The 70756-nt window shown below is 53.2% G+C and overlaps 3 protein-coding genes across 5 annotated transcripts; 2 read left to right on the top strand and 1 right to left on the bottom strand.

Moving 5' to 3' along the window:
• Positions 1 to 15139: 15139 nt before the first annotated feature.
• LOC144949879 (tRNA (cytosine(38)-C(5))-methyltransferase-like) lies at positions 15140 to 25405 on the top strand. The gene is given in 6 exon segments (XM_078879870.1): positions 15140 to 15238; positions 20792 to 21189; positions 21436 to 22076; positions 22079 to 22135; positions 22138 to 22261; positions 22783 to 25405. Coding segments are annotated over 5 exon segments (1800 nt in total). The 5' UTR covers positions 15140 to 15238; positions 20792 to 20819; the 3' UTR covers positions 23391 to 25405.
• A 6043-nt stretch (positions 25406 to 31448) lies between these two features.
• LOC144949849 (uncharacterized) lies at positions 31449 to 45161 on the bottom strand. Of its 3 annotated transcripts, XR_013640311.1 has the most exons (6): positions 45139 to 45161; positions 42473 to 42571; positions 41750 to 41885; positions 38131 to 38355; positions 31898 to 36681; positions 31449 to 31816 (listed from the first exon to the last, which is right to left on the bottom strand). XR_013640311.1 is itself a non-coding variant. In XM_078879818.1 (5 exons), exons 3-5 carry the CDS (start codon positions 41883 to 41885, stop codon positions 35294 to 35296), a joined length of 1749 nt encoding a protein of 582 aa, XP_078735944.1. In that variant the 5' UTR covers positions 42473 to 42571; positions 45139 to 45161; the 3' UTR covers positions 31837 to 35293. The 3 variants fall into 3 exon arrangements, 2 of the variants coding, with proteins under 2 accessions (XP_078735944.1, XP_078735945.1); XM_078879818.1 differs by lacking the exon at positions 31449 to 31816 and having other exon boundaries at positions 31837 to 36681; XM_078879819.1 differs by lacking the exons at positions 31449 to 31816; positions 45139 to 45161 and adding an exon at positions 43821 to 43881 and having other exon boundaries at positions 31837 to 36681.
• A 12604-nt stretch (positions 45162 to 57765) lies between these two features.
• LOC144949951 (uncharacterized) lies at positions 57766 to 68888 on the top strand. The gene is made up of 8 exons (XM_078879941.1): positions 57766 to 57856; positions 60571 to 60669; positions 61341 to 61441; positions 62902 to 62953; positions 63610 to 63749; positions 66335 to 66512; positions 68414 to 68480; positions 68867 to 68888. Exons 1-8 carry the CDS (start codon positions 57766 to 57768, stop codon positions 68886 to 68888), a joined length of 750 nt encoding a protein of 249 aa, XP_078736067.1.
• The last annotated feature ends 1868 nt before the right edge of the window (positions 68889 to 70756 follow it).

The raw sequence follows: 70756 nt of genomic DNA, 5'->3' as shown, positions 1-70756 counted from the left end.
CTCACTCACCCACCCACTCACCCACCCACCAACTCACCCACCCACTCACCCACCCACCCACCCACCCACTTCCCCACTCACCCACCCACTCACCCACCCACCCACTCCCCCACTCACCCACCCACTCACCCACCCACCCACTCACCCACCCACTCCCCCAACCACCCACCCACTCCCCCACTCCCCCACTCACTCACCAACCCACCCACTCACTCACCCACTCACTCCCCCACCCACCCACCCACTCACCCACTCCCCACTCACTCACCCACCCACCCACTCGCCCACTCACTCCCCCACTCACCCACCCACCCACCCACTCCCCCACTCACCCACCCACTCACTAACCCAACTACCCACTCCCCCACTCACCCTCCCACCCACCCACTCACTCACCCACTCACCCACCCACTCACCCACCCACTCACTCACTCACTCACCCACCCACTCACTCACCCACCCACCCACCCACTCACTCACTCACCCACCCACCCACTCACTCACTCACCCACCCACCCACTCACCCACACACACACCCACTCACCCATTCACTCACCCACCCACCCACCCACTCACTCACCGACCCACCCACCCACTCACCCACCCACCCACCCATTCCCTCACCCACTGCCCCACCCACTGCCCCACTCACTGACCCACTCACCCACCCACTCATCCACTCACCCACCCACCCACTCACCCACCCACCCACCCACTCACCCACCCACCCACTCACTCACCGACCCACCCACCCACCCAACCACCCACTCACCCACCCACTCACTCACCCACCCACCCAACCACCCACCCACCCATTCCCTCACCCACTGACCCACTCACTGTCCCACTCACTGACCCACCCACCCACTCACCCACCCACTCACCCACCCACCCACCCACTCCCCCACCCACTCACCCACCCATTCACTCACCCATTCACCCACCCACCCACTCACTCACCCACCCACCCACCCACCCACTCACCCACCCACCCACCCACCCACCCACTCACCCACCCACTCACCCACTCACCCACCCACCCACTCACTCACCGACCCACCCACCCACCCAACCACCCACTCACCCACCCACTCACTCACCCACCCACCCAACCACCCACCCATTCCCTCACCCACTGACCCACTCACTGTCCCACTCACTGACCCACCCACCCACTCACCCACCCACCCACCCACTCACCCACCCACCCACCCACTCCCCCACCCACTCACCCACCCACCCACCCACTGCCCCACCCACCCACTCCCCCACCCACTCACTCACCCATTCACCCACCCACTCACTCACCCACCCACCCACCCACTCACCCACCCACCCACTCACCCTCCTGGCCGCGTGCCCGACTTGCGGCACGTTCACCTCGTGCCCGCGGTGGTCTCCCCTCCGCTTGCACTCCACGCACACCAAGTCCCCGTCAAAGCGACATCGGAACACCACCGGCTTGCCGTGACGCCTGCAAAGGCTTCGGCAATCATCCTCCTCTTCATCATCCAACACATCATCCTCCCCATCATCCAAATCGTCGTCCAGCTCATCATCCAAGTCATCGTCTTCTTCATCCAGCCCCAGCCTTCCTCCGTTCTGTCGTCTTCCGAGCGGTGCTGAGCGCACAGCGCTGTGGCTGGTGCCACCGGCGGTGTGGCCGGAGGGCACCACGGTGTGGCCGGAGGGCACCAAGGTGTGGCCGGCGCAACCCGCGGCCCGGCCGTGCTCCTCCGCGTGGCGCGCGCACAGGAAGCGCGCACACTCGAGGCACGCGGACACCGACACAGCGGCGACGTCGATGGCGTCGATGTCCCAGGGTGGTGGTGGTGCTGCTGCTCTTGTAGTGTTGGTGGTGGTGGAGGGTGGTGGTGCCGTGGTGGTAGTGGTGGATGAGGGTGGTGGTGGTGCCGTGATGGTGGTGGTGGATGAGGGTGGTGGTGGTGCCGTGGTGGTGGTGGTGGTGGATGAGGGTGGTGGTGGTGGTGCCGTGATGGTGGTGGTGGATGGTGGTAGTGCCGTGATGGTGGTGGTGGATGGTGGTAGTGCCGTGGTGGTAGTGGTGGATGAGGGTGGTGGTGGTGCCGTGGTGGTGGTGGTGGTGGATGAGGGTGGTGGTGGTGGTGCCGTGATGGTGGTGGTGGATGGTGGTAGTGCCGTGATGGTGGTGGTGGATGGTGGTAGTGCCGTGGTGGTAGTGGTGGATGATGGTGGTGCCGTGGTGGTGGATGAGGGTGGTGGTGGTGCCGTGGTGGTGGTGGTGGTGGTGGATGATGGTGGTGCCGTGGTGGTGGATGAGGGTGGTGGTGGTGCCGTGGTGGTGGTGGATGATGACGCTGATGATGGTGGTGATGGTGCCGTAGTGGTGGTGGTGGTGGTGATGATGGTGGATGATGATGCTGGTGCTGGTGGTGGTGGTGATGGTGCCGTAGTGGTGGTGATGATGATGGTGGTGGTGGATGATGATGCTGGTGGTGGTGATGGTGGTGGTTCATCCGAACGCGCCCGGTTGGGTTTCAGTTGCTCCACCACCTCCTCCACCTCGTCCACCACCTCCTCCACCACCTCCTCCACCACCTCCTCCACCACCTCGTCGTATGTCTCGATGCAGACGGAGCAGAACAAGCTGTGGGCGCAGCGCGACTCAGCGGAGACAGCCACATCGCTCACCACGTACTGCTGGCAACTCATGGCCACCGTGGTGGTGATGGTGGTGATGGTGGTGGTGGGGGTGGTGGGGGTGGTGGGGGTGGTGGTGGTGGTGGGGGTGGGGTGGTGGTGGTGGGGGTGGTGATGGTGGTGGTGGGGGTGGTGGTGGTGGGGGTGGTGATGGCGGTGGTGGTGGTGATGGTGGTGATGGTGGTGATGGTGGTGGTGGGGGTGGTGGTGGTGGTGGGGGTGGTGATGGTGATGGTGGTGGTGGGGGGGGGGGTGGTGGTGGTGGGGGTGGTGATGGTGGTGGGGGTGGTGACGGTGGTGATGATGGTGATGATGGTGGTGGTGGTGGCGGTGGTGGGGGCGGTGGTGGGGGCGGTGGTGGGGGTGGTGGTGGGGGTGGGGGGGGTGGTGGTGATGGTGGTGGTGGTGATGGTGGTGATGGTGGTGGTGGGGGTGGTGGTGGTGGGGGTGGTGATGATGGTGGCGGTGGTGGTGGTAGTGGTGGTGGTAGTGATGGTGTTGATGGTGGTGGTGATGATGCTGCGCTGATGATGATACTGATGATGATGCTGCTGCTGATGATGATGCTGATGGTGCTGCTGCTTCTGCTGCTGCTGATGCTACTGATGATGATGATGCTGCTGCTGCTGCTGTTGCTGCTGCTGCTGCTACTGCTGCTGCTGCTACTGCTGCTGCTTCTGCTGCTGCTTCTGCTGCTGCTATTACTGCTGCTGCTACTACTACTGCTGCTACTGATGATGATGATACTACTGCTGCTGCTGCTGCTACTGCTGCTGCTTCTGCTGCTGCTACTACTGCTGCTGCTACTGCTGCTGATGATGATACTGCTGCTACTGCTGACTGGGCCACCAGCCGCAGGCGGTGGCGGTGGTGCCTCGCCCCGCAATTACACAGCAAGCTACACCCGTCTGGCTGGGTCACAACAACTACCACAACAACTACCACAACCACAACAACAACTACCACAACCATCACAACAATTACAGAGCTCGCTACACCCGTCTAGCTGGGTCACAACAACACCACAACCACCACAACCACAACAACCACCACCACCACAACCACCACAGCCACAACTACAACAATTACAGAGCTCGCTACACTCGTCTGGCTGGATCACAACAACTACCACAACCACCACCACAACCACAACAACCACCACAACCACCACAACCACCACCACAACCACCACAACCACAACTACCACAACCACCACCACAACAACTACCACAACCACAACAATTACAGAGCTGGCTACACCCGTCTGGCTGGGTCACAACAACCACCACAACTACCACAACTACCACAACAACTACCACCACCACCACAACCACAACTACCACAATTACAGAACTCGTTACACTCGTCTGGCTGGATCACAACTACCACAACCACCACAACAACCACAACAACCACCACAACAACCACCACAACCACAACCACCACCACAACCACCACCACAACCACCACAATTACAGAGCTCGCTACACTCGTCTAGCTGGGTCACAACAACTACCACAACCACTACAACAACCACCACCACCACAACCACCACCACAACTACCAGCATAGACACGAGAGGCCAAGCAACATTCCAGCCGTGGGCTGAGCTCAAGGAGGGAGATGAGCTCGATCGAAACCAACATCAGCCAAACATCTGGGGGGGGGGGTGTCTGGGGGGGGGTGAATGGGGGGGGGGGTGTCTGGGGGTGTGTCTGGGGGGGGGCTGTTCAACCCTAGCACACGGGCGAGAAGTGTGACGAATGCGGCAATCGTCACATTTTAGGGGGATATTGGGCTGAGTTTATACCCCCTAAACTCAGCCAAAAGCCACCTAAACTCAGCCAAAAGCCACCTAAACTCAGCAAAAAGCCCCCTAAACTCAGCCAAAAGCCTCCTAAACTCAGCCAAAAGCTCCCCTAAACTCAGCCAAAACTCCCCTAAACTCAGCCAAAACCCTCCTAAACTCAGCCAAAACCCCCCTAAACTCAGCCAAAAGCCCACTAAACTAAGCCAAAACTCCCCTAAACTCAGCCAAAAGCCCCCTAAACTCAGCCAAAACTCCCCTAAACTAAGCCAAAAGCCCCCTAAACTCAGCCAAAAGCCACCTATACTCAGTCAAAACCCCCCTAAACTCAGCCAAAAGCCCCTAAACTCAGCCAAAACCCCCCTAAACTCAGCCAAAAGCCACCTATACTCAGTCAAAACCCCCCTAAACTTCGCCAAAAGCTCCCCTAAACTCAGCCAAAACTCCCCTAAACTCAGCCAAAACCCTCCTAAACTCAGCCAAAACCCCCCTAAACTCAGCCAAAAGCCCCCTAAACTAAGCCAAAACTCCCCTAAACTCAGCCAAAAACCCCCTAAACTCAGCCAAAACTCCCCTAAACTAAGCCAAAAGCCCCCTAAACTCAGCCAAAAGCCACCTATACTCAGTCAAAACCCCCCTAAACTCAGCCAAAAGCCCCTAAACTCAGCCAAAACCCCCCTAAACTCAGCCAAAAGCCACCTATACTCAGTCAAAACCCCCCTAAACTCAGCTAAAACCCCCCTAAACTCAGCCAAAACCCTCCTAAACTCAGCCAAAAGCCCCCCAAACTCAGCCAAAACCCCCTAAACTCAGCAAAAAGCCCCTAAACTCAGCCAAACGCCCCCTAAACTCAGCCAAAAGCCCCCTAAACTCAGCCAAAACCCCCCTAAACTCAGCCAAAACCCCCCTAAACTCAGCCAAAAGCCCCCTAAACTCAGCCAAAACCCCCCTAAACTCAGCCAAAAGCCCCCTAAACTCAGCCAAAACCCCCCTAAACTCAGCCAAAAGCCCCCTAAACTCAGCCAAAAACCCCCTAAACTAAGCCAAAACTCCCCTAAACTCAGCCAAAAGCCCCCTAAACTCAGCCAAAACTCCCCTAAACTAAGCCAAAAGCCCCCTAAACTCAGCCAAAAGCCACCTATACTCAGTCAAAACCCCCCTAAACTCAGCCAAAAGCCACCTATACTCAGCCAAAACCCCCCTAAACTCAGCCAAAACCCCCTAAACTCAGCCAAAACCCTCCTAAACTCAGCCAAAACCCCTTTAAACTCAGCCAAAAGCCCCCTAAACTCAGCCAAAACCTTCCTAAACTCAGCCAAAACCCCCCTAAACTCAGCCAAAAGCCACCTATACTCAGCCAAAAGCCCCCTAAACTCAGCCAAAACCTTCCTAAACTCAGCCAAAACCCCCCTAAACTCAGCGAAAAGCCACCTATACTCAGTCAAAACCCCCTAAACTCAGCCAAAACCCCCTAAACTCAGCCAAAACCCCCTAAACTCAGCCAAAACCCCCTAAACTCAGCCAAAAGCCCCTAAACTCAGCCAAAACCCCCTAAACTCAGCCAAAAGTCCCCTAAACTCAGCCAAAACCCCCCTAAACTCAGCCAAAAGCCCCTAAACTCAGCCAAAACCCCCCTAAACTCAGCCAAAACCCCCCTAAACTCAGCCAAAAGCCCCTAAACTCAGCCAAAACCCCCCTAAACTCAGCCAAAAGTCCCCTAAACTCAACCAAAACCCCCCTAAACTCAGCCAAAAGCCCCTAAACTCAGCCAAAACCCCCCTAAACTCAGCCAAAACCCCCCTAAACTCAGCCAAAACCCCCCTAAACTCAGCCAAAAGCCCCTAACTCAGCCAAAACCCCCTAAACTCAGCCAAAACCCCCTAAACTCAGCCAAAAGCCACCTAAACTCAGCCAAAAGCCCCCTAAACTCAGCCAAAACACCCCTAAACTCAGCCAAAAGCCACCTAAACTCAGCTAAAACCCCCTAAACTCAGCCAAAACCCCCTAAACTCAGCCGAAAGCCCCCTAAACTCAGCCAAAACCCCCTAAACTCAGCCAAAACCCCCTAAACTCAGCCAAAACCCCCTAAACTCAGCCAAAAGCCACCTAAACTCAGCCAAAAGCCCCCTAAACTCAGCCAAAACACCCCTAAACTCAGCCAAAACCCCCCTAAACTCAGCCAAAACCCCCCTAAACTCAGCCAAAACCCTCCTAAACTCAGCCAAAAGCCACCTAAACTCAGCCAAAAGCCCCCTAAACTCAGCCAAAAGCCACCTAAACTCAGCCAAAACCCTCCTAAACTTAGCCAAAAGCTCCCCTAAACTCAGCCAAAACTCCCCTAAACTCAGCCAAAAACCCCCTAAACTCAGCCAAAACTCCCCTAAACTAAGCCAAAAGCCCCCTAAACTCAGCCAAAAGCCACCTATACTCAGTCAAAACCCCCCTAAACTCAGCCAAAAGCCCCTAAACTCAGCCAAAACCCCCCTAAACTCAGCCAAAAGCCACCTATACTCAGTCAAAACCCCCCTAAACTCAGCTAAAACCCCCCTAAACTCAGCCAAAACCCTCCTAAACTCAGCCAAAAGCCCCCCAAACTCAGCCAAAACCCCCTAAACTCAGCAAAAAGCCCCTAAACTCAGCCAAACGCCCCCTAAACTCAGCCAAAAGCCCCCTAAACTCAGCCAAAACCCCCCTAAACTCAGCCAAAACCCCCCTAAACTCAGCCAAAAGCCCCCTAAACTCAGCCAAAACCCCCCTAAACTCAGCCAAAAGCCCCCTAAACTCAGCCAAAACCCCCCTAAACTCAGCCAAAAGCCCCCTAAACTCAGCCAAAAGCCCCCTAAACTCAGCCAAAAACCCCCTAAACTCAGCCAAAACTCCCCTAAACTCAGCCAAAACCCTCCTAAACTCAGCCAAAACCCCCCTAAACTCAGCCAAAAGCCCCCTAAACTAAGCCAAAACTCCCCTAAACTCAGCCAAAAGCCCCCTAAACTCAGCCAAAACTCCCCTAAACTAAGCCAAAAGTCCCCTAAACTCAGCCAAAAGCCACCTATACTCAGTAAAAACCCCCCTAAACTCAGCCAAAAGCCACCTATACTCAGTCAAAACCCCCCTAAACTCAGCCAAAACCCCCCTAAACTCAGCCAAAAGCCCCCTAAACTCAGCCAAAAGCCCCCTAAACTCAGCCAAAAACCCCCTAAACTCAGCCAAAACTCCCCTAAACTCAGCCAAAACCCTCCTAAACTCAGCCAAAACCCCCCTAAACTCAGCCAAAAGCCCCCTAAACTAAGCCAAAACTCCCCTAAACTCAGCCAAAAGCCCCCTAAACTCAGCCAAAACTCCCCTAAACTAAGCCAAAAGTCCCCTAAACTCAGCCAAAAGCCACCTATACTCAGTAAAAACCCCCCTAAACTCAGCCAAAAGCCACCTATACTCAGTCAAAACCCCCCTAAACTCAGCCAAAACCCCCTAAACTCAGCCAAAACCCTCCTAAACTCAGCCAAAACCCCCCTAAACTCAGCCAAAAGCCCCCTAAACTCAGCCAAAACCTTCCTAAACTCAGCCAAAACCCCCCTAAACTCAGCCAAAAGCCACCTATACTCAGCCAAAAGCCCCCTAAACTCAGCCAAAACCTTCCTAAACACAGCCAAAACCCCCCTAAACTCAGCGAAAAGCCACCTATACTCAGTCAAAACCCCCTAAACTCAGCCAAAACCCCCTAAACTCAGCCAAAACCCCCTAAACTCAGCCAAAAGCCCCTAAACTCAGCCAAAACCCCCTAAACTCAGTCAAAACCCCCTAAACTCAGCCAAAAGCCCCTAAACTCAGCCAAAACCCCCTAAACTCAGCCAAAACCCCCTAAACTCAGCCAAAACCCCCCTAAACTCAGCCAATAGCCCCTAAACTCAGCCAAAAGTCCCCTAAACTCAGCCAAAACCCCCCTAAACTCAGCCAAAAGCCCCTAAACTCAGCCAAAACCCCCCTAAACTCAGCCAAAACCCCCCTAAACTCAGCCAAAAGCCCCTAAACTCAGCCAAAACCCCCCTAAACTCAGCCAAAAGTCCCCTAAACTCAGCCAAAACCCCCCTAAACTCAGCCAAAAGCCCCTAAACTCAGCCAAAACCCCCCTAAACTCAGCCAAAACCCCCCTAAACTCAGCCAAAACCCCCCTAAACTCAGCCAAAAGCCCCTAAACTCAGCCAAAACCCCCTAAACTCAGCCAAAACCCCCTAAACTCAGCCAAAAGCCACCTAAACTCAGCCAAAAGCCCCCTAAACTCAGCCAAAACACCCCTAAACTCAGCCAAAAGCCACCTAAACTCAGCTAAAACCCCCTAAACTCAGCCAAAACCCCCTAAACTCAGCCGAAAGCCCCCTAAACTCAGCCAAAAGCCCCCTAAACTCAGCCAAAACCCCCTAAACTCAGCCAAAACCCCCTAAACTCAGCCAAAAGCCACCTAAACTCAGCCAAAAGCCCCCTAAACTCAGCCAAAACACCCCTAAACTCAGCCAAAAGCCACCTAAACTCAGCTAAAACCCCCTAAACTCAGCCAAAACCCCCTAAACTCAGCCGAAAGCCCCCTAAACTCAGCCAAAAGCCCCCTAAACTCAGCCAAAACCCCCTAAACTCAGCCAAAACCCGCTAAACTCAGCCAAAACCCCCTAAACTCAGCCAAAAGCCCCTAAATTCACCCAAAACCCCCTAAACTCAGCCAAAACACCCCTAAACTCAGCCAAAAGCCCCCTTCATATGCGCATGTCCAGTGTCTTCCTCCTCCCACTCCCAGCCCCGCCCACTCCTCCCCCTTCTCTGTCTCTCCTCCCTGGCTCCTCCCCCTTCTCTGTCTCTCCTCCCTGGCTCCTCCCCCTTCTCTGTCTCTCCTCCCTGGCTCCTCCCCTTTCTCTGTCTCTCCTCCCTGGCTCCTCCCCCTTCTCTATCTCTCCTCCCTGGCTCCTCCCCCTTCCCTATCTCTCCTCCCTGGCTCCTCCCCCTTCTCTGTCTCTCCTCCCTGGCTCCTCCCCCTTCTCTGTCTCTCCTCCCTGGCTCCTCCCCCTTCTCTGTCTCTCCTCCCTGGCTCCTCCCCCTTCTCTGTCTCTCCTCCCTGGCTCCTCCCCCTTCTCTGTCTCTCCTCCCTGGCTCCTCCCCTTTCTCTGTCTCTCCTCCCTGGCTCCTCCCCCTTCTCTGTCTCTCCTCCCTGGCTCCTCCCCCTTCTCTATCTCTCCTCCCTGGCTCCTCCCCCTTCTCTGTCTCTTCTTCCTGGCTCCTCCCCCTTCTCTGTCTCTCCTCCCTGGCTCCTCCCCCTTCTCTATCTCTCCTCCCTGGCTCCTCCCCCTTCTCTGTCTCTCCTCCCTGGCTCCTCCCCCTTCTCTGTCTCTCCTCCCTGGCTCCTCCCCCTTCTCTGTCTCTCCTCCCTGGCTCCTCCCCCTTCTCTGTCTCTCCTCCCTGGCTCCTCCCCCTTCTCTATCTCTCCACCCTGGCTCCTCCCCCTTCTCTGTCTCTCCTCCCTGGCTCCTCCCCCTTCTCTGTCTCTCCTCCCTGGCTCCTCCCCCTTCTCTGTCTCTCCTCTCTGGCTCCTCCCCCTTCTCTGTCTCTCCCCCCTGGCTCCTCCCCCTTCTCTATCTCTCCTCCCTGGCTCCTCCCCCTTCTCTGTCTCTCCTCCCTGGCTCCTCCCCCTTCTCTGTCTCTCCTCCCTGGCTCCTCCCCCTTCTCTGTCTCTCCTCCCTGGCTCCTCCCCCTTCTATGTCTCTCCTCCCTGGCTCCTCCCCCTTCTCTATCTCTCCTCCCTGGCTCCTCCCTCTTCTATGTCTCTCCTCCCTGGCTCCTCCCCCTTCTGTCTCTCCTCCCTGGCTCCTCCCCCTTCTCTATCTCTCCTCCCTGGCTCCTCCCTCTTCTATGTCTCTCCTCCCTGGCTCCTCCCCCTTCTCTGTCTCTCCTCCCTGGCTCTTCCCCCTTCTATGTCTCTCCTCCCTGGCTCCTCCCCCTTCTCTATCTCTCCTCCCTGGCTCCTCCCTCTTCTATGTCTCTCCTCCCTGGCTCCTCCCCCTTCTCTATCTCTCCTCCCTGGCTCCTCCCCCTTCTCTGTCTCTCCTCCCTGGCTCCTCCCCCTTCTCTGTCTCTCCTCCCTGGCTCCTCCCCCTTCTCTGTCTCTCCTTCCTGGCTCCTCCCCCTTCTCTGTCTCTCCTCCCTGGCTCCTCCCCCTTCTCTGTCTCTCCTTCCTGGCTCCTCCCCCATCTCTGTCTCTCCTCCCTGGCTCCTCCCCCTTCTCTGTCTCTCCTCCCTGGCTCCTCCCCCTTCTCTGTCTCTCCTTCCTGGCTCCTCCCCCTTCTATGTCTCTCCTCCCTGGCTCCTCCCCCTTCTCTATCTCTCCTCCCTGGCTCCTCCCCCTTCTCTATCTCTCCTCCCTGGCTCCTCCCCCTTCTCTATCTCTCCTCCCTGGCTCCTCCCCCTTCTCTGTCTCTCCTCTCTGGCTCCTCCCCCTTCTCTGTCTCTCCTCCCTGGCTCCTCCCCCTTCTCTATCTCTCCTCCCTGGCTCCTCCCCCTTCTCTATCTCTCCTCCCTGGCTCCTCCCCCTTCTCTGTCTCTCCTCCCTGGCTCCTCCCCCTTCTCTGTCTCTCCTCTCTGGCTCCTCCCCCTTCTCTGTCTCTCCTCCCTGGCTCCTCCCCCTTCTCTATCTCTCCTCCCTGGCTCCTCCCCCATCTCTGTCTCTCCTTCCTGGCTCCTCCCCCTTCTCTGTCTCTCCTCTCTGGCTCCTCCCCCTTCTATGTCTCTCCTCCCTGGCTCCTCCCCCTTCTATGTCTCTCCTCCCTGGCTCCTCCCCCTTCTCTATCTCTCCTCCCTGGCTCCTCCCCCTTCTCTGTCTCTCCTCCCTGGCTCCTCCCCCTTCTCTGTCTCTCCTCCCTGGCTCCTCCCCCTTCTCTATCTCTCCTTCCTGGCTCCTCCCCCTTCTATGTCTCTCCTCCCTGGCTCCTCCCCCTTCTCTGTCTCTCCTCCCTGGCTCCTCCCCCTTCTATGTCTCTCCTCCCTGGCTCCTCCCCCTTCTCTATCTCTCCTCCCTGGCTCCTCCCTCTTCTATGTCTCTCCTCCCTGGCTCCTCCCCCTTCTCTGTCTCTCCTCCCTGGCTCCTCCCCCTTCTCTATCTCTCCTCCCTGGCTCCTCCCCCTTCTCTGTCTCTCCTCCCTGGCTCCTCCCCCTTCTCTGTCTCTCCTCCCTGGCTCCTCCCCCTTCTCTATCTCTCCTCCCTGGCTCCTCCCCCTTCTCTGTCTCTCCTCACTGGCTCCTCCCCCTTCTCTGTCTCTCCTTCCTGGCTCCTCCCCCTTCTCTGTCTCTCCTCCCTGGCTCCTCCCCCATCTCTGTCTCTCCTCCCTGGCTCCTCCCCCTTCTCTGTCTCTCCTCCCTGGCTCCTCCCCCTTCTCTGTCTCTCCTCCCTGGCTCCTCCCCCTTCTCTATCTCTCCTCCCTGGCTCCTCCCCCTTCTCTATCTCTCCTCCCTGGCTCCTCCCCCTTCTCTATCTCTCCTCCCTGGCTCCTCCCCCTTCTCTGTCTCTCCTCTCTGGCTCCTCCCCCTTCTCTGTCTCTCCTCCCTGGCTCCTCCCCCTTCTCTATCTCTCCTCCCTGGCTCCTCCCCCTTCTCTATCTCTCCTCCCTGGCTCCTCCCCCTTCTCTATCTCTCCTCCCTGGCTCCTCCCCCTTCTCTATCTCTCCTCCCTGGCTCCTCCCCCTTCTCTGTCTCTCCTCCCTGGCTCCTCCCCCTTCTCTGTCTCTCCTCTCTGGCTCCTCCCCCTTCTCTGTCTCTCCTCCCTGGCTCCTCCCCCTTCTCTATCTCTCCTCCCTGGCTCCTCCCCCTTCTCTATCTCTCCTCCCTGGCTCCTCCCCCTTCTCTATCTCTCCTCCCTGGCTCCTCCCCCTTCTCTATCTCTCCTCCCTGGCTCCTCCCCCTTCTCTGTCTCTCCTCTCTGGCTCCTCCCCCTTCTCTGTCTCTCCTCCCTGGCTCCTCCCCCTTCTCTATCTCTCCTCCCTGGCTCCTCCCCCTTCTCTATCTCTCCTCCCTGGCTCCTCCCCCTTCTCTGTCTCTCCTCTCTGGCTCCTCCCCCTTCTATGTCTCTCCTCCCTGGCTCCTCCCCCTTCTATGTCTCTCCTCCCTGGCTCCTCCCCCTTCTCTATCTCTCCTCCCTGGCTCCTCCCCCTTCTCTGTCTCTCCTCCCTGGCTCCTCCCCCTTCTCTGTCTCTCCTCCCTGGCTCCTCCCCCTTCTCTATCTCTCCTCCCTGGCTCCTCCCCCTTCTCTGTCTCTCCTCCCTGGCTCCTCCCCCTTCTCTGTCTCTCCTCCCTGGCTCCTCCCCCTTCTCTATCTCTCCTCCATGGCTCCTCCCCCTTCTCTATCTCTCCTCCCTGGCTCCTCCCCCTTCTCTATCTCTCCTCCCTGGCTCCTCCCCCTTCTCTGTCTCTCCTCCCTGGCTCCTCCCCCTTCTCTGTCTCTCCTCCCTGGCTCCTCCCCCTTCTCTATCTCTCCTCCCTGGCTCCTCCCCCTTCTCTGTCTCTCCTCCCTGGCTCCTCCCCCTTCTCTGTCTCTCCTCCCTGGCTCCTCCCCCGTCTCTGTCTCTCCTCCCTGGCTCCTCCCCCTTCTCTATCTCTCCTCCCTGGCTCCTCCCCCTTCTCTGTCTCTCCTCCCTGGCTCCTCCCCCTTCTCTGTCTCTCCTCCCTGGCTCCTCCCCCTTCTCTGTCTCTCCTCCCTGGCTCCTCCCCCTTCTCTATTTCTCCTCCCTGGCTCCTCCCCCTTCTCTATCTCTCCTCCCTGGCTCCTCCCCCTTCTCTGTCTCTCCTCCCTGGCTCCTCCCCCTTCTCTGTCTCTCCTCCCTGGCTCCTCCCCCTTCTCTGTCTCTCCTCCCTGGCTCCTCCCCCTTCTCTGTCTCTCCTCCCTGGCTCCTCCCCCGTCTCTGTCTCTCCTCCCTGGCTCCTCCCCCTTCTCTGTCTCTCCTCCCTGGCTCCTCCCCCTTCTCTGTCTCTCCTCCCTGGCTCCTCCCCCTTCTCTGTCTCTCCTCCCTGGCTCCTCCCCCTTCTCTGTCTCTCCTCCCTGGCTCCTCCCCCTTCTCTATTTCTCCTCCCTGGCTCCTCCCCCTTCTCTATTTCTCCTCCCTGGCTCCTCCCCCTTCTCTGTCTCTCCTCCCTGGCTCCTCCCCCTTCTCTGTCTCTCCTCCCTGGCTCCTCCCCCTTCTCTGTCTCTCCTCCCTGGCTCCTCCCCCTTCTCTATCTCTCCTCCCTGGCTCCTCCCCCTTCTCTATTTCTCCTCCCTGGCTCCTCCCCCTTCTCTGTCTCTCCTCCCTGGCTCCTCCCCCTTCTCTGTCTCTCCTCCCTGGCTCCTCCCCCTTCTCTGTCTCTCCTCCCTGGCTCCTCCCCCTTCTCTGTCTCTCCTCCCTGGCTCCTCCCCCTTCTCTGTCTCTCCTCCCTGGCTCCTCCCCCTTCTCTGTCTCTCCTCCCTGGCTCCTCCCCCTTCTCTCACCTATATAGCCTCTTGTTACAGCAGCTCTTTCGCCCACTTCAGCAACCTGTTTCTTGCTGTGGTTGTCCCACCTGATGACGGATGCTTGTGTTGTGCCCGAAACGTCGTGATTTATTATTTTATTTCGATTATTATCGATTTTATTTTATTTATATAATTATTATTTATACTATTTTATTTTATTATATTTATTTATTATTATTATTATTTATATTATTTTACTTCATTATTTTATTTTTTACCCACGTGACTTTACCGAAAAAACCTAAGAGAGTGACTCCTTGCAGTCACGAAAGCTTCAAATCTAAAAATCGCTATTCACGTTCTAGGGCTCCCACCCACCAAATTCGCCATTCACGTTCCAGGCCCTCCCCCCAACCGAGTTCGCTATTCACGTTCCAAGGCCCCCGGTCCACCGAGTTCGTTGTTCACGTTCCAGGGCCTCCACACACAGAGTTTGCTATTCACGTTCCAGGGCCCCCGGTCCTCCGTGTTCGCTATTCACGTTCCAGGGCCTCCGCCCACAGAGTTCGCTATTCACGTTCTAGGGCCCCCTCCCGCCGAGTTTGCTATTCACGTTTTAGGACCCCACACCGCGTTCGTTATTCACGTTCCAGGGCCCCCGTCCACAGAGCTCGCTATTCACGTTCTAGGGCCCCCGCCCACAGAACTCGCTATTCACGTTCTAGGGCCTCCACCCACCGAGTTCGTTAATCACGTTCCAGGGCCCCGCCCACGTGAGTCGCTATTCACGTTCCAGGGCCCCGCCAACCGAGTTCGCTATTCACGTTTTAGGGCCTCCACCCACCGAGTTCCTTATTCGCGTTCCAGGGCCCCCCTCATCCACCGAGTTCACAATTAAAGTTCTCGGGCCCCGTCCACGTGGGTCGCTATTCACGTTCCAGGGCCCCCCACCCACAGAGTTCGTTATTTTCGTTCCAGGGCCCCGTCCACCGAGTTCGCTATTCACGTCCCAGGGCCCCGTCCACGTGGGTCGCTATTCACGTTCAGGGCATCATCCACGTGGGTCGCTATTCACGTTCAGGGCATCATCCACGTGGGTTGCTATTCACGTTCAGGGCATCATCCACGTGGGTCGCTATTCACGTTCAGGGCCCCGTCCACGTGGGTCGCTATTCACGTTCCGGGCCCCCCTCGCCTCCCTCTCCATTCAAGCCCCTCCGAGTTCGCGTCCCACAGCGAGCAGAGGCCAGCGGCAGCAGGCAACTCGCTACACACAGACAAAGCTCCCCCAGGTAACCTCCAGCAGGCTGTAGGGGCAAGTGCTGTTAGTAGCAGCAGTGTCTATGCAGTAGACACAGACAAAGCTCCCCCAGGTAACCTCCAGCAGGGCTGTAGGGGCAAGTGCTGTTAGTAGCAGCAGCGTCTATGCAGTAGACACAGACAAAGCTCCCCCAGGTAGCCTCCAGCAGGGCTGTAGGGGCAAGTGCTGTTAGTAGCAGCAGCGTCTATGAAGGAGACACAGACAAAAGTCCTCCAGGTAGCCTCCAGCAGGGCTGTAGGGGCAAGTGCTGTTAGTAGCAGCAGTGTCTATGAAGGAGACACAAACAAAGCTCCCCCAGGTAGCATGCAGTAGGCTGTAGGGGCAAGTGCTGTTAGTAGCAGCAGCGTCTATGCAGTAGACACAGACAAAGCTCCCCCAGGTAGCCTCCAGCAGGGCTGTAGGGGCAAGTGCTGTTAGTAGCAGCAGCGTCTATGAAGGAGACACAGACAAAAGTCCTCCAGGTAGCCTCCAGCAGGGCTGTAGGGGCAAGTGCTGTTAGTAGCAGCAGTGTCTATGAAGGAGACACAAACAAAGCTCCCCCAGGTAGCATGCAGTAGGCTGTAGGGGCAAGTGCTGTTAGTAGCAGCAGCGTCTATGCAGTAGACACAGACAAAGCTCCCCCAGGTAGCCTCCAGCAGGGCTGTAGGGGCAAGTGCTGTTAGTAGCAGCAGCGTCTATGAAGGAGACACAGACAAAAGTCCTCCAGGTAGCCTCCAGCAGGGCTGTAGGGGCAAGTGCTGTTAGTAGCAGCAGTGTCTATGAAGGAGACACAAACAAAGCTCCCCCAGGTAGCCTCCAGCAGGCTGTAGGGGCAAGTGCTGTTAGTAGCAGCAGCAGCGTCTATGCAGTAGACACAGACAAAGCTCCCCCAGGTAGCCTCCAGCAGGGCTGTAGGGGCAAGTGCTGTTAGTAGCAGCAGCGTCTATGCAGTAGACACAGACAAAGCTCCCCCAGGTAGCCTCCAGCAGGGCTGTAGGGGCAAGTGCTGTTAGTATCAGCAGTGTCTATGAGGAGACACAGACAAAGCTCCCCAGGTAACCTCCAGCAGGCTGTAGGGGCAAGAGCTGTTAGTAGCAGCAGGGTCTATGAAGGAGACACAGACAAAGGTCCTCCAGGTAGCCTCCAGCAGGCTGGAGAGGCAAGTGCTGTTAGTAGCGAGTCTCAGACGTAGACTTGGAGGCAACACATCGAGTGCCGTGGTGAGGCCTAGTCCCGTGGAGAGCCACCGGCCTCGCCTAGATTGCCCAGCCGGCCGAGGTGGCACCTTTGCAGGCTGGGGCTGGGCAACTACACCCCCCCCACCACCACCACCGTAGCCCCCCCGCCCGCTCTACAGTAATAGTATCTAAGGACTATAGTATTAGTATTTACCGACCCTATAGTAGTAAGTGCACACATTGGGGTGAGGGGGGGGACATCACACTGAAGAATCTACCTCAGCGTTGTGATTTTTAAATCCTTTATATTAAGTTCGCTTGCTTGCGCGCTTGCGACCGTGAAAATCTTTCGGTCGTTTTTTTAACCCACTTCCCGTGACATTTTGCACACAGACTCGTTGTGCGTGACAATTAATTTTCGTGAAAAATTTTTTCCAAAATTTTACACTTTTTAGGGAATTTTTTTTAAAAATATTTAATAACCAATTGCTTAATGGTGGCAGACAATCATCTGACCCATAGGTGGCAGCCATCTCAAGCCAGAGGACGAGAGGACTCTAGCCGCCACGCATATAAAGGATTTATAGTGAAAAACTTTGTTTTTACGGGTTAATTTTTGTTAGTTTGCATTTTAAACGCGAACGAGATCTCGTGTGCGTTGCTAGGGGTAACGACGGGTAGGCGTTTACTGCGCATGCGCAGATGCGTGCTTCTTAAACGCCCTCTGCGTATAGAAGGAATCTATTCATAATAAATGAATTCACGGCTAATTTAACGACTTTAAACTTGGCAGATGGTAAATAGTCCAGAGGTGGGACAAAGTCATTGTTATGCAAGTCCAAGTCGAGTCGCAAGTCATCAAATTCATGACTCGAGTCTGACTCGAGTCCAAGTCACATGACTCGAGTCCACATCTCATAGGTGGGACAAAGTCATTGTTATGCAAGTCCAAGTCGAGTCGCAAGTCATCAAATTCATGACTCGAGTCTGACTCGAGTCCAAGTCACATGACTCGAGTCCACACCTCTGGTAAATACGAATGGCGCTGTTTCGTCCCGGGGCTTCTTGCGTGGTATCTGGGTAGCTTGTTGATTCGTAAACCCCTCGGCTTGTCAGTTAAAAGCGTCACAAGGTACTCGCGCAGACAGACAGAGACACAGACAGACACACACAGACAGACAGAGACACAGACAGACACACAGACAGACAGAGACACACAGACAGAGACACACAGACAGACACACAGACAGAGACACACACAGACAGACAGACAGAGACACACACACATACAGACAGAGACACACACAGACAGAGACACACACAGACAGACACACAGACAGACAGAGACACAGACACACAGACAGAGACACACAGACAGACAGAGACACACACAGACAGAGACACAGACAGAGACACACACAGACAGACAGACACACAGACAGACAGAGACACAGACACACAGACAGAGACACACAGACAGACAGAGACACAGACAGACAGAGACACAGACAGACAGAGACACACACATACAGACAGAGACACAGACAGACAGAGACACACAGACAGACAGAGACACAGACACACAGACAGAGACACACAGACAGACAGAGACACACACAGACAGAGACACAGACAGACAGAGACACACACAGACAGACAGACACACAGACAGACAGAGACACAGACACACATACAGAGACACACAGACAGACAGAGACACACACAGACAGACACAGACAGAGACACACAGACAGACAGAGACACAGACAGACACACAGACAGAGACAGACAGACACAGACGCACAGACAGACAGACATAAAGTGACTTCTATAGGTAACATACGAGGTAAGGCCAACTGAACACTGAACTCGGTAGTTTGTTTGTTTTCTTCTTCCACAAGTTACCGGCTCTCACAACTCATAGCCGCTCAACGAAAGTGGTTGATCACCATCATCATCATCATCGTCGTCATCATCATCGTCATCATCATCGTCATCTTCATCATCATCATCGTCACGTGGACACTTCTAGCAGCAGCAGCATCCACGTCGAGAGAGGAAGAGAGACGCAGACTCCAATCATACAGCAGGCGGCAGGATCGGGGTCAAACCCACGACCTCCTGTAGACCAGGCGAGGTAGTTGACATCTCCTAGCCACCGTGATGGTGATGGTTGTGGAACCCACGACCTCCTGTACACCAGGCGAGGTAGTCAACATCTCCTAGCCACCGTGATGATGATGGTGGTGGTGGAAGCTTTCGTGACTGCAATGATTCATATTCTCAGGTTTTTTCGGTAAAGTCACGTAGGTAAAAAACATTAAAGCTGCATCCTTGATGCAGCTAATTCGGCTGTGACGGTCCCACCTGATGACGGAGACTTGTGTTGCCTCCGAAACGTCGTGAATTTTATTTTGTTTTGTTTTATTTTACTTTCATTAATTTTAATGTTTTTTACCTACGTGACTTTACCGAAAAAAACCTGAGAATATCTCCTAGCCACCGTGATGATGATGATGATGGTGGAACCCACGACCTCCTGTACACCAGGCGAGGTAGTCAACATCTCCTAGCCACCGTGATGATGATGATGGTGGTGGAACCCACGACCTCCTGTACACCAGGCGAGGTAGTCAACATCTCCTAGCCACCGTGATGATGATGATGATGGTGGTGGAACCCACGATCTCCTGTACACCAGGCGAGGTAGTCAACATCTCCTAGCCACCGTGATGATGATGATGGTGGTGGTGGAACCCACGATCTCCTGTACACCAGGCGAGGTAGTCAACATCTCCTAGCCACGGTGATGATGATGATGGTGGTGGAACCCACGACCTCCTGTACACCAGGCGAGGTAGTCAACATCTCCTAGCCACGGTGATGATGATGATGGTGGTGGAACCCACGACCTCCTGTACACCAAGCGAGGTAGTCGACATCTCCCGGCCACCGTGATGGTGGTGGTGGAACCCACGACCTCCTGTACACCAAGCGAGGTAGTCGACATCTCCTAGCCACCGTGATGGTGGTGGTGGAACCCACGACCTGTACACCAGGCGAGGTAGTCAACATCTCCTAGCCACCGTGATGGTGGTGGTGGTGGAACCCACGACCTCCTGTACACCAGGCGAGGTAGTTAACATCTCCTAGCCACCGTGATGATGGTGGTGGTGGAACCCACGACCTCCTGTACACCAGGCGAGGTAGTCAACATCTCCTAGCCACCGTGATGATGATGGTGGTGGAACCCACGACCTCCTGTACACCAGGCGAGGTAGTCAACATCTTCTAGCCACCGTGATGATGATGATGGTGGTGGTGGTGGAACCCACGACCTCCTGTAGACCAGGCGAGGTAGTCAACATCTCCTAGCCACCGTGATGATGGTGGTGGTGGTGGAACCCACGACCTCCTGTACACCAAGCGAGGTAGTCGACATCTCCCGGCCACCGTGATGATGATGGTGGTGGTGGAACCCACGACCTCCTGTACACCAGGCGAGGTAGTCAACATCTCCTAGCCACGGTGATGATGATGGTGGTGGTGGAACCCACGACCTCCTGTACACCAGGCGAGGTAGTCGACATCTCCCGGCCACCGTGATGGTGGTGGTGGAACCCACGACCTCCTGTACACCAAGCGAGGTAGTCGACATCTCCTAGCCACCGTGATGGTGGTGGTGGAACCCACGACCTGTACACCAGGCGAGGTAGTCAACATCTCCTAGCCACCGTGATGGTGGTGGTGGTGGAACCCACGACCTCCTGTACACCAGGCGAGGTAGTTAACATCTCCTAGCCACCGTGATGATGGTGGTGGTGGAACCCACGACCTCCTGTACACCAGGCGAGGTAGTCAACATCTCCTAGCCACCGTGATGATGATGGTGGTGGAACCCACGACCTCCTGTACACCAGGCGAGGTAGTCAACATCTTCTAGCCACCGTGATGATGATGATGGTGGTGGTGGTGGAACCCACGACCTCCTGTAGACCAGGCGAGGTAGTCAACATCTCCTAGCCACCGTGATGATGGTGGTGGTGGTGGAACCCACGACCTCCTGTACACCAAGCGAGGTAGTCGACATCTCCCGGCCACCGTGATGATGATGGTGGTGGTGGAACCCACGACCTCCTGTACACCAGGCGAGGTAGTCAACATCTCCTAGCCACGGTGATGATGATGGTGGTGGTGGAACCCACGACCTCCTGTACACCAGGCGAGGTAGTCGACATCTCCCGGCCACCGTGATGATGATGGTGGAACCCACGACCTCCTGTACACCAGGCGAGGTAGTCGACATCTCCCGGCCACCGTGGCACCACCAGTAAAGTGGCTGCGCTGTCTCTCCGCGCCGGGTGCAGAGTGACGGAGGCTCGGCACGGCGGAGCCATGCGCAGCGGTGACGACGGCGAAGGGGGCGGCGGCCGTGGTGACGGTAGTGACGGTGGTGACGGTGGTGACGGTGCGAGTGGTGACGGTGGTGACGGTCATGACGGTGGTGATGGTGGTAGTGGCGGTAGCGCCGTGAGTGACCGTGAGAGTGGTGGTGGTAGTGTTGGTAGTGGTGGTGTGAGTGGTAGTGGTGGTAGCGGTGTGAGTGATGGTGGTAGTGGTGGTAGTGGTGGTATGAGTGGTAGTGGTGCTAGCGGTGGTGGTAGTGGTGATGGTGGTGGTGGTAGTGGTGGTAGTGGTGTGGGTGGTGGTAGTGGTGGTGTAAGTGGTGGTGGTGTCAGTGGTAGTGGTGTGGGTGGTGGTAGTGTATGTGGTGGTGGTGTCAGTGGTAGTGATGCTAGTGGTGGTAGCGGTGGTGGTGGTAGTGGTGTGGGTGGTGGTAGTGTAAGTGGTGGTGGTGGTAGCGGTGGTGGTGGTAGTGGTGGTTGTGGTGTGAGTAATGGTGGTAGTGGTGGTAGTGATGCTAGTGGTGGTAGCGGTGCTAGCGGTAGTAGCGGTGGTAGTGATGCTAGTGGTGGTAGTGGTGCTAGCGGTAGCGGTGGTAGTGATGCTAGTGGTGGTAGTGATGCTAGTGGTGGTAGTGATGCTAGTGGTGGTAGTGATGCTAGTGGTGGTAGCGGTGCTAGCGGTAGTAGCGGTGGTAGTGACGGCCCCCGCCCGCTCCGCGTGGTGGAGCTGTTCAGCGGCGTGGGCGGCCTCCACTTCGCCCTGCGCCTCAGCGGGGCCCCCGCCGCCGTGGTCGCCGCCCTCGACGTGAGCGACGTGGCCAACTCCGTCTACCGCCGCAACTTCCCGCGGACGCCCCTCCTCGCCCGCTCCCTCGAGTCGCTTACCGACGAGGCCCTCGCCGCGCTGAGGCCCGACGCCCTGGTCGCCGGGCCCCCCTGCCAGCCGTTCGTCCGCCGCGGCCGTCGCCTCGACTCCGACGACCGCCGGTGCGCTGGCCTGGCCCGGCTCGTGGCCCTCCTGCGGTCGACGGGGCCGCGCTACCTCCTGCTGGAGAACGTCGCCGGGTTCGAGACGTCCAGGGCCCGCCGGGGCCTACACGAGGCGCTGGACGCGTGCGGAGGCTACGCGGAGCGGCAGGAGTTCCTGCTGGGTCCCGCCGCCGTCGGGGTGCCCAACTCGAGGCTGCGGTACTTCCTCGTCGCCCGGAGGGGGGGGGGGGCAGGAGGACGGGGGGGGGGGGGCCGCACGGGTTCCGGTTCCGAGCCGCCGGCGGGGTCATGGACCGGCTGCCCGTCGACGCCGAGGGGGGGGGGGGGCGCCGTCGCCGCTGGTGCTGCTGCCGACGGCGTTTGGGGCGGAGTTTGGGGCGGAGTTTGGGGCGGAGACGCGAGAGGGCGGTGGAGGAGCGGCGCGCCCGGTGGCGGATTGGGGTAACGCTGCAGCCTCCTCCCTCCATCCCTCCCCCCTCCTGCCCCCTCCACCCTCCTCTCCCTCCCCCCACCTTCTCCCTCCTCCCCCTCTTCCTCCCTCCTGCCCCTCATCATCACAGCCTCCTCCCTCCTCCTCCCCCTCCTGCCCCCTCCCTCCTCCCTCCTCTCCCTCCTCGCCCCTCCTTCTCGCCCCTCCCTCCTCCCCCCTCCCTCCCTCCCTCCCCCCACCTCCTCCTCCCTCCTCCTCCCCCCTCCTCCCTCCTCCACCCCCCTACTCCATCCTCCCTCCTCCTCCTCCCCCCTCCTCCCCCCTGTCCCCCCCTCCTTCTACCCCCTCCCCCCACCTCCAACATCGTCACAGCCTCCCCCCTCCCTTCCCCCACCTCCTCCTCCCTCCTCCCCCTCCCCCCACCTCCTCCCTCCCCCCACCTCCTCCTCCCCCCTCCTCCTCCTCCACCCTCCCCCCTCCTCCCCCCACCTCCAACATCGTCACATCCTCCTCCCTCCCCCCCCCTCCCCAGCGCCGCCGCCGCCGCACTGCTACAAGAGCGACGCTCCGGCCGAGGCGGCCCGCAAGATGGCGCAGGACCGCGACGCCAACGTGCGCAGCATCCGCGAGTTCCTCGACCCCGACGACGACGACGACCCCGGCGACGACCCCAACGACCCTAACAACGACCCCGACGAGGCGGCGATGACCTCCCCGCCGCCGGCGGGCCCCCAGCGCTACGCCCGCGACTCGCTGCTGGTGCCGCCGCGCGTCCTGGGCCGCTACGGACGCCTGCTGGACATCGTGACGCCCGACAGCCGCCGCTCCAACTGCTTCACGGGCGCCTACGGCCGCTACGTGGAGGGCGCCGGCTCCGTGCTCCTCGCCGACCCCGGCGCCGACGTCGACGGCGCCTTCCGGGAGGACGGTGGCGACGACGGGGAGGAGGGGGAGCGAACGAGGCGGCTGACGGCGCTGGGGCTGCGCTACTTCAGCCCCGGCGAGGTGGCCCGCGTCCACGGCTTCCCCGACGGGTTCTCTTTCCCCGAGGGGCTGGCGCTGCGCAAGCGCTGGCAGCTGCTGGGCAACAGCGTCAACGTGCGCCTCGTCGCTGAGCTGCTGCGGCTCACGCTGCGCTGAGCGGCGGCGGCGACGACGTCCCGGCGAGGTTGTTGACGCACTCCACCACGCTCACCCCGCTCACCACGCTCACCACGCTCACCACGCTCACCCCGCTCACCACGCTCACCACGCTCACCACGCTCACCACACTCACCACGCTCACCACACTCACCACACTCACCACACTCACCACGCTCACCACGCTCACCACGCTCACCCCGCTCACCACACTCACCACGCTCACCACACTCACCACGCCGGCGTCGGTGGAGCCGGTGCGGTGGACCGGCTGCCCCCGTCTGACCGGACGGAATCTCGGACGGCGACAGCGATGGTGATGGTGATGATAGCGATGGCGATGGTGGCGGTGGAGGTGGTGATGATGGCGACGATGGCGATGGTGGCGATGGTGGTGGTGATGGTGGTGATGGCGATGGTGGTGGTGGTGTCAGCCGCTACGTTGAGACGCACATACACACAGACTCGCACACACACACACTCACAAAGATAACAAAGATCCCCCGTGTAGCCTTAACAGACTGTAGGGGCAAGTGCTGTTAGCGAGCACCTATGAAGGCTGGAACGGTACACGAGGGGGTGGGTGGCCAGCACCACGCCCGACCGCCTTTGTCTCCCCAGTGGCGATGTTTACTACACACCGCACCAGGTACTCATTTGAGGCTGAGTCGACACACACTCACACACACTCACACACACGCACACACACGCACACACTCACACACACTCACACACACGCACACACTCACTCACACACTCACACACACTCACACACACTCACTCACACACTCACACACTCATACACACGCACACACGCACACTCACACACACACTCACACACTCACACACACTCACACACACTCACACACGCACACACTCACACACACTCACACACAGACTCACACACACTCACACACACTCACACACAGACTCACACACACTCACACTCACACACTCACACACACTCACACACACTCACACACTCACACACACTCACACACACTCACACACACGCACACACTCACACACACTCACACACACACGCACACACTCACACACACTCACACACACGCACACACTCACACACACTCACACACACACTCACACAAACTCACACACTCACACACACTCACACACACTCACACACACTCACACACTCACACACACTCACACACTCACACACAGACTCACACACACTCACACACTCACACACACGCACACACACTCACACACAGACTCACACACACGCACACACTCACACACACACACACTCACACACACTCACACACACTCACACACTCACACACTCACACACACTCACACACACACTCACACACTCACACACACTCACACACACTCACACACAGACTCACACACACTCACACACACTCACACACAGACTCACACACACTCACACACACGCACACACGCACACACACACACACACACTCGCCCGTACGCAATGCAGCAATCGTCGCCCCCACCACGATGAACACCCGGCAGGGCCCTCCTGGAAAAACGAATTGCGACGCTCGGTGAGGTCACCCCACCCCCCCCGGAGTCGAATGGGGGGGGGGGGTGAAGGACCAATGAACGAACGACCAACGAACGCACAACGAATGAAAGACACTGATTCTAGATTTGAAGCTTTCGTGACTGCAAGGATTCATATTGTTAGGTTTTTTTCGGTAAAGTCACCGTGTAGGTAAAAAAATGAAAATTAATAAAAGTAAAATAAAACAAAATAAAAAATCACGACGTTTCGGAAGCAACACAAGCCTCCGCCTTTTTTTTATTGTTTTATTTTACTTTTGTTAATTTACATTCTTTACCTACATGGTGACTTTACCGAAAAAACCTAAGAATGTGAAAGACACCGCTAGCCAGCCCGCGAATGTTGTTTTTGAAAAACCTTCGTACAAAATCCGCACGGAGCCATTTTTCAAACGCGGCTCGTTCCAATGGCCTCGTCACGAGAGTCGGGACATCTTCCACCTCCTCCTCCCCTCGCGGGGGGCCGGGCGATCGTGGGGGGCCGGGTGATCGTGGGGGGCCGGGCGATCGTGGGGGGCCGGGCGATCGTGGGGGGCCGGGTGATCGTGGGGGGCCGGGCGATCGTGGGGGGCCGGGCGATCGTGGGGGGCCGGGTGATCGTGGGGGGCCGGGCGATCGTGGGGGGCCGGGCGATCGCGGGGGGGCCGGGCGATCGCCGGAGAAAACCGCGCGGCCCATCGGAGGGACGCCCCCGCGACCACCCTGCGCTGACGAGCGCTTTGGGACCGTCCATAAATGACGTCACGCACCTGGGGGGGAGGGGGGTGGGGGTGGGGTCAGACATTTGTGACGATGTGTGACGAGGTGGGGGGGGGGAGTTTGAGAAATGTGACGTCGCGTAAAAACGAGTAACTTTAAATGAATGTAGAATTGTTATAGCGACGCTAATTATTGCGATAACAACACTCCTACAACATCAGAGTGCAGCGCCACATTAAACACGCACCACAATGACGATAGTTTAAAGCGATTTGAAGCGTGTTTTATTCTCAAAATGGAAATATGGTTTTGGGGAGGGGGGGGGGGCAGAGCTTTGTGACGTCATATTTGAGGAGGGGTGGGAGGGGCTGACTTTTTGTGACGCCGTATGACGAGGTGGGGGGGAGTGGGGGGGTCAAAAATCGTCCAAAATCGCGTGACGTCATTTATGGACGAGCGTTTCGCTGCCTTCGAAACCTTAATGACTTGGAGAAGATCTGCAAAGAGGAGTGGTGGGACAAAATCCCTCCTGAGATGTGTGCAAACCTGGTGGCCACCTACAAGAAACGTCTGACCTCTGTGATTGCCAAACAAGCGTTTTGCCACCAAGCACTAAGTCATGTTTTGCAGAGGGGGTCAAATACTTATTTATTAAAATGCAAATCAATTTATAACATTTTCGACATGCGTTTCTCTGGATTTTGTTGTTGTTATTCTGTCTCTATCACCGTTCAAATAAACCCAGCATTAAAATAATAGCCTGATCATTTCTTTGTCAGTGGGCCAAACGTACAACATCAGCAGGGGGATCAAATACTTTTTTTCCCTCGCTGTATATTGCCGCCGGATGCCCTTTTCAAATTTCTCACCCGGGTCTATAAATCCCCGTCGCCTTACCCCGCAGCGTTACACGCAGCGTGCAAGACAGTGTCAGGCGTCGGGCACAGATCACCAACACTACATGGACAATTCGCGTTAGTTTTTTTACATTTTATTGCCATTAAGAGTGTGGTCGTTGACATCATTATCATCGGCTTACACGTTGAGTTTCTATCGCACGGCGCGTAGCCAACTGCGCACTAATAGTATTTCATCTCTTTAACACGTAGCAGGCTTTCGCGACCAATATTATTCATAATCAACGTTTTTGGGTTTAGATCGTCGCGTTATTTATAAATGTGTCGTAACCCTCCACCACCCGACACGGCCAATCAGTAAAACAATTTTAAATGTTGTGGTTCCACGCTTCAACACACCGGTGTGGGGCTAAAGCAGTGAACTATTTGTCTTTTGTCAACGTGACACTTTTTTACTGATTGGCCGTGTCGGGTGGTGGAGGGTTACGACACATTTATAAATAACGCCATCTAAACCCAAAAACGTTGATTATGAATACACCACTATACACTACACTATCCACTACTATACACTAACCACTACACATTAGTGTCTATGGAGGCCCTACACTACACTACTATACACTACACTATACACTACACTATACTACATCACTATACACTACACTATACACTACTATACACCAGAGGTGGGACAAAGTCATTGTTATGCAAGTCCAAGTCGAGTCGCAAGTCATCAAATTCATGACTCGAGTCCAAGTCACATGACTCGAGTCCACATCTCATAGGTGGGACAAAGTCATTGTTATGCAAGTCCAAGTCGAGTCGCAAGTCATCAAATTCATGACTCGAGTCTGACTCGAGTCCAAGTCACATGACTCGAGTCCACACCTCTGCTATACACTACTATACACACTACATCGCGGGGAGTGCGGCCGTCGCTACGCGCGGAGGGACACGCTCGCGAGGCACTCCAGAAAGCACGGCCGGAGGGAGGCGGCGCCGGGCGACGGGTTCGTTTCCGTCGCGATCGGAGAACCGTCCGGGGTGTCGCCCGCCCGCTGATGGGGCCGTTCCTATGGAGGCCGCGTCCGCCCACGCGGCGCGCAAATAATAACAGCCTCTGTTTCATCTTCTTGGTTCTTTAGGTAAAGTCACGTAGAAGGGAAGTAATAAAATAATAAAAATAAAACATAATAAAATTTCAATTTAAAGCTTTCGTGACTGCAGGGATTCATCTTCTTGGTTCTTTCGGTAAAGTCACGTAGAAGGGAAGTAATAAAATAATAAAAATAAAACAATAAAATAATTCTCACGACGTTTCGGCCACAACGCAAGCAGCCGTCCTCAGGTGAAACCAGGTCTGTTGAGTTTAGTGAGAATTTTTGTGGGTCTCTATGGGTCTATATGAGTATGGGTATCTGTGGGTCTGTGTGGATCTCTGCTTCTATATGAATATGGGTATCTGTGGGTCTGTGTGGATCTCTGGTTCGATATGAGTATGGGTATCTGTGGGTATGTATGGATCTCTGCTTCTATATGAATATGGGTATCTGTGGGTCTGTGTGGATCTCTGCTTCTATATGAGTATGGGTATCTGTGGGTCTGTATGGATCTCTGCTTCTATATGAGTATGGGTATCTGTGGGTCTGTGTGGATCTCTGGTTCGATATGAGTATGGGTATCTGTGGGTATGTATGGATCTCTGCTTCTATATGAATATGGGTATCTGTGGGTCTGTGTGGATCTCTGCTTCTATATGAGTATGGGTATCTGTGGGTCTGTATGGATCTCTGCTTCTATATGAGTATGGGTATCTGTGGGTCTGTGTGGATCTCTGCTTCTATATGAGTATGGGTATCTGTGGGTCTGTATGGATCTCTGCTTCTATATGAGTATGGGTATCTGTGGGTCTGTGTGGATCTCTGCTTCTATATGAATATGGGTATCTGTGGGTCTGTGTGGATCTCTGCTTCTATATGAGTATGGGTATCTGTGGGTCTGTATGGATCTCTGCTTCTATATGAGTATGGGTATCTGTGGGTCTGTATGGATCTCTGCTTCTATATGAGTATGGGTATCTGTGGGTATGTATGGATCTCTGCTTCTATATGAATATGGGTATCTGTGGGTCTGTGTGGATCTCTGCTTCTATATGAGTATGGGTATCTGTGGGTCTGTATGGATCTCTGCTTCTATATGAGTATGGGTATCTGTGGGTCTGTGTGGATCTCTGCTTCTATATGAGTATGGGTATCTGTGGGTCTGTATGGATCTCTGCTTCTATATGAGTATGGGTATCTGTGGGTCTGTGTGGATCTCTGCTTCTATATGAATATGGGTATCTGTGGGTCTGTGTGGATCTCTGCTTCTATATGAATATGGGTATCTGTGGGTCTGTGTGGATCTCTGCTTCGATATGAGTATGGGTATCTGTGGGTCTGTATCGATCTCTGGTTCGATATGAGTATGGGTATCTGTGGGTCTGTGTGGATCTCTGCTTCTATATGAGTATGGGGTATCTGTGGGTCTGTGTGGATCTCTGCTTCTATATGAGTATGGGGTATCTGTGGGTCTGTATGGATCTCTGGTTCGATATGAGTATGGGTATCTGTGGGTCTGTATGGATCTCTGGTTCGATATGAGTATGGGTATCTGTGGGTCTGTGTGGATCTCTGGTTCGATATGAATATGGGTTATCTGTGGGTCTGTATGGATCTCTGGTTCGATATGAGTATGGGTATCTGTGGGTCTGTGTGGATCTCTGGTTCGATATGAGTATGGGTATCTGTGGGTATGTATGGATCTCTGCTTCTATATGAGTATGGGTATCTGTGGGTCTGTGTGGATCTCTGCTTCTATATGAATATGGGTATCTGTGGGTATGTGTGGATCTCTGGTTCGATATGAGTATGGGTATCTGTGGGTCTGTGTGGATCTCTGGTTCGATATGAGTATGGGGTATCTGTGGGTATGTATGGATCTCTGGTTCGATATGAATATGGGTATCTGTGGGTCTGTGTGGATCTCTGGTTCTATATGAGTATGGGTATCTGTGGGTCTGTGTGGATCTCTGCTTCTATATGAATATGGGGTATCTGTGGGTATGTATGGATCTCTGGTTCGATATGAGTATGGGTATCTGTGGGTCTGTGTGGATCTCTGCTTCTATATGAATATGGGTTATCTGTGGGTATGTATGGATCTCTGGTTCGATATGAGTATGGGTATCTGTGGGTCTGTATCGATCTCTGCTTCGATATGCGTATGGGTATCTGTGGGTCTGTATGGATCTCTGCTTCTATATGAGTATGGGTATCTGTGGGTATGTATGGATCTCTGGTTCGATATGAGTATGGGTTATCTGTGGGTCTGTATCGATCTCTGCTTCGATATGAGTATGGGTATCTGTGGGTCTGTATCGATCTCTGCTTCTATATGAATATGGGTATCTGTGGGTATGTATGGATCTCTGGTTCGATATGAGTATGGGTATCTGTGGGTATGTGTGGATCTCTGGTTCGATATGAGTATGGGTATCTGTGGGTCTGTGTGGATCTCTGGTTCGATATGAGTATGGGGTATCTGTGGGTATGTATGGATCTCTGGTTCTATATGAGTATGGGTATCTGTGGGTATGTGTGGATCTCTGGTTCGATATGAATATGGGTATCTGTGGGTATGTGTGGATCTCTGGTTCGATATGAGTATGGGTATCTGTGGGTCTGTGTGGATCTCTGGTTCGATATGAGTATGGATATCTGTGGGTCTGTATGGATCTCTGGTTCGATATGAGTATGGGGTATCTGTGGGTATGTATGGATCTCTGGTTCTATATGAGTATGGTTATCTGTGGGTCTGTATGGATCTCTGGTTCGATATGAATATGGGTTATCTGTGGGTCTGTATGGATCTCTGGTTCGATATGAATATGGGGTATCTGTGGGTCTGTATGGATCTCTGGTTCGATATGAATATGGGTTATCTGTGGGTCTGTATGGATCTCTGGTTCTATATGAGTATGGGGTATCTGTGGGTCTGTATGGATCTCTGCTTCGATATGAGTATGGGGTATCTGTGGGTCTGTATGGTTCTCTGGTTCGATATGAGTATGGGGTATCTGTGGGTCTGTATGGTTCTCTGGTTCGATATGAGTATGGGGTATCTGTGGGTCTGTATGGTTCTCTGGTTCGATATGAATATGGGTTATCTGTGGGTCTGTATGGTTCTCTGGTTCGATATGAATATGGGGTATCTGTGGGTCTGTATGGATCTCTGGTTCGATATGAATATGGGTTATCTGTGGGTCTGTATGGTTCTCTGGTTCGATATGAGTATGGGTATCTGTGGGTCTGTATGGATCTCTGCTTCGATATGAATATGGGTTATCTGTGGGTCTGTATGGTTCTCTGGTTCGATATGAGTATGGGGTATCTGTGGGTCTGTGTGGATCTCTGGTTCGATATGAATATGGGTATCTGTGGGTATGTATGGATCTCTGGTTCGATATGAGTATGGGGTATCTGTGGGTCTGTATGGATCTCTGCTTCGATATGAGTATGGGGTATCTGTGGGTCTGTATGGATCTCTGCTTCGATATGAGTATGCCCTCTATATATTTAGAGGATTTGGCTGCTGCTATAAATGTCCACGTGATGATGATGAGCCCACTTGGTTGAGCCGTCATTGTAGATGGCCGGGGTGGTACAGCAAAGTGTGTTGACTAATCTCCATCTGTTCCATCTCACTCCCTTCTACCCCGATTGGTGGACTAATCTCCATCTGTTCCATCTCACTCCCTTCTACCCCGATTGGTGGACTATTCTCCATCTGTTACAACTCTCCATCCGTGGTTCCTCCTCCTGGTGCCTCTAAGTCGTCCTCTCTCTCTCTCTCTCTCCGTATCTCTGTTGCGAGGACGAACGCAGCGCCGCCGTGCAGTGTTACAAGTCGACTAAAATTCAGACAGGTTGACGCAAGCTGACACAAGTTGAGACAAGTTGACGCAAGTTCAATCATCGGGACGTGGCCAGTGAAGCCGACCAGTTGCCTTCCACCGTCGTCACAAACCGCCGCAACAAATCGGCGCTCGCGAGAGAGCACAGCGGCTTTATTGACACGGCGACCACACACGGAGAGCGACGGCCCGGCCACGATCGCCGCCACCGCCACCACCACCACGACGACATCAAGAGAACCAACAGGGTGAACGGTTAGACAACAAATAATTTAAATGTACAAAGCGCCCTCAAAACAATCGTCATCAGGGTGCTTACAAAGATAAAGATTCACCATCCCCCCCCTCCCATGCACAGCCTTAAAGAGACTATTATTATTTGTTTCTTTCGGTAAGAAACAAATAATAATTCCTGCAGTCACGAAAGTTCTAAAATTAACCTTAAAGAGACTGTTGGGGCAAGTGCTGTTAGCGAGTAGCAGCGCCTACGAAGGCCGGCAACGGCATACAAAAAGGGTGGGTGGACAACGCCACGTTGCACCAGGTACTCGATTTGAGGCCGAGTCGGCTTAGGGGAGGCCCAGGAGCGATTCGGATGTTCATCGCCGGCGTTGGCCGCGAGCGGGACTCGAACTCGGGTCGCCGGGTTCGCAGCGCAGCGCGCTAACCGCTGCGCCACCGCTCCCCACGTGTTAGACAACACTCACTCGCACGCCGTAGAGGTCACTGGTACCGTCACGAAACACCGCTCGCCATGCTCCTACTGATGGGAATGATCGCACGCCAATGCACGAGGCTACATCGTGGATTTCAAAATGTCACTGGGCAGGCTCCAAATGTTCCAGGCGCAACGTTGTGGAACACTTTAAAAGATGCGGGAAAACATCGCCATCATCATCATCACCGTCGTCATTCCGTGTTCAGTGCACCACGGTGGAGCATTGCCCCTTGACCCTAACGCTAACTAAACTAAACCACTTCACTCATAATATCAACAACAATACGAATACGATGTTGAGTCACAATGTGCATTGCTTGGCTGAAGCCTAAAATCTACAACCGACGACGGCCCGCTCCCGATTCCGATGCGGCGCATGCAGCGAGGTCCACGAGAGATAAGTACGTTCTGCTTAGAGAGGTCGACCGGTCCCGACAATCACCATCCCTCACTCCGGGGTCAACGACCCAGCCAATGGTCACGGCTGACACCTTGAGCCACACAGGGGCAGCTGCCACTGGGGGGGTCCCCCTCGGCTAGACCACAGCGGGGCATTGGGAATGGTTGAGAGGAGCTGTACGGTGCCCCGAGTTGACGTGGCTCTTAAAACCAATGCCCTTACAAATGCAAAGCCAATCATCAACACCGAGCCAATGTACCCCGGACATCTCGTCACTATACCCGTCTGTTAAACACAGCGCCAGCTGGGTTAGCCTCTGTGCTATAAGATTTGGCGAGGAATATCCACGCGTGTGCGCTGATTTCACCGGATTAAGATACTTCAAACGTGATTCCGATGTCAACAAATTGGTGAAAAAAAGGTGAGCTGTGAAGTTTAGCAGTCGTTTATAGACAACCTATGAAGCAGTGTGTGTATGTGTATATATATATCTATATATATAAATGTGCAACAATTCATTAGGATTCTCACATGCGCGATACGTGCACTAGGTCATGCATTTCACTGGTTGATTATTTTAAAGGTGAGACTTCTCGTAAATATGCGAGTCGACGCTGGGCCTCGCAAAGCTCGCGATCAACTTTCGAGCCGTCGGGGCTCCTACTAGGTCGATTGATCGTGACACCGATAACAACTGGCGACGGGACCTAATCAATATAGATTGATCAACGAATCAAGCCGTCGATGACAACATCAATGATTACACTCGTCAAAGTTCCTTCCACGAATGGTGTCGTCTCTGCTTTCCTCGGCCATACAAAATGGCCGAGGTACGCGCGCACGTGCGGGCAGGGGGGAGGGGCTATGACGTCGCTGAGGGACGCGCGCAGGGAGGGGGGGAGGAGCTATGACATCACTGAGGGACACGCGCAGGGAGGGGGGAGGGGCTATGACGTCGCTTAGGGCCGTGCCGCCTGGGCACCTTCAGCTCCTGTGCGTTGTGAGCGGGCGATGCAGCGCCCAGCGACGGCAACTCCCGCCGGTAGTGCAGCAGTTGCAGAGCGACCGCGGCTCCGACGTTTACTTCTGACTCGCGATACGTTTTACGATCGTACTACAATCGTCGCCCTTCGCCGGAACTTTCGACAAATCTTCTTGATAATTTTCTGTACCCGGAGCCCCTGGTCCTGAGACCCGGTCACACTATGACACCCGTATTTACTGTGACTTACTATCCCATTTTTTTCTCGCGACGTTTACGATCGTACTACAATCGTCGCCCTTCGCCGGAACTTTCGACAAATCTTCTTGATAATTTTCTGTACCCGGAGCCCCTGGTCCTGAGACCCGGTCACACTATGACACCCGTATTTACTGTGACTTACGATCCGATTTCCCTCTCGCGGCGTTTACGATTGTACTACAATCGTAGCCCTTCGCCGGAACTTTTGACAAATCTTCAAGAGCATTTTCTGTACCCAGAGCCCCTGATCCAGAGACCCGGTCACACTATGACACCCGTATTTACTGTGACTTACGATCCGATTTCCCCTCTCATGGCGTTTACGATCGTACTACAATCGTCGCCCTTCGCCGGAAATTTCGACAAATCTTCACGAGCATTTTCTGTACCCGGAGCCCCTGATCCAGAGACCCGGTCACACTATGACACCCGTATTTACTGTGACTTACGATCCCATTTCCCCTCTCACGGCGTTTACGATCGTACTACAATTGTAGCCCTTCGCCAAGCTTATCCACACATCTTAAACAGAGTACGCACCTTCTCTGACCCCGCCCTAGGGTAGCCGGTGAAGCGACTTCTCAACAGCGTGCGCGCGTCCCAGACTGCTACGCTGGAATGTGTATTTACGTTTGGCATCACTGGGGGTCGACAAGACCACCATCCCGTGCGTACGTGCAATGTGCTGGCGTGGCCGACACTCGCCCGATCTTGAGAGGTGGCGCCGACCTTCGATTGGACAGTCCTTGAGTACAAAGTCCACGGGCTCCGGACTGACCTCTGGCCTTTGTGCCCTCTTCAGCTGTCAACTTCTCGTCTGGTTATCTCCACTTTCTATATCTCGGGCAACAGGCCAGATGGGGAGACTAAGATCCACGGCTGCAGGAGACGAGGCCTCCCCTCTGCCGGGGGGTTTGAACCGGGGACCCCATGTCCATCAAACAGTGAAGCCAATGCCAATGCCGTTTAGATTAACTAATGATGACGTCACCCTGCTGCTGCTCTATACAAGAACGGGAGACAGAGCAGAGCCTCACCATTCTGGCGAATTGCCCGATGATGCTGGATGCAATTACCAGCGAAACGTCGTACTCAAATTGTAAATGTTGTGGTTTTGCGCTTCAACACACCGGTGGGCTAAAGCAGTGAACTATTTGTCTTTTGTCAACGTGACACTTTTTTACTGATTGGCCGTGTCGGGTAGGTGGAGGGTTATGACACATTTATCTAAGCCCAAAAACGTTGATTATGAATAATATTGGTCGCGAAAGCCTACGTGTTAAACAGATTAACTAATGTCTGACATGGCCGTTGTTCACAATTTGCTCCCGATGAAAAAAAAATAAACGCGCGCAATGAAAGGAGTGTAGCGTTCGTATATTGAACTTCTTTCGCGGCGTGCGTAGCCCACCGTGGCCAGTGGGGGGAGGCGCGGGGAAGGATAACGAAACCGAGCGGGGCCAGGGAGACACTCCTCAGCTCGGAACTTTCCGAGGGCCCCTGGACGCTCGCGGCTTCCCGGGGGCGGCGTGCGTGAGCGCGTGCGTCTTCAGGTTGGAGTGCTGCGCGAAGCCGCGGCCGCACTGTGCGCACACGTGCGGCCTCTCTCCCGTGTGCGTCAGCGCGTGGATGTTCAGGTTGGAGCGCTGCGCGAACGCCTTGCCGCACTCCTTGCACGCGTGCGGCCTCTCGCCCGTGTGGGTGCGCGCGTGCGTGATCAGGTACGAGCGGTGGGAGAAGCCCTTGCCGCACCGCTCGCACACGTGCGGCTTCTCGGCAGCGTGCGTCAGCACGTGGATCTTGAGGTTGGAGCGCTGCGTGAACCTCTTGCCGCAGTCGAGGCAGGCGTGCGGCCTCTCGCTCGTGTGGATGCGCGCGTGCGTCTCCAGGTGGGAGCGCTGCGAGAAGCCCTTGCCGCACTCGGCGCACGCGTGCGGCCGCTCTCCCGTGTGCGTCCTGCTGTGCCGCTTCAGCTGGTAGCGGTAGCAGAAGCCCTTGCCGCACTGGGGGCACGTGTGCGGCAGGTCGCCAGCGTGCGCCAGGGCGTGCGTCTTCAGGTTGGAGCGCTTCGCGAAGCCCCTGCCGCACTCGGCGCACGCGTACGGCTTGACGCTGGCGCGGGGCGGCGAGTGCACGCTGAGGCTCGAGCACTTGGAGAAGGCCCGGGCGGTCTCGGCGCGGGGTCCGCCGGGACCGCCCCCGGCCCCCGCGCCGTGCGTCCTCGAGTGCGTCGCGAGGTGCGAGCGGTGCGAGAAGCGCTTGCCGCAGTCGGGGCAGGCGTGCGGCCGCTCGCCGGAGTGCGTCGCCGCGTGGATCTTCAGGTTGGAGCGCTGGCGGAAGCCCTTGCCGCACTCGGCGCACGAGTGCGGCTTCTCGCCCGTGTGGATGCGCGCGTGCGTCTCCAGGTGGGAGTGCTGCGAGAAGCGCTTGCCGCACTCGCCGCAGGCGTGCGGCCTCTCTCCCGTGTGCGTCCTGCTGTGCCGCTTCAGCTGGCACCGGTAGAGGAACGCTTTGCCGCATTCCCGGCACGCGTGCTTCCTGCCGTCGGACGCTCCCGACGCGGCGCCACGCGGCGTCGGCGGCGTCGGCGTCGCCGGCGGCGGCCGCTCCTCCTTCTCCTCCTCTCCGCGGGCCTCTGTCGGCCTCCTCCGCTGGCGGTAGACGAACGCTGCGGCGCCGACGGCGATCGCGTCGCCGCACCGCTCGCAGGCCCGCGGTGGCGGCGGCGGCACCGGCGGCACCGGCGGCACCGGCGGCGGTGCGGCTGTCGCGTCGTCCACCTTCAGGCGGAGGCATCGGCGACCGAGCTCCAGGCCGCAGCCCTCGCACAGCGGCCCCGTGCCTTGGGCCTCCTCGTGCTGCGCTGCGCTCGCGGTGCCATACGGGGGGGGGGGTGGCGGGGGGGGTGTCGGTGTGACATTGGGGGGGGGGGCGGGGGGGGGTGTCGCCTGCTAGCTAGAGCCGCGTGATTTTACATGCAAAGTTGAAAGCTCGTTTATTTTAGAATACATTTTTACACTACACTACACGACACACACTACACTACGCTACACGCTGCACTACACTACATACTACACTATACACTACACTATGCACTACACACTACGCTACACATTACACTATGCACTACCTACTACACTGCACACTATACACTACACACTATACACTACGCTACACACTACACTACACTATACACTACGCTACACACTATACACTACGCTACACACTACACTACACACTACGCTATGCACTACATACCACACTACACACTGGTGCGCCATACTCTTTGGTTCTTTCGGTAAAGTCAGGCTCTAAGGCTCTAAGGAAAGCTGTCTCAATGAGACATAGTAGAGACTAGGCCAGGGGTCGGCAACCAAAATAACAAGAAGAGCCATTTCTTTCCAATTCGGTACAAAATTCAGTATTTCAAGAGCCGCAATGCATCTGAGTACATACTGTACATACGTACATATCGTCAAGAAGCAGCCCGCAAAGAGCCGCATGCGGCTCCGGAGCCGTAGGTTGCCGACCCCTGGACTAGGCTCTAAGGAAAGCTGTCTCGGGTGTGGACCAATCAACTTCAAGGACAGTGCATACATTATCAGAGTTGTGTTTCTTGTTTGCATTATGACTGCAGGTATTGTGGTCAATGCAAACATGACTCCTTGTAAAAAAAAGGTGTCCGTTTTGTTACCAGATAAAATGGTAAAAAATCAATTATTATATTTTTTACTGGCAAATGAGGTTCCAATGGTGTAAAAGAGAAACCAGGCCCGCGGAATCTCTCCCCTCTATCTCCTCTCTCTATCTCTCTCCTCTCTCTCTATCTCTCACCTCTCTCTGCATTCTTACCTCAGCCAGCAGCACATGATAGTGCTCTCTCTTCTCTCTGTATATACATATATCTCTTCTCTATATATCTCTCTTCTCTATCTATCTCTCTATCTCTTCTCTCACCTCTCTCAATCTCTTCTCGATCTCCAAATATACTGCAGCAGGCGTCAGGGTCGGGATCTAACCCACGACCTCCTGTATACCAGGCGAGGTAGCTAACATCTCCTATCCACCGTGATGATGATGAGAGAGAGACACGCAGACTCCAAATATACTGCAGCAGGCGTCAGGGTCGGGATCTAACCCACGACCTCCTGTATACCAGGCGAGGTAGCTAACATCTCCTAGCCACCGTGATGATGATGAGAGAGAGACACGCAGACTCCAAATATACTGCAGCAGGCGTCAGGGTCGGGATCTAACCCACGACCTCATGTATACCAGGCGAGGTAGACAACATCTCATAGCCCTCTCTCACCTCGACCAATGTCCTCCTCCAGCAGCTCCACCTCGACGAACTTCTTGACGTCCTCCGCCCACACCTCCACCTTGACTGGCTTGCGTCCCGGAGAATCTGGGAAACCCGGGCGGTTCCCCGTCGCCTCCGCCTCCTCCTCCTCCTCGTCGTCCCCCTCGTTCCCCTCCTGCTGGGGTCTCTCCGGAGTCCCTTCCACTTTAACGATGTTCAGGAGCGGAGGAGGAGCTGCGGTTCGGAGATACAACGCGGCTTGTGTTCGTCGTACGATGGTATTTGTTAATTGGCTACTGCGATACATTTCCACGCGGCGGCGATGATGATGATGATGGTGATGATGGCAAGCCCACTTCGTTAAGTTGCTATTATCTGTGTGGCCAGGTCGCTTCTGCAAAAGGGCTGTACAAGCACTGCTCTACTGACGAACGAGTCAGGTTCCAGAGGTTCTGTGTTCATAACTCGATTTGTTCGAAAGTCCAACTTTACTCCTGGCGATTCTCGGCGTGTTTTATGGCGTGTACACTAAACATGGGGGAATGGCGTTAACAGCTGGAGAATCTCCTGTAGATGTAGATGCCACTGGTTCTTCACGTTCTCCAGATGTAGATGCCACCGGTTCTTCACGTTCTGCAGATGCAGATGCCACTGGTCCTTCACGTTCTGCAGATGTAGATGCCACTGGTTCTTCACGTTCTGCAGATGCAGATGCCACTGGTCCTTCACGTTCTGCAGATGTAGATGCCACTGGTTCTTCACGTTCTGCAGATGTAGATGCCACTGGTTCTTCACGTTCTGCAGATGCAGATGCCACTGGTTCTTCATGTTCTGCAGATGTAGATGCCACTGGTTCTTCACGTTCTGCAGATGTAGATGCCACTGGTCCTTCACGTTCTGCAGATGTAGATGCCACTGGTCCTTCACGTTCTGCAGATGTAGATGCCACTGGTTCTTCACGTTCTGCAGATGTAGATGCCACTGGTTCTTCACGTTCTGCAGATGTAGATGCCACTGGTTCTTCATGTTCTGCAGATGTAGATGCCACTGGTTCTTCACGTTCTGCAGATGTAGATGCCACCATTTTTTAACGTTCTGCAGATGTATATGCCACTGATTCTTCATGTTCTGTAGATATAGATGCCACTGGTTCTTCATATTCTGCAGATGTAGATGCCACTGGTTGTTCACGTTCTACAGATGTAGATACCACCACCGCCATCTATTGCGCGGCGGTTGAATTTACAGGTTTCTTCCCATCTTTGAAAATTCATAAGTGGAACGTTCGTAAGTAGAGGAGTCCCTGGACAGTATTTATGTACCATGAATAATTTTAACTTTGATTTAAAGCTTTCGTGACTGCAGGGATGCCTATTCTTGGTTCCTTCGGTAAAGTCATGTAGAAGAGAAATAATAAAATAATAAAAATATTAAACAATAAAATTCTCACGACGTTTCGACAGCAACACAAGCAATCATCATCAGATATGAAATCCACAGCAAGAACATTTTTCAAATTTTCCACAGCAAGACATTTTTTCGAATTTGTGGATTTCACACCTGATAATGATTGCTTGTGTTACAAACGTCGTGGTAATTTTATTGTTTATTATTTTTATTATTTTATCATTTCCCTTCTATGTGACTTTACCGAAAGAACCAACAATATGAATAATTGAATTGGTAGTTAAGCGGGCGCCGAGTTCTCAAACAAATTCTCTCGGTTCACAGGCCTGACCTACATTCCCACCCTCACCTCTGGGTCATGAGCTCTTGGGCAATGACCGAAAGGATTGAGATCGCCGGTACGAGGGAGACCAGATGAGGTTCCGATCGGGCGAGGAGCTCAGCAAACAGGGAGAGGCTTGGAGTGGAGCTTGCCGCTCCTCCGGATCGAGAGGAGTCGGTTGAGGTCGGTTGGGGCACCCCGCTAAAGGAAGCCCCCCACCCAGGTTAAGACTCCCCATGGAACTCCACCGGACATCGTCAACGCCCCGCTGGGCGAAGGCCCCGGGGCCGGCCCAGGACCACGCTGCTGCTGCTGCTACTGCTGCTGCTGATGCTGCTGCTGCAGCTACTGCTGCTGAGAAGACGTCGCCTGGGAATTCCTCCAGGAGGAGTCTGTCTAGTAGTGCATAGTGTAGTGTATAGTGTAGTGTATAGTGTAGTGTACAGTATAGTGTAGTGTATAGTGTAGTGTATAGTGTGTACTGTATTGTAGTGTGTATAGTAGTGTAGTGTGTATAGTAGTGTATAGTGTAGTGTATAGTGTAGTGTACAGTATAGTGTAGTGTATAGTGTAGTGTATAGTGTGTACTGTATTGTAGTGTGTATAGTAGTGTAGTGTGTATAGTAGTGTATAGTGTAGTGTATAGTGTAGTGTATAGTAGTGTATAGTGTAGTGTATAGTGTAGTGTATAGTGTGTACTGTATTGTAGTGTGTATAGTAGTGTAGTGTGTATAGTAGTGTATAGTGTAGTGTATAGTGTAGTGTATAGTGTAGTGTATAGTGTAGTGTACAGTATAGTGTAGTGTATAGTGTAGTGTATAGTGTGTACTGTATTGTAGTGTGTATAGTAGTGTAGTGTGTATAGTAGTGTATAGTGTAGTGTATAGTGTAGTGTACAGTATAGTGTAGTGTATAGTGTAGTGTATAGTGTGTACTGTATTGTAGTGTGTATAGTAGTGTAGTGTGTATAGTAGTGTATAGTGTAGTGTATAGTGTAGTGTATAGTAGTGTATAGTGTAGTGTATAGTGTAGTGTATAGTGTGTACTGTATTGTAGTGTGTATAGTAGTGTAGTGTGTATAGTAGTGTATAGTGTAGTGTATAGTGTAGTGTATAGTGTGTAGTGTATTGTAGTGTGTATAGTAGTATCGTGTGTATAGTAGTGGATAGTGTAGTGTATAGTGTAGTGTATAGTGTAGTGTATAGTAGTGTATAGTGTGGTGTATAGTAGTGTATAGTGTGTAGTGTAGTGTGTATAGTAGTGTAGTGTGTATAGTAGTGTATGGTGTAGTGTATAGTGTAGTGTATAGTAGTGTAGTGTGTATAGTAGTGTATAGTGTAGTGTATAGTAGTGTATAGTGTAGTGTATAGTAGTGTAGTGTGTATAGTAGTGTATAGTGTAGTGTATAGTATGTGTAGTGTAGTGTATAGTAGTGTATAGTAGTGTAGTGTATAGTAGTGTCGTGTATAGTGTAGTGTATAGTAGTGTAGTGTGTATAGTAGTGTAGTGTGTATAGTAGTGTAGTGTATAGTAGTATAGTGTATATAGTAGTGTAGTTTATATAGTAATGTGTAGTGTAGTGTATAATAGTGTAGTGTGTATAGTGGTGTATAGTGTTTAGTAGTGTGTAGTGTATAGTAGTGTATAGTAGTGTAGTGTGTATAGTAGTGTAGTGTATAGTAGTATAGTGTGTAGTGTAGTTTATATAGTAGTGTGTAGTGTAGTGTATAATAGTGTAGTGTGTATAGTGGTGTATAGTGTTTAGCAGTGTAGTGTATATAGCAGTGTAGTGTATAATAGTGTATAGTGTATAGTAGTGTATAGTAGGGGGAAGGGAGGAGGAAGAAACCGGAGATGCCCTGAGGGAGAAACGTGCGAGGGAGCAACGTGCGATCTCACCGACACCGTCGTCACCACCGCCGGCGTCATCGTCCGTGTCCTCGAACTTGACGATGAGGTCTGGGCAAGCGTCCGCGCTGGGCTGCCCTTCTTCGTACTCCTCCTTGATGAGCGCCACTTCGACGCGCCCCTCCATCTGCGGGACGCAGATGCTGATAGTGGTAGTGCAGGTGGTGCTGGTGGTGGAGGTGGTGATACTGGTGGTGGTGCTGGTGGTGGAGGTGGTTGTGGTGGTGATGGTGGTGATGGTGGTGGAGGTGGTGATTGTGGTGATGGTTGTGGTGGTGATGGTTGTGGTGGTGATCGTGGTGGTGGTGCTGGTGGAGGTGATGGTGGTTGTGGTGGTGATGGTGGTGGTGATGGTGGTGGTGCTGGTGGTGCTGGTGGTGATGAAAGTGGTGGTGGTGGTGGTGATGGTGCTGGTGGTGATGAAAGTGGTGGTGGTGCTGGTGGTGGTGCTGGTGGTGGTGGTGATGAAAGTGGTGGTGGTGGTGATGGTGGTGGTGATGGTGGTGGTGGTGATGGTGCTGGTGGTGGTGGTGTGTGCTGGTTGTGGTGGTGCTGGTGGTGCTGGTGATGGTGGTGGTGATGGTGGTGTTGGTGGTGCTGATGGTGGTGATGGTGGTGTGTGCTGGTTGTGGTGGTGCTGATGGTGGTGATGATGGTGCTGGTGATGGTGCCACCATGACCGGTAACACCGCAGCCCTGCAACTGTCGACTCACCGCCACTGCTGTTGCAGAGGCCCCCTCGCCCTCTCTGTAGAGTTGTACTTGGCCTACTCTTCCTCTCCTCCTCCACTGCGCCGCTCAACCAGTGGCGTCCTGAAAGGTAACAGGTTCGGCATTATCAGAGGCGTTGCCAGGAGTTGTTAGTAAGGGGAGGACTTGCCCCTTGCTGTTTACTCGGCGCGTGTGCGTTCAATGGCGCATGAAGTAGAAGCGCGGGAAGCCGTAGACCGACTCGGTGTGGAACGAGCTTTGGAGCCAATCGAACGTCTCAAACCGCGACGGCGTGCGGGCGGCACTTTCTTAGGCCCCGCCATCTTTGACGGGCTCCGCCATCTTTGACGGGCTCCGCCATCTTTGACGGGCTCCGCCATCTTTGACGGGCTCCGCCATCTTTGACGGGCTCCGCCATCTTTGACGGGCTCCGCCATCTTTGACGGGCTCCACCATTTTTCGATTGAAAGCTTTCGTGACTGCAGGGATTCATCTTCTTGGTTCTTTCGGTAAAGTCACGTAGAAATTAAATAATAAAATAACAAAAATAAAACATAATAAAATTATTCTCATTTTATTATGTTTTATTTAATTTTATTACTTCCCTTCTACGTGACTTTACCGAAAGAACCAAGAAGATGAATCCCTGCAGTCACCAAAGCTTTAAATCCTTAATTTTCATCGGATCATTGGGGGGGCACGTACCACCGCCCCGCCCCCACTGGCTCCGCCACTGGGCATTACCCACACTTTACCCCACCACCACCACCACCACCAAGAGGAGGGAGTCACCCACACTTTACCCCAACAACAACAACCGCCATTCGCCACTAAGTGGCGGTGACGTCACCACGACGCTTGTGCCAGGCCATGTGCACGTTGAGGCCACGTGAAGTGTCGAACGCCCGCTGGCAGGAGGTCACGAGGCAGACCCAGCAGGTGCCACGGGTCGACTGACCGAGATGACCGAGATGACTGGCTGATGCACCACCTGTGCCCCCTACTGTGCCAACTTGCTGTGCTTTATCCACCCGGCGCTCCGCTCGTTGTTGTGAGCGTCGCTCCTCCGCCCTCCGTTGTTGTTGGAGGGCGACTGCCTCCAACTGCCCAGTAGCGTCCTTCACGAGCCTCCTCCACTGAGGCCAATCTTGACACCGCTGGTACCAGTCATCGGCAAGTCCACTCAGCTCCACGTCCTCCTGTACCACATCACTCCATCTCTTCTCTAGCTCGTGCCGCGCCCGTTTAGCCCCCTCGATCCGGCCAAACAAAAGCTGTCTAGGCATGCGGTGGCTGGGCATGCGGGCTACATGACCCAGCCAACGCAGCCTTGCCTGCCGGAGGAGCTCACCGATGGGACTTTGCCCAGATCTTTCAAGGATTTGTGAGCTTCTCACACAATCCAGCCTGTGTGTCTGTGTGTCTCTCTGTCTCTCTCTCTCTCTCGGTGTGTGTTGCTTTGTGTCTCTCTGCATCTGTCTCTCTGTGACTTTCACTGTCTCTGTCCTTCTCTGTGTGTCTCTGTACCTCTCCTGTCTCTCTCCCCCTCCGTGTCTCCCCCCCCCGTGTCTCCCCCGCCGTCTTTGTCTCCCCGTGTCTCCCCTCCCCGTGTCCCCCCCCCCCCGTGTCTCTCCCCCCGTGTCTCCCCCTCCGTCTTTGTCTCCCCGTGTCTCCCCCCCCCCGTGTCTCCCCCCCGTGCCCCCCCCCCCGTGCCTCCCCCCCCGTGTCTCCCCCCCCCGTGTCTCCCCCCCCGTGTCTCCCCCTCCGTCTTTGTCTCCCCGCGTCTCCCCCCCCGTGCCTCCCCCCCGTGCCTCCCCCCCCCCCCCCGTGTCTCTCCCACCCCCCTGTGTCTCCCCCCCCCGTGTCTCCCCCCCCCGTGTCTCCCCCCCCCCCCCCGTGTCTCCCCCTCCGTCTTTGTCTCCCCGTGTCTCCCTCCCCGTGTCCCCCCCCCCCCGTGCCTCCCCCCCGTGTCTCTCCCACCCCCCTGTGTCCCCCCCCCCCCGTGTCTCCCCCCCCTCCCCCCGTGTCTCCCCCTCCGTCTTTGTCTCCCCGTGTCTCCCCCCCCCCCGTGTCACCCCCCCCCCGTGTCTCCCCCTCCGTCTTTGTCTCCCCGTGTCTCCCCCCCCGTGCCTCCCCCCCCCATGCCTCCCCCCCCGTGTCTCCCCCCCCCCCCGTGCCTCCCCCCCGTGCCTCCCCCCCCCCCCCGTGTCTCTCCCACCCCCCTGTGTCTCCCCCCCCCGTGTCTCCCCCCCCCGTGTCTCCCCCCCCCCCCCCCGTGTCTCCCCCTCCGTCTTTGTCTCCCCGTGTCTCCCTCCCCGTGTCCCCCCCCCCCCCGTGCCTCCCCCCCGTGTCTCTCCCACCCCCCTGTGTCTCCCCCCCCCCGTGTCTCCCCCCCCCTCCCCCCGTGTCTCCCCCTCCGTCTTTGTCTCCCCGTGTCTCCCCCCCCCCCGTGTCACCCCCCCCCCCGTGTCTCCCCCTCCGTCTTTGTCTCCCCGTGTCTCCCCCCCCGTGCCTCCCCCCCCCATGCCTCCCCCCCCGTGTCTCCCCCCCCCCCGTGCCTCCCCCCCTTGCCCCCCCCCCGTGTCTCCCCCTCCCCCCGTGTCTCCCCCTCCGTCTTTGTCTCCCCGTGTCTCCCCCTCCGTCTTTGTCTCCCCGTGTGTGTCTCTCACCGCCTCTTTGTCCTGCGTTTTCGTCTCTCGCAGCGAGCGGCAAGATGCGGGACAAGGCGCCTCGAGCAGACGACACGGACACCCCCAGTAGCCACCAGCACTGCAGGGTCAGAATATATAGTCTATAGACTGTAGGTCAGAATCTATAGTGTATAGACTGTAGGTCAGAATCTATAGTGTATAGACTGTAGGTCAGATTCTGTAGTATTTAGACTGTAGGGCAGAATCTGTCGTATTTAGACTGTAGGTCAGAATCTGTAGTATTTAGACTGTAGGTCAGAATCTGTCGTATTTAGACTGTAGGTCAGAATATGTAGTATTTAGACTGTAGGTCAGAATCTGTAGTGTATAGACTGTAGGTCAGATTCTGCAGTATTTAGACTGTAGGGTCAGATTCTGTAGTATTTAGACTGTAGGTCAGAATCTGTAGTGTATAGACTGTAGGTCAGAATCTGTAGTATTTAGACTGTAGGTCAGAATCTGTCGTATTTAGACTGTAGGTCAGAATCTGTAGTATTTAGACTGTAGGGTCAGAATCTGTAGTGTATAGACTGTAGGTCAGATTCTGTAGTATTTAGACTGTAGGTCAGAATCTGTCGTATTTAGACTGTAGGTCAGAATCTGTAGTATTTAGACTGTAGGGTCAGAATCTGTAGTGTATAGACTGTAGGTCAGAATCTGTAGTATTTAGACTGTAGATCAGAATCTGTAGTATTTAGACTGTAGGTCAGAATCTGTAGTATTTAGACTGTAGGTCAGATTCTGTAGTATTTAGACTGTAGGTCAGAATCTGTCGTATTTAGACTGTAGATCAGAATCTGTAGTATTTAGACTGTAGATCAGAATCTGTAGTATTTAGACTGTAGATCAGAATCTGTAGTGTATAGACTGTAGGTCAGAATCTGTAGTGTATAGACTGTAGGTGAGAATCTGTAGTATTTAGACTGTAGGTCAGACTCTGTAGTGTATAGACTGCAGGGTCAGAATCTATAGTGTATAGACTGTAGATCAGAATCTGTAGTATTTAGACTGTAGGTCAGAATCTGTAGTATTTAGACTGTAGGTCAGAATCTGTAGTATTTAGACTGTAGGGTCAGATTCTGTAGTATTTAGACTGTAGGTCAGAATCTGTAGTGTATAGACTGTAGGTCAGAATCTATAGTGTATAGACTGTAGGTCAGATTCTGTAGTATTTAGACTGTAGGTCAGAATCTGTAGTATTTAGACTGTAGGTCAGAATCTGTAGTATTTAGACTGTAGGGTCAGATTCTGTAGTATTTAGACTGTAGGTCAGAATCTGTAGTGTATAGACTGTAGGTCAGAATCTATAGTGTATAGACTGTAGGTCAGATTCTGTAGTATTTAGACTGTAGGTCAGAATCTGTCGTATTTAGACTGTTGGTCAGAATCTGTAGTATTTAGACTGTAGGGTCAGATTCTGTAGTATTTAGACTGTAGGTCAGAATCTGTAGTATTTAGACTGTAGGTCAGAATCTGTCGTATTTAGACTGTAGGTCAGAATCTGTAGTATTTAGACTGTAGGTCAGAATCTGTAGTATTTAGACTGTAGGTCAGAATCTGTCGTATTTAGACTGTCGGTCAGAATCTGTAGTATTTAGACTGTAGGGTCAGATTCTGTAGTATTTAGACTGTAGGTCAGAATCTGTCGTATTTAGACTGTAGGTCAGAATCTGTAGTATATAGACTGTAGGATCAGAATATGTCGTATTTAGACTGTAGGTCAGAATCTGTATTATTTAGACTGTAGGTCAGAATCTGTAGTATTTAGACTGTAGGTCAGAATCTGTAGTGTATAGACTGTAGGTCAGAATCTGTAGTGTATAGACTGTAGGTCAGAATCTGTAGTGGTTAGACTGGAGGAGGAATCAGAATCTGCAGTCGTGTCGGTGTCGTGTAGAATCACTCAGACGGACACGTAACAGGCCACCTGCTTACACTTGATTCGCCTATTCTTGTACCAGTTGTAGGCACTCCTATCTCTGTCTATACGGTCACTTCTGTTAACCAATTTCCCTATCTAAATTTCGATTTAAAGCTTTCGTGACTGCAGGGTTAGGGAAATAATAAAATAATAAAAATAAAATGTAATAAAATAAACTAATATTTTATTATTTACTATTATTTACATTCTACGTGACTTTACTGAAAGAACCAAGAAGATGATTCCCATATCTACTTTACACCTCGCTAACCTACCTACGTCAGCTCTTTCTCTCAGCAGCTCCGTACTCTCTGCTCCACACACAGCGGCCCTCACACAGAGGCTGGTGCAGACCAGGTCAGCCGCAGGCTTGCACACCGACACCGGAGGTGTTGCCAGGGAGACGTGCGATAAGGGGCGATTGATGGCCTGACAGGCACCAGCCTGTCTGGCCCTAAAGAGAGACAAAGTTCAAAGTTCATTTATTAGGTATAGCCCTGTGAGTCATTCGGCTCTTGAATCGGGTGCAACCGCAACAAACAAAAACATGAACAAGAAAACAGCTTAAAGTGACTATGTGCGAACAGAAAATCCAAGAAAAGACAGCAAAATATTGCAGAAAAAATCACCGTACACCAACCCTGTGCAAGGGAGGGGCCGGTTAATAGGGAAGGGGATATAAAGACATATGTGAGAGCGGGGTTCGTGTTGCTGGGGTCCAAGGTGAAGACATCTCGCCGCCAGGAGCGAACCTCAACCCTCACGAGTCGCCGGGCGGGTGATGGCTCTGTGTGTGAGTGCACACAGCGGCACTCACACACAGAGGCTCGTACACAGCGGCACTCACGCAGAGGTTTGCACTCAGCAGCGCTCACACAGCACCCCCCCCCCACCCCATTCCACCGCTGTCCCCGGCGGGGGGATCAGCCATCACCCGCCCGGCGACTCGTGAGGGTTGAGGTCCCCTCCTGGTAGCGAGATGTCTTCACCTTGGACCCCAGCAACACGAACCCCGCTCAGCTCTCACATCCGTATTTATATCCCCTTCCCTGTTAACCGGCCCCTCCCTTGCACAGGGTTGGTGTACGGTGATTTTTTTCTGCAATATTTTGGTGTCTATTTCTTGGATTTTCTGTTTGCACATAGTCACTTTAAGATGTTTTCTTGTTCATGTTTTTGTTTGTTGCGGTTGCACCCGATTCAAGAGCCGAATGGCTCACAGGGCTATACTTAATACATGAACTTTGTCTCTCTTTAAGGCCAGACAGGCTGGTGCCTGTCAGGCCATCAATCGCCCCTTATCGCACGTCTCCCTGGCAACACCTCCGGTGTCGGTGTGCAAGCCCGGGGCTGACCTGGTCTGCACCAGCTTCCCTTCCAAATTAGGTGGCGGTTTACTCGTGCAACCTAACGTTGCACACGCGCACACGTGTTTGTCCTCGGTTGCCCTCGGCCTACAGTGTGCGCCACGTATTTAACCACACATCTGTAGTGTATAGTATATTGTAGTGTATAGAATATTGTAGTATGTAGTAGTGTATAGTGTCGTGTGTATTGTAGTGTATGGTATGGCATGTAGTGTATCGTGTAGTATGTAGTATATAGTGTAGTATGTAGTGTATATTGTAATATGTAGTGTATAGAATATTGTAGTATGTAGTAGTGTATAGCGTCGTGTGTATTGTAGTGTATGGTGTGGCATGTAGTGTATCATGTATGTAGTATATAGTAGTGTAAAGTGTCATGTGTATTGTAGTGTGCAGTGTAGCATGTAGTGTATCGTGTAGTATGTAGATATATAGTAGTGTATAGTGCAGTATGCAGTGTATATTGTAATATGTAGTGTATAGTATATTGTAGTATATAGTAGTGTATAGAGTAGTATGTAGTGTATAGTATATTGTAGTGTATAGAATATTGTAGTATGTAGTAGTGTATAGTGTCGTGTGTATTGTAGTGTATGGCGTGGCATGTAGTGTATCGTGTATATAGTAGTGTATAGAATATTGTAGTATGTAGTAGTGTATAGTGTCGTGTGTATTGTAGTGTATGGTGTGGCATGTATTGTATTGTGTAGTATGTAGTATATCGTAGTGTAAAGTGTAGTATGTAGTGTATAGTGTCGTGTGGATTGTAGTGTGTAGTGTCACATGTAGTGTACCGTGTAGTATGTAGTATATAGTAGTGTATAGTGCAGTATGTAGTGTATATTGTAATATGTAGTGTATAGTATATTGTAGTATATAGTAGTGTATAGTATCGTGTGTATTGTAGTGTATGGTGTGGCATGTAGTGTATCGTGGAGTATGTTTTGTAGTCTATGTGTGTTGAACTTCTTTCGCACCGTACGTAGCCAACCGCGCGAATCGGAGGTGCGGGGGAATGACAACAACCAACAACTGAAACCCTACCAACAACTGCACTGGCAGTATACTAGTACAGCACTAACCGGTGTGTTGGAGTTCAAAAGCCACAACATTTATTTTCTACCTACGTGACTTTACCGAAAGAACCAAAGAGTATGGATTCCTGCAGTCACGAAAGCTTCAAATCTAGATTCACAATCTGAGTATGAAGTTCCGTCAGCAATTACAACCAACTTCATCAGGCGACCGACAGATTTGTGACCATTGTCTTACCGCCGTCACGTGTCCGCGCCCCCATTTTTTTGTGGGGGGGGGGGGCGTGGCTTTTAACGGAAGTGACGCAAGTGGCGGAAGCGACGTCACGCCGCCATTTTTTATTTCCCTGCCAAGTCATTCATCGCGTTTCTCGGCAGCTTTCACTTTGTCCGACTCGTGTTTCCACGCAAAGACAAAGATCCCCCGTGTAGCCTGTGACAGACTGTAGGGGCAAGTGCTGTTAGCGAGTAGCAACACCTATAAAGGCCGGCACGGCACACGAGGGGGTGGGTAGCCAGCAGCACCACGCCCGGCCGCCTTTGTCTCTCCTCAGTGGCGTTTCTTATTACACAGCACCAGGTTACTCATTTGAGGCTGAGTCGACCTAGGGGAGGCTCAGGACCGGTTCAGAGAATCGTCACCGTCGGTGTTGGTGGCCGTGAGCGGGAATCGAACTCGGATCGCCGGGTTCGTAGCGCAGCGTAGCGCTAACCACTACACCCACCGCTCCTCTACACAAACATACAAACGCACGCACAAACACACACACACATAAACATACACACACAAACACGCACACAAACAAAACACACACATAAAGACACAAACATACATACACTCGCACACAAACATACACACACAAACACGCACACAAACAAAACACACACACATAAAGACACAAACATACACACACTCACAAACATACATACACACAAACACACACATATAGATACAAACATACACAAACAAACATACACACACACATACAAACACACACAAACATACACACACACAAACATACACACACACATACAAACACACACAAACATACACACACAAACAAAACACACACACATAAAGACACAAACATACATATGTAATGCGGGCGTAAGCGACCTTCCGGATGTGACGTCACGGGGGGTGGAGTCATGTGACGTGGGGGGAAGGTTCGGGTCCTTAAGCGGGTAAACCGGAAGGGGAAGGCAGTCGGGGTGTGAGCGGAAAAGAGTGAGGCCACGCGGGCGGGTGTGGAGAGGGGGGGCGCCGACGGCCATCGGGAGCCAACCCCGAAGATAAGAGGAAGCTGCGGAGTGGTGTGCAGCTGCAGAGGAGACAGCCAGGAGGGCTGCGTGTTAGAGGCAGCGGTGTGGCTGCCAGGAGGAGCTGCGGAGAGAGAGAGAGAGGGGGCTGCTTGTTAGAGGCAGCGGTGTGGCTGCCAGGAGGAGCTGCGGAGAGAGAGAGAGAGAGCAAGAAGCTGTCAGAGCTGCGGAGGGAGAAGAGCAGCAGCGAGTACAGCCAAGGGGGGCTGTGTGAGAGAAACAGCAGCGGAGCTGCTGTTGTGGATCGGGCCGACATTGGAGTCAGCACCGTGGAGAAGCTACAGAGTAAAGACAGCCGTGTGGGTGTACAGCACGAACCGAATAATAAAGGACACTGAGCCAGACATCGTGGTCCAGTCGTTTATTACACTGGTGTCGGAAGTGCAACGGCATGTCGAAACAAGTGAGGAAGAAAGTTAATCCGGCGCCTGCATCGGCTTCTTCGTCCGACGACGACGAACTCCCTCCAACCACGGATCCTGTTGGGGTGGTGGAGGAGAGCCCGGCTGAGGCGACCACGGGAACGGGAGTGGAGGATGTTGGCGCGGTGGCGGGTCCGTCGACATCATCAGACGCGAATCAACGATGGCAAGCGATGGCGGTACAACTGGAGGCACTTAAGGACGTCCTGGCGCATCTATGCCATCTCGTCGCGCCAGGGACGATGGATGATGCAAGTGGTGCTCCGCGGGCCGCCACGTTGCCTGTCCTGCCGCCGCCATTGCCCACGCGGCAAGAGGCCGCCATTTTGCGCGCTCCGTGGCGCCAAACCGCCATCTTGGCCACGCCGCGGGCCGACGCCATTTTGAATTTGCCATCACAACCACCACCATTGGAAGACGGCGGGAAGAGGAGTCGGAGTCGCCACCTTACAACGGTTAAAGAATTTTCCGTCGGTGGGGACTGGAGCGCGTTCGCCTGCCGCTTCTTGGCGGCGGTACGCACAGCAAGATGGACCGATGCGGAGGCTTTGGAGGTGTTGCCGACTCTCCTGGACGACGAATCTGTCCGATTCTTCCGTTCCATAACGACCGATAAGAAGGCAACTTTATGTGGTGTTTTTCAAGAAATGGCCGATGCTTATGAGCCACCAGATGATGCGCATCGGCGATTCGCTCAACGACAACGAGCACCAGAGGAGTCGCCCGTGGCGTTCAGGGGTGCGGTGCTGGAGCTGGCCATGGCAGCTTATCCTGAGACGCCACAGGACCTGCTCGAGCCTCTCATATTAGGGAAAATGTTGGAGCTGTCTCGGGATCTAGGGATCCCCATGCCTGTGTGTGGGCATGAGAAGCTAACTTCCCGGACGGCTGCTAAGTGTCTCGATGCGCAATTCAACCTCCGTCGCTGGAAACAAGTGACGGCGTGGACGGGGGGGCCCGTCAAAGAAGGGGATGCGCTGGGGTGGAACCCTGCGCAGGCCGTCTATGTTCCGGATGACCGGGGCCCTCAACAACTGACGGCCGCCTCCGCTCCATGGACGGGACGCGGCGGGCCGAGACCGCGCGCGGTGCTACCAGAACGGGGCCGTCAGGAGGCGAGGCCTGCGCTTCGGCGCAACGAGGCCGAATGTTTCCGCTGCGGGCGTAGGGGCCACTACGCCAGAGACTGCTGGGCCCGCTTCCCGGCTCCGCCGCAGCAGGAGGCCTCGGCACCGGTCAAGTCGGCTAAAGATCCTCCGAAACAGGCATGTCGGCACGCACCAGACACTCGGCAAGGCTTTCCACCTCACCCACCACCTGTGTTGCGCGATCCTATTGTTGTTGTTAAAGAAAGGCCATCGACGGGGCCTTGTCATTCAATTACGCAGTGGCGCAAATTGGCACGGAGAGTTGTCGCGGCCGCTACGGGTTCGTCCACTGTACCGGGGTCCATACAAGGTGTGGACGTGCGCATTTTGGTCGACTCGGGGGCGTCTGCGACTATTATATCGGATGTCATTTTCCATCTGTTGGGCATTCCGTCGGGGGCTGTGCGTCCGGTTTATGGGTCGTGCGTCGCTGCGAACGGGGGTAGCATGGGTATCGTGGGTCAGGTGGATGCTAAGATATCTATTGGGGATGTGTCGGCCTCGGGTGTTGTGTTGATATCGAGATCTTTGGCGGTTCCTTGTTTGTTAAGCACCGATTTTTTGGCTAAGATGCCCATTTTGATCAAAATCAATGAGAATTGTATTGAACTGCCGGGGGGCCGTCAAATCTCGTTTCTGCCGTCGCCCTGGGGGCGACCTGCTTCGGCCGTACAAGTGCAGGCGCTGTCCGTCGCATCTGTGGACATCCCACCTGGTACACAGATGCTTATACCCTTGCGGTATCGGAAGCCCCTGCCTGATCGGCTAGGAGCAGTAGGGGTCTTGTTGTCACCGTCCGCCACGATAACAACCGGGTTGGCGTTAGTGGGGGCACAGACCATCGTCCGGCCGGATCAATTACCGTTTTTACAGGTGCTTAATGCGGGGGGAGAAAACGTCCGTGTCCCGGCCGGTACGGTTGTGGCACATGCCACTACGGCGTTTGCGACCCATGATTGTCCACATAGCCGGGGAGTTGTTGCTGGGGTTTCCGAGCCAAGGAGTTCGGATGATCGTTGGGTTGCTCATTTATGTGACGAAAATTCTTCCCTGTCCATGGAGCAACGTGGTGCGCTGCGTAAATTGTTGTTGACATATTCCGATGTGTTCAGCTCCGATGATTTGGATTTGGGCCGCACTTCCTTGCTTTACCATCACATTGAGACGGGCGATGCTGCCCCTATTCGATTAAATTCGCATCGGATGAGTCCTGCGGAGCGAGAACACGTACGGGGGGCAGTGGAAGACATGTTGGCTGCGGACATTATATCGCCATCTAACAGCCCATGGGGCGCTCCAGTCGTCTTGGTTAAGAAGAAGGATGGCAAATTGCGATTTTGTGTTGATTTCCGCAAATTGAATAAGATATCGGTGGCAGATGCGTACCCCCTGCCGCGTATGGATGACTCCCTCGACGCATTGTCGGGGGCTAAGTTCTTTTCCACACTGGACCTCTCTTCGGGATTTTGGCAGCTTCCCCTTGACGAGTCCTCACGGGAGAAAACCGCATTCCGTACGCCGCAGGGGTTATTTCAATTCAACTGTCTCCCGATGGGATTGAATGCGGCCCCTGCTACATTTCAAAGATTGATGGAGCTCGTTTTGACGGGGTTGCAGTGGGAGACATGTCTTATATATTTGGACGATATCATTGTCTTCAGCCGCACATTCGATGAACATTTGACGCGGCTGGAGACAGTGTTCACGAGGATGCGTTCTGCCAAATTGAAATTCAAACCAAAGAAATGTCACCTACTGCAACGGTCCGTCCGCTATTTGGGGCACATTGTGAGCGCTGAGGGAGTGTCCACGGATCCGGAAAAGACGGCGTGCGTCCGGGATTGGCCGACTCCGGCCACCGTGGGGGATGTTCGGCGGTTTTTGGGATTTGCCTCGTATTACCGAAGATTCGTGCCGGGTTTTGCGACGATTGCGAGGCCTTTGCATCTCCTTACGGGTAAAGGACGGAAGTTTGTTTGGGGACAGCCGGAGGAGGCGGCCTTTCGGAGTCTGCGTGATCTATTGGCCACGGCCCCAACATTGGATTATCCTGATTTCGATCACCCATTCATTCTTGATACGGACGCGAGTGACACAGGTATTGGGGCGGTGTTATCACAGTCTAAAGGGGGTGTAGAGCGTGTCGTGGCGTATGGTAGCCGAGTCTTGTCTCCTGCGGAAACCCGCTACTGTGTCACTCGCAGAGAACTATTGGCGGTTGTTTTTTTCCTACGGCAATTTCGACCATACCTCTACGGTCGTTCTTTTATTGTGCGTACGGATCATGCGGCCTTGCAATATGCCCTTAAAATTGACCAGCCATCTGGACAGTTGGCACGTTGGTTGGACACGCTACAGGAATTTTCCTTCCAAATTCAACATCGGAAGGGAGTGCGCCATGCGAACGCTGACGCACTTTCCAGATTACCGCGGCGCGCCCCTTGTAAATGTGAGTCGGGGACGCATAGGTGTTCGCCGATTCCAAACCCCCCTCAGCCGCTCACGTTGGCCGTCGAGAAGTCGGACACTCCGATGGAACCGGGACCGGCTGACGGGGTTTTGAATCTGCCGCGGTCTGTCTGGATCCGGGAACAGATGATGGATGAGTCATTGGTGTCCTTGCGGAAGCGGTCTGCTAAGGACAATGGGAGTCCAAGTACGGCTGTGGGGCCGCAAACCGCTCTCCGAGATGGTCTGCTTATGTGGCGGGAGGGGTTCCAGGAACGTTGGCGCCTGGTGGTACCAACGTCCTTGCGGTTCGAGTTGATTAGAACCCTCCATTGTGACACTCTCTTACATTTAGGGGTGCAGAAGACCTTGTTGACGTTGCAACGTCATTATTTTTGGCACGGCATGGCGACAGATGTCGTAGGGCACGTGCGCGCGTGCCCTGCGTGTGCACAACGTAAGCCGCCGAAACATCCTTACGTGCCGCCTCTCCAGTCGATTCAGGTGTCTCGAGTCAATGAATTGGTGGCACTGGACATATTGGGACCTTTTCCACCATCGGCGAGGGGTAATAAATATTTGCTGGTAGGGGTTGAGTACCTCTCCCGTTGGCCGATGGCCTGGCCGTTGCCCGATCAGTCGGCCGCGGCCATTACCGACGCCTTTTTGTTTGGGTATATTATGGATAAGGGGGCACCTGAGAGACTCCTCACGGACCAGGGCAGGAATTTCTCTTCTAAATTATTGGCGGAAGTGTGCGCGGGCCTTGGGACTAAGAAAGTACGGACATCCCCATACCATCCGCAGACGGATGGTATGGTTGAACGGCTGAACAGGACATTGTCTGCCATGCTTTGCCATACCGTGAGTGAACAACAATCAGATTGGGATCTGCACATCCCCGGGGTGCTTTCGGCGTACAGGATGACGCCTCATGCGGCTACAGGATATTCGCCGTTTTACCTTATGTATGGTCGGGAAAACGTGCCGCCGGTGGATGTGCAATTGGGAACTGGGGTGAAGGGACCTCGTAAACCACTTCCTGAATACATCCAGGACACGGTTCGCCGAGTCGCGGAGGCGCGGGAGAATGCCCGCGTGGCTACGGCCAAAGCCCAGGCCCGGAACGAGCGATATGCGCGACGGTCTGAGGGGGAGTGCCCTTGGAAGGTTGGGGACCTAGCCTGGCTTCATTGTCCACAGGTACGTCCGGGGACCTCGCCGAAATTGCACAAACCCTGGCATGGTCCCGTACGCCTCATTGCGGTTCCCAACCCACAGTCAGCACGCGTCCAGATTGGGTCTCGTCGCTGGGTTGTGCATACGTCGCGCTTGAAACCATATGTTGCTCCCTTACATGATGCGTCATCCCCCAATGTTGCCTTGCCGGGGTCTGTTGCTGCTGACTCTCCCCTGCCTGCGTCCATTGATCTTGCTAGAGCGCCTGTCGTACCTGTTCCAGACAGGCCGGCCGTGACATTGCGGGGGACGAGGGGCCCTGCTCGGAGGACGCCTGCCAGGTCTGCGGGACCTTCGAGCCCTGCAGCCCTTCCGACCCAGCTGCGGGCACGGTCACAGGACAAGCCCAAGACTAACTCTTTAGGGACACGGGACGTCGGTGGACTTCCAGCTGCGACAGGGGGATTACCCCCTGTCATTCCTCGACTTTCATCGCGTTCCCGTTCTGCGAGTGGGCCGCCGACCGTCCGGGACGGGCCGGCGACCCGCACACGTTCCAAATCGCTTACGTTTCGTTGATTGTTGCTGTCTTGTTATTTTCTTCTTACAGTTGTATTTATTGCATGCTTTTTGTACGTTCGTTGATGTTAATTGCGTTGTTGTTGTTGTTCTTGCTGTTACATTGTATGCTTAGTGTCCTTTAGGGGGGGAAGCTCGGTTCGCCGCATTACGATTTGCTATTGGTCAGCCGAGGTCGGCTGGGATTTTTCTACGGGGGAGGGTGGTGTAATGCGGGCGTAAGCGACCTTCCGGATGTGACGTCACGGGGGGTGGAGTCATGTGACGTGGGGGGAAGGTTCGGGTCCTTAAGCGGGTAAACCGGAAGGGGAAGGCAGTCGGGGTGTGAGCGGAAAAGAGTGAGGCCACGCGGGCGGGTGTGGAGAGGGGGGGCGCCGACGGCCATCGGGAGCCAACCCCGAAGATAAGAGGAAGCTGCGGAGTGGTGTGCAGCTGCAGAGGAGACAGCCAGGAGGGCTGCGTGTTAGAGGCAGCGGTGTGGCTGCCAGGAGGAGCTGCGGAGAGAGAGAGAGAGGGGGCTGCTTGTTAGAGGCAGCGGTGTGGCTGCCAGGAGGAGCTGCGGAGAGAGAGAGAGCAAGAAGCTGTCAGAGCTGCGGAGGGAGAAGAGCAGCAGCGAGTACAGCCAAGGGGGGCTGTGTGAGAGAAACAGCAGCGGAGCTGCTGTTGTGGATCGGGCCGACATTGGAGTCAGCACCGTGGAGAAGCTACAGAGTAAAGACAGCCGTGTGGGTGTACAGCACGAACCGAATAATAAAGGACACTGAGCCAGACATCGTGGTCCAGTCGTTTATTACACATACACTCGCACACAAACATACACACACAAACACGCACACAAACAAAACACACACACATAAAGACACAAACATACACACACTCACAAACATACATACACACAAACATACACACACGCACACACACAAACGCACACAAACATACATACACACACACAAACATACACACACACAAACACACACATAAAGATACAAACATACACACACAAACATACATACACACACACATACACACACACATACACACACACATACACACACACAAACGCACACAAAAAAAAGTAGTACACGATAGGACGCACGTGTGTTTTTATTTTCACGCCGCGTCCACCGACACAAACTTTCAAAGTTCGACCCAAGCGAGGCTTCCAAAACCTTCCTCCCTCGCCCAGCGATGGCGCTGCCCTGCTCGACGCCAACCCTCGACGCGAACCCTCGACGCCTGCCGCCACGGGAGATCGACTTGCGAGCGGCGAAGCAATCCGGTGAGGCTGGCAACCGCAGGCGCGACTCGAAATTTAACAAATCTAGGAGCAAACCTGGAAAAGCGGTTGCGAGTAGCAACATCATCAACACCAGCTAACATCATCACACGCCTCGGCAAAGAGAAGCAGTTCCAGCCCATCACGTTAGGGGCGAGTTAATTAAATGTCCAAATATAACAGGCAAATTTTTAAATACTTTATATTAAGTTCGCTTGCTTGCTTGCGACCGTGCAAATCTTTCGGTCGTTTTTTAACCCACTTCCCGTGATCCAATCGAGCTGACATTTTGCACACAGACTCGTTGTGCGTGACGATTAATGTTCGTGAAAATTTTTTTCCAAAATTTTACACTTTTTAGGACAAAAATATTATATTTAATTACCAATTGCTTAATGGTGGCAGGCAATCATCTGACCCATAGGTGGCAGCCATCTCAAGCCAGAGGACGAGAGGACTCTAGCCGCCACGCATGTAAAGGATTTATAGTGAAAAACTTTGTTTTTACGGGTTATACTTGTTAAGTTGATCATTTTGTATGGCCCGCGAATGATGTTATATTAATATCCAAATGGCCCTCGGCAGAAAAAAGGTTCCCCACCCCTGACTTAGTGGGCCGAGAGTGAACAATCTACACGGTCAGCTGTGCTTCATTTTCAGTGATTTATCCGATAGTTTATTTTGTGAGTTTGAATCCACGAAACCGTGTGTTGGCGGAGAAAATCTCACTTAATTTATAACCCAACCTACATTAGGGGATTTTTGGCACAGATATCCGCGGGAAATGGTTATATTTTTGGATTGTCCGTGATTTTGAATCATCCGCGGCCATTCTCACCATCATAAGCGCGGATAATCGAGAGTCTACTGTACTTTAATTCATTATAACCGTTCTATGAGTGCGTGATGCTATGGGTCTTTGTGTGAGTCTGTGGCTCTCTGTGTGAGTCTATGGGTCTCTGTGTGAGTCTATGGGTCTCTGAGTCTATGGATCTCTGTGTATGGCTCTCTGTGTGATGAGTCTATGGGTCTCTGTGTATGGCTCTCTGTGTGAGTCTCTGGATCTATGTGTGATGAGTCTATGGGTCTCTGTGTGAGTCTATGGGTCTCTGTGTCTGGCTCTCTGTGTGAGTCTCTGGCTCTCTGTGTGGTGAGTCTATGGCTCTCTGTGTGAGTCTATGGGTCTCTGTGAGTCTACGGGTCTATGTGTGAGTCTATGGGTCTCTGTGTGAGTCTATGGGTATCCGTGTGAGTCAATGGCTCTCTATGTCTGGCTCTCCGTGCGAGTCTACGGGGTTCTCTCACCATCTCGTTTGTCTGCCTCACTCGTTGGCTCGCGTTTGCAAATGATCCCCGTCCTGCCCTCAAGGGTGAGTTCTCCTCCTTCAGAAATCAGAATCAGAAAGGGGTTTTATTCGCCATGAAAGTTCGCACAGACAAGGAATTTACTATGGCAGGAAGGTGCATACATTCAACATGAAGGAATCTTAAAATTAAATAAGTGGTTTACAGTCTAACTATGCTAAAGGTACAAAGTCTAACTAATACTAAGGGGCTAAAGTATGTAAAATTTTGAATAAGTATACAATATATAATGTGAATTAGCCGTAATATACAATCTTAAAATACAAAAATGCAAATAGGATAACATGTTGTAAATATGGCAAGCTGTAATTTTGTAGATAAAATGTTATAGTAAGTGTAAAAGTCATTTTAAGTGTAAAAGTCATTTTAAGCCCTTGGCCTTGTTGAAGAGGCCAACAGCGGATGGGAAGAAACTGTTTTTATGACGTGAGGTTTTGGTCCTGATGGACCGCAGCCTTCTGCCGGAGGGGAGTAGCTGGAACAGAGAGTGTCCAGGGTGAGAGGAATCGGCCACAATCTTCCTTGCTAGCCTCAGGGTCCTCGTGGTGTGCAGGTCCTCAAGGGTTGGTAGATTGACCCGGTCAAACAAATTTAACTTAACCCCACGGATGCTTTTCTCTGCACACACTCTTCTTTTCCAAGCTGCCAGTGAGGCGTGGAGACTCGCGTTGCCGGTGAGACTCTCGTTCACGTGGATCGGTGTCATGGATTGATCCCCCCCTTGGAACTTGCGTTTCATCGGTTCAAGTGTTGTGTGTTCAGTGTTGTCGTTGTGTTCTTTGTGTGTCTGTGTTGTGTGTGTGTAATGTGTGTGTTGGGGGCCGTCCATAAATGACGTCACTCACCTGGGGCGGGGGGTGGGGGTCAGACGTTTGTGACGGGGGGGGGTTTGAGAAATGTGACGTCACATAATATAGAATTGTTATAACAACACTAATTGTTATAACAACACTAATTGTTATAACAACACTCGTACAACATCAGAGTGCAGCGCCACATTAAAGCATGTTTCATTTGGGGGGGGGGGGCGGCAGAGCTTTGTGACGTCATATTTGAGGGGGGGTCTGACTTTTTGTGACACTGACGAGGGGGGGGGGTGAAAAAATCGTCAAAAATCGCGTGACGTCATTTATGGACGCCCCCTAAATACGACGCACTACAATGACAATAGTTAAAAGCGATTTGAAGCATGTTTTATTTTTTTTGAGGGGGGCAGAGCTTTGTGACGTCATATTTGAGGGGGGGGGGGGTCTGACTTTTTGTGACGCCGTGTGACGAAGGGGGTCAAAAATCGTCCAAAACCGCGTGACGTCATTTATGGACGGCCCCTTGATCCTTGTGTGTGAGCGCAGAATCGGCGGGGAAGCAGAAGAACGACGCTGGCACTGCGTTCGAGGATCCAGGGCGGCATCCAATATCCGTGGTGTTTGGAGATGACTGCTGTGTTCTTGGTACGAGCCCCACCTGCTTCACTGCCTGCAGATTCGATCAACACGAACACGTACACACGCGTGCTAACACACACGCTAGCACACGCTAACAAAGACAAAGATCCCCCGTATAGCCTTAATAGACTGTAGAGGCAAGTGCTGTTAGCGAGCACCTATGAAGGCCAGCACGGCACACGAGGGGTGGGTGGCCAACACCACGCCCGGCCGCCTTTGTCTCCTTAGTGGCGATGTTTACACATCGCACCAGGTACTCATTTGAGGCTGAGTCGACCTAGGGGAGGCCCAGGACCGGTTCAGATAATCGTCACTGGTGTTGGCCGTGAGCGGGAATCGAACCCGGGTCGCCTGGGTTTATAGCGCAGCGCGCTAACCACCACACTATCGCTCCCCCCACCACACTATCGCTAACACACACGCTAACACACATGCAACAATAACAACAGCCATTCGCCACTAAGTGGCGGTGACGTCACCACGACGCTTGTGCCAGGCCATGTGCACCTTGAGGCCACGTGAAGTGTCGATCGCCCGCTGGCAGGAGGTCACGGGGCAGACCCAGCAGGTGCCACAGGTCGACTGACTGAGAGCGGAACACACGCAGCGAACAAACTCATCGCTATCTCGTCACGTCCCGCCATCCTCCTCCCCCCCCCTCCCTTGTCATCCGCAAGATCCCAACTCGTCCCACGTCAACCATTACTTGAAGATCGGCGAACAGAACCCTGCGTGGAGCGCCCGGATTGCCGAGCTCGCGTCCACGCCTCCGCAGAAGGTAACCGCCGACACTTTCCCATCGCCGACGAGCTGTCCAGTGCCCCCCCCTGTCCGTCCGTCCGTGCCCTTTCCGCTGTGCCCCTTTATTTTTGTGTCTCCAAACGCAAAAATTAATGACGACGACACCGGTTGAACCACCCTCGCTCTTTGGTTCTTTCGGTAAAGTCACGTAGGTAAAAATAAAATAAAACAAATCGCGACGTTTCGATCGCAACACGTGCGATCCTCATCAGGTGGGACAACCACAGCAAGAAAAAAAGCTGAAGTAGGCGAGAGATCTGCCGGCAGAAGGCTCCGGTCCATCAGGACCAAAACCTCACGTCATAACAAGTAAACCCGTAAAAACAAAGTTTTTCACTATAAATCCTTTATATGCGTGGCATCGGGGCGGCTAGAGTCCTCTCGTCCTCTGGCAGCATTAAACAATTGGTAATGAAATATTTTTAAAAAAATTCCCTAAACAGTGTAAAATTTTGGAAAAAATTTTTCACAAATGCATTGTCACGCACAACGAGTCTGTGTGCAAAATGTCAGCTCGATTGGATCACGGGAAGTGGGTTAAAAAACGACCTAAAGATTTGCACGGTCCTAAGCAAGCAAGCGAACTTAATATAAAGGATTTAAAAACAGTTTCTTCCCATCCGCTGTGGGCCTCTTCAGCAAGGCCAAGGGCTTAAAATGACTTTTACATTTAAAATGACTTTTACACTTTAACATTTTAACTACAAAATTACACCTTGCCATATTTACAACATGTTACCCTATTTGTATTTTTGTATTTTAGGATTGTATATTACGGCTAGTTTACATTTTATATGGTATACTTATTCAAAAATTTACATACTTTAGCCCCTGATTATTAGTTAGACTTTGGAATTTTAGTATAGTTAGACTGTATACCACTTATTTAAGTTTTAAGATTCCTACATGTCGAATGTATGCACCTTCCTGCCATAGTAAATTCCTTGTTTGTGCAAACTTTCATGGCGAATAAAACCCTTTCTGATTCTGATTATATAGGTACGAAAGGGGGGAGGAGCAAGGGGGGAGAGAGAGAGAGGGGGGGGGGGTAGGGGCGAGGGGGGGCCTCGTGAGCGCTAGGGGGAGAGAGGACGTGAGGCTCGGGGGGGAAAGTGGATGGGGCTAGAAGTGGGAAGTGTAGACACGGGGGGGGGGGGGGGCAACAGAAAAAAGGTGCTGGTAGACCTGCAGTTACGATGGAAACAACCACAACCAGTGAACGCATTGCCTGGTTAATAACATCCTTCCAATGAACCACCGCTGAGGGCGATCGCGACCGGCGTTCCGGTCCGCGACTGATTTTTATTGTTGGGGCGGGGGGGGGGGCAGGAGCTGAGATCGCCGCGTAAGTTAAAACCTTGCAGGCAGCACCGGAATTTGTTTTTCAAGCGTTTAGAGATGGATTCACTTCATAAGTCCATGATCTTTGTGTTTCAGCTCGCCAACAAACTGACCACGTACACCTTGATCGCCATGGCCATCTTCTCGCGTAGGTCAACCGCATTCAGAGACTCGCGTAGAGACTCATAGGCTCACGTAGAGACGCAGAGACTCGTGTAGAGACCCGTAGGCTCACGGAGAGACGCAGAGACTCGCGTGGAGACCCGTAGGCTCACGTAGAGATGCAGAGACTCGTTTGGAGACCCGTAGGCTCATGCAGAGACACAGAGACTCGCTTAGAGAGCCGTAGGCTCACACAGAGATGCAGAGACTCGCTTGGAGACCCGTAGGCTCATGTAGAGACGCAGAGACTCGCGTAGAGAGCCGTAGGCTCACGCAGAGACGCAGAGACTCGCTTGGAGACCCGTAGGCTCACGCAGAGACTCACGCAGAGACACAGAGACTCGCACGGAGACCTGTAGGCCCATGCAGAGACCCAAAGACTCGCACAGACTCGCGCAGAGACGGACTCGCATTGAGAGATCCACACTCACGTAGACACAGAGACAGACTCATGTGGAGACCCACAGACTTGCACAGAGACCCATAGACTAACATGCAAAATAACACTCACTTATAGGCATTTTTAGATCATGGCTGATGATTATGATGGTGCAAATGATGCTGCTGCAGATGATAATAATCCTTCTGATGATGACGATGATGCCACTTCTGATGCTGAAAAACGATTTTATCATTTCCCAGATGTTGGTGGTGCTGCTGCTGCTGTTGATGATGACGCTGCCAATGTTACGATACAGGAAGGTCTGAACGTCACGGTTCCGTTCGAAATGAGTCACGCCGACACCAAGCAAGTCTCCCTGCTCAGCGGCAACGCTACGCTGGTGAGTGGCACGCACGGGGTTCACAATGGCCGTGCCAACCACCACCGACTCGCACGCAGAGACCCAGAGACCCAGCGATGCACGCCGAGAGCCATGGCCTCGCTCAGAGCGGGAGAGAGAGAGAGATGCGGAGGAGGCTCGCGAAGTGACCCCATGGGGCCAAGTTTGGAGGCAGTCGGCCCTCCAGCAACAACAGCGGAGGAGAGGAGGGGGCAGAGCGACGCTCACAACAACTAGCGGAGACGCCGGGCGGATAAAACGGAGAGTTGGTACAGTGGGGAACACAGGTGGTGCATCTGTGAGTGATTTCGCTCGGTCAACCCATAGGTGTTGTTTAGCTGCTATAAATTTCCACATGATAAGCCAGGTCGCTTCTGAAATAATAAGTAATATTTAAAAAAAATAGTTTTTTGAAACACGCTTTAATGAAATGTACCGTACTAGTAATGGAAGAACTCCACGACTCTAGGAAGTGGCCCCGAAACTTGCCATAACGTAAGGGACTGTGGTGATTTACAGCCACCGTTAGTTGAGCGTGGACAATTAGACCCAAGCCGAAACATAACATATAAAAAATAATGTAATAAAATATGTTTTTTTACATTTTTAATGATAGAATATAGTATTGTCACCAGTATAACATAAGTGTACCAAGTTTGCAGTCGATACCACATTGGGAAGTGGGTAAAAATTGAGTTACAAGATTTGAGGATACAACAGAGTGAGTTAATACAAAGCGTGTAATAAAATGGCTATTAAGTCAGTGGGCTTTACCTGGTAAAACTAAAATAAATCGTAGAAATAGAACCTGGCTCTGCCCCGTGACCTCCTGCACCTAGCCTGGCACAGCAGTCAACCCATGTCACCTGGGTCTCTCCCGTGACCTCTTCCTCCTGCACCTAGCCTGGCACAGCAGTCAACCCACACCATTTGGGTCTGTTCCGTGACCTCCTCCTGCACCTAGCCTGGCACAGCAGTCAACCCATGTCACCTGGGTCTCTCCCGTGACCTCTTCCTCCTGCACCTAGCCTGGCACAGCAGTCAACCCACAGCATTTGGGTCGGTCCCGTGACCTCCTCCTGCACCTAGCCTGGCACAGCAGTCAACCCATGTCACCTGGGTCTCTCCCGTGACCTCTTTCTCCTGCACCTAGCCTGGCACAGCAGTCAACCCACAGCATTTGGGTCTGTCCCGTGACCTCCTCCTGCACCTAGCCTGGCACAGCAGTCAACCCATGTCACCTGGGTCTCTCCCGTGACCTCTTCCTCCTGCACCTAGCCTGGCACAGCAGTCAACCCACAGCATTTGGGTCTCTCCCATGACCTCTTCCTCCTGCACCTAGCCTGGCACAGCAGTCAACCCACAGCATTTGGGTCTGTCCCGTGACCTCCTGCACCTAGCCTGGCACAGCAGTCAACCCACAGCATTTGGGTCTGTCCCGTGACCTCCTGCACCTAGCCTGGCACAGCAGTCAAACCACAGCATTTGGGTCTGTCCCGTGACCTCTTCCTCCTGCACCTAGCCTGGCACAGCAGTCAAACCACAACATTTGGGACTGTCCCGTGTCCTCCTCCTGCCAGCAAGCAATGAGAGTCTTCAACACTTGACTTGACAGCCTCAAAAGTGCACCTGGCCTGGCACGAGTGCCGTGGTGAGGTCACCGGCAGTTGGTGGCAACCAGCTGCTGCCATGGCGAGATGTTAACTACCTCGCCTGGTATGCAGGAGCTCGTGGGTTCAATCCTGACCCAGCCCCGTAGGCGCGTGGAATTTTTTTCCTCCGGTTTTTCCCTCCACGTTTATAATGTGCATCGCGCGTTCAGATGATTTTGCCGCCGCTATAAATGTCCACGTGATGATGATGATGAGCCCACTTGGTTGAGATGTCGTTTGTGATAGGCAGGCGGCCTGGGAAAAAGAGCTAACAAATCTCAGTGGGGCGTAAAAATTGCTAAGTTGAGTATGAATTTCTGTGGGTCTCTATGGTTCTGTATGAGTATGGTTATCTGTGGGTTTGTGTGGTTATCTGCTTTTATATGAGTATGGGTCTCTACATTTAGAGGATTTGGCTGCTGATATAAATGTCCACTTCAAGTTCAAGTTAATTTATTAGGTATAGCCCTGTGAGCCATTCGGCTCTTGAATCGGGTGCAACCGCAACAACAAAAAACAAAAAACATGAACAAAAAACATCTTAAAGTGAATATGTGATTGAGTGCAAACAGAAAATCCAAGAAAAGACAGCAAAATATTGCAGAAAAAAAGCACCGGACACCAACGCTGTGTGCAAAAATCCCAGTGGGATGCAAGTCAAACAACAACAACCACAAGACAACTTAGATTAAGGCCATCAGTCTAACTCTGTACTACAACAAACAAACATGGCTAAACCAATACACTTGATGATGATGATGATGATAAGCCCACTTGGTTGAGCCATCATTTGTGATTGGCAGGGGTCGCTCCTGAAAAAATAGCTACTCAGCTCAGCGGGTCCTCACCTTTGTAAAATAAAAATGGCTGCTTTAGTTTTAGTTGCCGTCTTGTTGCTGGTTTCTCTCGGCGCGTGACTCTGCCCCACTGCAGGCCACCTGCTACACGATGGGCATGACGAGCTGCGACGCGTTGACCGGCGCCACCCTCACCGTGAAGGACTGGTCTCCCCTCCGAGGACTGGTTTTCTTCCCCAAGGCGAACATCGGAATTTACATCGTGATTCCCCTAGACGCCAACGGGCACTTCGGCGCAAGGCTCCGCATCAGCGGTGTGTACGCGCGTGTGCGCCTGAGCGTACGTGTGTCGGTATGTGTGTGCACGTGCGTGAATGTGCGTGTGTTTGAGTGCGTGTGAGCATACGTGCGTTGGTGTGAGTGTGTGTGGAACATAGGTAGAAAAATTAAGAGATCACGAACGTTTCGATCGCAACACAAGCAATCGTCTTCACCTGAAGACGATTGCTTGTGTTGTGATCCATCGTAGGTTTAACCAGGCTGGATTGTGTAAAGAGCTCACAAATCCTTGAAAGGTCTGGGAAAAGTCCCATCGGTGAGCTCCTCCAGCAGGCAAGGCTGCATTGGCTGGGTCATGTAGCCCGCATGCCCAGCCACCGCATGCCTAAACGGGATAAACGGGCTCGGCACAGGCTGGAGAAGAGATGGAGTGATGTGGTACAACAGGATGTGGAGTTTAGTGGACTTGCCAATAACTGGTACCAGCGGTGTCAAGATCGGCCTCTGTGGAGGAGGCTCGTGAAGGATGCTACTGGGCAGTTGGAGGCAGTCGCCCAATAGCAACGATGGAGGGCAGAGGAGCGCCGCTCACAACAACGAGCGGAGTGCCGGGTGGCTAAAGCACAGCAAGTTGGCATAGTAGGGGACACAGGTGGTGCATCAGCCAGTCATCTCAGTCAGTCGACCCATGGCACCTGGGTCTGTCCCGTGAACTCCTGCCAGCGGGCGTTCGACACTTCACGTGGCCTCAACGTGCACATAGCCTGGCACAAGCACTGTGGTGATGTCATCGCCACTTTGTGACGATCGGCGGTTGTTGTTGTGTGTAAATGTGTGTGTGTGTGCGCGCGTTGCTCATAGCGTGGTACTGGCCACCCACCCCCCTCTATGTGTGCCACAGTATGTCCTTCATAAGTGCTACTCGCGAACAGCACTTGCCCCAACAGTCTGTTTAAGGCTATACGGTGGATCTTTGACATTGTACTCTTTGGTTCTTTCGGTAAAGTCACGTAGGTATAAAATGAAATAGACCACGACGTTTCGATCGCTACACAAGCGACCGTCATCGGGTGGAACAGACACAGCAGGAGAACTGCTGACATCGGAGAAAGAGCTGCTGCTGCAACAAGAGTTTATACTGGTAGGAACGAAGTGAACCAGCCTACAATAGATTATATCGTCCGTCCGTCCGTCCGTGTAGCAACATCGCCCCCTACTGCAAACACTTGGCAGGACCCTACAAAAACCTTTAGACTCAGTGACGCTTTCCTGGCTAAACAAGTGTAACATTCCCTTATAATTCCCTGAGATAGCTTTTAATTAAAAAACCTTTACACTCAGTCAGGCATTCCTGGCTGAACAAGTGTAATAATACATGATGTTTATGTTCTTTGGTTATTCGTTCCTACCAGCCCACCCCACAGGGACCTGTTATCCGATTTTGGTGGGCTCAACTCAATGGTAAGTGGGAGGAGCTAGAAAAGGAATTTGTACGTAAATGTTGCAGCAGAACTAAAGAGTATGGATCCCTGCAGTCACGAAAACTTCAGATCTAGAATTAATAAAAATAAAATAATAAAAATCACGACGTTTCGGAGGCAACACAAGTCTCCGTCATCAGGTGGGACCGTCACAGCCAGATTTGCTGCATCAAGTGAGGCAGGGATTCAAGATGACGGAGACTTGTGTTGCCTCTGAAACGTCGTGATTTTTATTATTTTCTTTTTATTAATTTTAATTTCATTTTTTACCAACGTGACTTTACCGAAAGAACTAAGCGTATGAATCCTTGCAGTCACGAAAGCTTCAAATCTAGAATTCAGATCTAGACTTTGACATTGTCTTTGTGTATGTGTGTGTGTGTGTTTGTGCGCGGCTGCTGTTGTTGTTGTGTTTATTGACGCAAGGTTGTTGTTGTTGGTTCCTGCGTTCACAGTGGAGCCCCTTCGTACAACGACTCCTCCCGTTCACCCATCGGACCGGCCACCATCCACCACTGCATGGTCACAGTCTCATGTCACCCTTCTGGTCGTCGGGCTATTAGTTACATTAGTTACATTAGTCACATTAGCCATATTAGCCTGCGTAATTTTCTATTGCGTGCGTCGTGTCAATTGCCGTGGTGAATACCGCTGTGTGTGTTGAAACCAGACGTCGCTTAAGCTTGCGACCGCCCCGTAGAACGCCGACGATTTGTCGTGACGCTGTATTTTTTTGTCGTTTGGGGAACAATTTTGTTAGTTTATTTACAAACAATTATTTTCAAAAGAAAAGCCCAATACAGGGACTCCTCTACTCACGAGCATTCGACTTGCGAACTTCTAGTTATACGAACAGACCTGTTCGCATGTCTGGTTGCCTGTTCGGACCGCAATATCTGTGGGCGAAGGTCTCCTTTGGGCGGAGCATGAAACCACCCCCCCCCCCACTCTCTATAGTGGGTCTCGTGAGCTCTCACCCGGCTAAGGGGCCGCCCATAAATGACGTCACGCGATTTGGGACAGTTTTTGACTGCCCCCCCCCCCCCCCGGTCACACGATGACGTCACAAAGCTATGACGTCACAAAGCTGTCCCCCCCCAAATAAAACATGCTTCAAATCGCTTTAAACTATTGTCATTGTAGCGCGTATTTAACGTGGCACTGCACTCTGGTGTTGTAGGAGTGTTGTTAGCACAATTCGTGGTATAACAATTCTATATTTAAAGTTGCGCATTTTGACGTGACGTCACATTTCTCAAATCTCCCCCCCCCCCTCTCGTCACACATCGTCATAAATGTCTGACCCCCACCCCCTAGGTGCGTGACGTCATTTATGGACGGCCCCTAAAAACAATGTAACAGTGATCATAGGAACTGTGATTCAAATTTAGCAATAAACGATATACATAATTAGATTTAAAAAAAAGAAAAAATGTTTGCCTTGTTTTGCTACGAGGTTAGACGGCAGGCAGGGAGGGGGGGGGGGTGTTACAACAATCATCTTGTTCGAACGTGGTTTGATGTGGTTGGGAATTGAACAAACAAACCTTATAAGCGTTTCGAAGGTTGAATCTCTTTAATGATTATATTACGGGGTTAAAGTTGCAATTGTCAACATTCGTAGTTCTAAATTTGAAGTTTTCGTGACTGCAAGGATCCATACTCTTGGTTCTTTCGGTAAAGTCACGTAGGTGAAGAAACACACATTCCTCCTGCGGAGGGAGCTGGTAGGAACGTTGGGTTGCTCGGTCAATGGCCTGCAGGGTCAACGGCGGCGTGGTGTATTCCGCAAATATGGCCGACTGTGAGGGCGGGCACAAGCCGGCGTGAGTAGGTTAAACGTTGAGTTTAATAAGGGCACCACGGGGTGACCAGCCCCTCCCCACCCAGCCCCACCCCATCCTCCTCACCCAGCCCCTCCCCACCCTCCGCTCCCCACCCAGCCCCATCCTCCCCACCCAGCCCCTCCCCACCCTCCCCACCCAGCCCCACCCTCCCCACCCAGCCCCTCCCCACCCTCCTCACCCTCCCCACCCAGCCCCTCCCCACCTAGCCCCTCCCTCCCCACCCCCCACCCAACCCCACCCTCCCCACCCAGCCCCTCCCCACCCTCCTCTCTCCACCCAGCCCCACCCCTCCCATATTTGGATGCACGACGGACGGACGGACACAATAATCCCCTGTGGGCTGGTGTAACCAGGAGGATCCTACCAGTATAATAAATATAGGTGGAATAGTATGGATTCTTGCAGTCACGAAAACTTCAAGTCTAGAATGAACCACCTCTACGGGGAGGGATTCCACCTATATTTAACAGGTCCCTGCAGGGTGGGCTGGTAGGAACGAACAAATGAATGGCTATAATAAAATGAAATGGCGGGGGTACGATACGAAGAGAGAGTTTGAGGCCTAGTTCTAGGCTTTAGGCCTAGCTGTAGGCTTTAGGCCGCTGTGAGTTAATTTTGAATTTAAATGTTTTAATTAAAAACTATCTCAGGAAATTATAAGGGAATGTTACACTTGTTTAGCCAGGAAAGCCTCACTGAGTCTAAAGGTTTTTGTAGGGTCCTGCCAAGTGTTTGCAGTAGGGGGCGCTGTTGCTACATCTAATCGGACATCGTCGTTGTGCGGGACAATTAATTTTCGTGAAAATTTTTTTCCAAAATTTTACACTGTTTAGGGAATTTTTTAAAAATATGTAATTACCAATTGCTTAATGCTGGCAGACAATCATCTGACCCATAGGTGGCAGCCATCTCAAGCCAGAGGACGAGAGGACTCTAGCCGCCACGCATATA

Source organism: Lampetra fluviatilis, chromosome 55 (assembly GCF_964198595.1).
Source record: "Lampetra fluviatilis chromosome 55, kcLamFluv1.1, whole genome shotgun sequence".
Taxonomy (NCBI): Eukaryota; Metazoa; Chordata; class Hyperoartia; order Petromyzontiformes; family Petromyzontidae; genus Lampetra; species Lampetra fluviatilis.
Note: the sequence above shows the minus strand (reverse complement) of the source record. Positions and strands in the feature narration are given on the sequence as shown.

Bases quoted from the DNA above. Each gene is read 5' to 3' on its own strand.
- LOC144949849 (XM_078879818.1), bottom strand. From the start codon at position 41,885: ATGGAGGGGCGCGTCGAAGTGGCGCTCATCAAGGAGGAGTACGAAGAA. The intron at 38,356-41,749 runs GTGAGATCGCAC...TCCGAACCGCAG, and splicing joins CGGTGGTGACGACGGTGTCG to CTCCTCCTCCGCTCCTGAAC. The intron at 36,682-38,130 runs GTGAGAGAGGGC...CCGCGAGCGCAG, and splicing joins GGAGGAGGACATTGGTCGAG to CGCAGCACGAGGAGGCCCAA.
- LOC144949951 (XM_078879941.1), top strand. From the start codon at position 57,766: ATGGCGCTGCCCTGCTCGACGCCAACCCTCGACGCGAACCCTCGACGC. The intron at 62,954-63,609 runs GTAGGTCAACCG...ATCATTTCCCAG, and splicing joins CGCCATGGCCATCTTCTCGC to ATGTTGGTGGTGCTGCTGCT. The intron at 68,481-68,866 runs GTCACAGTCTCA...CTGTGGGCGAAG, and splicing joins CCACCATCCACCACTGCATG to GTCTCCTTTGGGCGGAGCAT.